General features: G+C 37.6%; 1 protein-coding gene across 8 annotated transcripts; it reads left to right on the top strand.

The window, feature by feature from the left end:
* Positions 1-21,370: 21,370 nt before the first annotated feature.
* Positions 21,371-67,886, top strand: LOC115212073. Of its 8 annotated transcripts, none has more exons than XM_036502958.1 (6): positions 21,371-21,512; positions 46,755-46,906; positions 47,592-47,758; positions 55,937-56,038; positions 64,431-64,556; positions 67,297-67,886. In XM_036502958.1, exons 2-6 carry the CDS (start codon positions 46,834-46,836, stop codon positions 67,435-67,437), a joined length of 609 nt encoding a protein of 202 aa, XP_036358851.1. In that variant the 5' UTR covers positions 21,371-21,512; positions 46,755-46,833; the 3' UTR covers positions 67,438-67,886. The 8 variants fall into 8 exon arrangements, with proteins under 8 accessions (XP_036358851.1, XP_036358852.1, XP_036358850.1 ...); XM_036502957.1 differs by lacking the exon at positions 21,371-21,512 and adding an exon at positions 21,788-22,112; XM_036502956.1 differs by lacking the exons at positions 21,371-21,512; positions 46,755-46,906 and adding exons at positions 22,163-22,383; positions 27,893-27,927.
* The last annotated feature ends 4,203 nt before the right edge of the window (positions 67,887-72,089 follow it).

Below are 72,089 nucleotides of genomic sequence, written 5' to 3'. Positions count from 1 at the left end.
GAAGCATTGAAAATATTCTGATGTTTAGTGAGACAGCTGATGAGAGCTTAATTTTTATTATTTTTGTAATGTTTCCCATTAAATTTTATCATTTTCACTTGTGTATGTGTGTGTGTGTGTATATATATATATATATATATGTGTTTAAGTAGTTGAATGAATTATCCTAGTATGGATAATTCGGTTAACTGATACCTGGGTAGCAAATTTACGTCAGAAATCACGGTTGAAGCTACATGCCAAGGGCAGAAATAATGTGCTTTCGTGTGGAAATTTGTGTGTTTTTTTACTATAAATAAATGAAAGAATGGAGTCGAACAACAATTTAACAAAATTCCTTTATTCTCGACATATGTTTTTCCTGATGAGAAGGCGGCATAATGCACCCTTTATTCCTTCGGAATTGAGAATATGCAGTCTTCGAAACATATGTCGAGAATAAAGGAATTTTGTTAAATCGTCGTTCGACTCCATTCTTTCATTTATTTATATATATATATATATATATATATATATCATCATCATTGTTTAATGTCTGCTTTCCATGCTAGCATGGGTTGGACGAATGACGGAGGGCTGGCGAACCAGATGTCTGCACCAAGCTTCAGCCTTGATCTGGCAGAGTTTCTACAGCTGGATGCCCTTCCTAACGCCAACCACTCCGAGAGTGTAGTGGGTGCTTTTACGTGCCACCAGCACGGAGCCAGTAAATTCAATTTAGAAATACTAAATCAAATTTCACTAAATATAATATATATATATAAATTAGAAACAATAACCACCTTTTATCAATTCAATAATGAAAAATTAAATTATACTGTTTAGAAAAATTACATCTTATAGAAAGATTAAATATAAAATAAAACATATAACAATGATTAAGTAAAGTGCAAAATAATAAATAAAGCGTATATATTTTGCACTTTACTTAATCATTGTTATATGTTTTATCTTATATTTGATCTTTCTATAAGATGTAATTTTTCTAAATGGTATAATTTAATTTTTCATTATTGAATTTATAAAAGGTGTTTTTTTTTTCTAATTCATATATATATATATATATCAAACCAATTGCAGTGTGGAAGGTGTTTATAAGCCATTTAAGAAACACACAAAAGCCGTTCGATTCACTCCAACATTTAAGTTTAATTTGTCAAAATATTTTCGTCGCTAAAATCCGCGACCTGTTCACTGACAAAGTCCGTGCAGCACGGACTTTGTCAGTGAACAGGTCGCGGATTTTAGCGACGAAAATATTTTGACAAATTAAACTTAAATGTTGGAGTGAATCGAACGGCTTTTGTGTGTTTCTTAAATGGCTTATAAACACCTTCCACGCTGCAATTGTTTTCGTTTCAGCACACGATCTCAGATCAAATTACTTGCTATGCGAGTACATCTCCGTATATATATATATCAATATATATAAAAGTGAAGTTGTGTGAGTGTCTGTCTCCTACGATTTAGATTCCTAACTACTCCTACATTTTGCGGTGCAGTTTAACCAAATTCGGGTATCTTATAGTCGTGATTCATATCGAGCCCGTCTGGGTATTAGCGCGCGTCTACAATGAGTCTACGATTTTAAAAATAATTTAACATCATTTTTTTCCATTTCTTCCAATTTTTTCGTGTGTCAATGGCGGCGGAGTTGGCGTCCATGCTCACACCTGCACCTGTGCTGCTTCTCCCCTTCTTCCCTCCCTCATAAAGTGTGACTGCGCATGCAGTCACACGTTCGGGCATGCGCAGTCACACGTGCGTGCATGCGCATTCAAACTTTCGCGCATGCGCAGTAACACGTTCGCGCATGCGCATTCACACTTTCGTGCATGCGCAGTCACACGTTCGCGCATGCGCAGTCGCACGTTCGCGCTTGCGCAGTCACACGTTCGCGCATGCGCAGTCACACGTTCGTGCATGCGCAGTCACACTTTCGCGCACGCGCAGTCACACTTTCGCGCATGCGCAGTCACACGTTCGCGCATGCGCATTCACACTTTCGCGCACAAATCTTTATATATAAAAGTAAGGTTGTGTGTCTGTCTCCTACGATTTAGATTCCTAACTACTCCCACATTTTGCAGTGCAGTTTAACCAAAACCCGGTATCTTATAGTCGTGATTCATATCGAGCCCTTCTGGGTATTAGTGCGCGTCTACGATGAGTCTACGATTTAAAAAAAAATTTACCATCATTTTTTATTCCATTTTAATGCATTTTTCGCTATTATATAAGGGAAGTAACTCTCTAAAAATGTCTACGATGAGTCAACGATTTAAAAAAAAAATTACCATCATTTTTTATTCCATTTTTTTGCATTTTTCGCTATTATATAAGGGAAGTAACTCTCTAAAAATATCTACGATGAGTCAACGATTTAAAAAAAAAATTACCATCATTTTTTATTTCATTTTTAATGCATTTTTTTGCTATAACTCACTAAAAATGCTTATATAGTTATTTCCCTTACAAACCCGAGCAACGCCGGGCGATACTGCTAGTATATATATATATCAGGTTCAGTCAAAAGGTGTTTTTAACTTGTTATCCAATCATTGCTGGATTCTTTAGTCTTTATTTTCACATAACATATAAACATTTATTATTTATTCTTTATTTTACAGCTTTGATAATGAGTGGTGAAAATATTGCAATTTGAGCCATTTTATGCTACTTGTGGAAAAAACAGGACTGAGTGCAAAGGTAGTGGCAAAAGAAATTAAGGATGTGAAAGGCCCAGGAACTGTTAATTAATGTGAGGCATGAAACTTACTCAGACATTTCAAGGAAGGTGACACCAGTTTTGAAGACAAATCAAGGTTAGAGAGACTTTCTGTTGTGTAAGATGAGACGTTGCTTGAAATGGTTGCACTCATACACTGTTGGCAGAACTTGGTCCTTCAAAAGCACCGTCAACTGACTATCCCATAAGCTCAGCCTTGTGAATAGATATGTTGAGAAGTCCCTTATGAACAGACCAATGGTCAAGCTCAACATCTGAACATTTGCAAAGGACTGCTGACAAATACTTGAGATGCTCGTTTTGGGTGTTGAATTGTAACTAGGGATGAAGAATGGATCTATTAAAATTCGGTGACTTCATTCTGGTCAGGCTTCAGCACTTGTTGTCAAACAAGGGTGATTTAAATAGATGGTCATGTTGTATATTTGGTAGAATTTTGAGGGGGTGTTGTACTGTGAGCTTGTCCCAGATGGTCATGCTGTGAATGCTAACCTTTATGCTCAGCAAATGCAGTTGAGTACATGATACTTTGAAAGCTCACTGCCTGGCATTGGTCAGTCAAAGACATGCACTTCTACAGCATGACAGTACTCCAACACACACACACACACTGCCGATGTGACCAAGTGCAAACTTTAGGAACTTGAGGGGCTTGAAGTGCTGCCTCACCCTGCCTACAGTCCAAACCTTGCACCACCAGGTTATCACCTTTTCTGAACTATGGCCCATTTCTTGAAGGTTCAACAACGTGGATAAAGTTGAAAAAAAGTGTAAGGATTTTTTTTTTTTGCTAAATGGTTTCAGTGGAGATCGAACTTCTGTCACAATGATGGCAACAGATAATAGAATATAATGGGATATATTTTGATGAATAAATGTTCTTCGTATGTAATTTGTTTGCACTAATAATTAAACCTTGAAATATGGAAAAACTTTTAACACAGTGTACTGTGTGTGTGTGTGTGTGCGTGCGTGTGTGTGTGTGTGTGCATGTGTGTAGGTGGCTTATTAGCTTATTAGCAACTAAAACCTAAAGGCAAATTTATAAATGTCATTGAAGTGACAAAGGTACAAAGTAGTACCAACATTGCTAGAAATAAGAGTCAAAACAACTCAGTTAGCCACAAAAAGAACTATCTTAATAAGTTGATGAAAGAGGGGAAGTGAGAAAGCTCTGTACTGCAGTGGGACAAGCTCCCTACTGAGGTAGGAGATATATCCATATCATGTGATTTCAGATTCCGATGCATTGCATCTCAATTCTCGTCAGTCTTTTCTTCAACTTATCAATGAAAGTGTTTTTTTGTGGCTAATTGAGTCGTTTTGACTCTTATGTTAAGCAATGCAAGTACTACTTTGTACCCTTCTCCCTTTAGATACACACACACACACACACGTACACACATATTATTTATTACGCAACTTACATAAATCTGGGGTATCATGCTAATACCTCAGGTTTCTTGTTTGTAGAGTGGCATTGTTAACATTCACAAGCATATACTGGTAAGTCAAATGAATAATAATTTCTACTCTACCTTCTAGTGAAGTTATATAGCATAATGATATGGGTGTTGAGTTCCCAATCATAAAGCTGTGGGTTTGATTCCTAGACTGGACAATGCATTGAGACCTCTAACAAAGTATATCATTTCATGCTTCTCCATGCTGCTCAGCTGTAAATGAGTACCAGCTAAGTTTAAAATATAAAGACATTAACAGCAATAATGATTTGATTATATTTGTTCCATCACTCTGTACTTTAATTTCAGGTCATGCTGTGGTCAACTTAGCTTTCATATTTTTGGGGATTTATAAAAAAAAAACCGTACAAATGCAGGGTCTGTGAAATGGTGAAACTGTAAAAACATTAGACTGGATGCCTTGCAGCATTTGTTCTGGATCTTTGTGTGCTGAGTTCAACTACCTTACTCTATCCAGCAGCTACATCCTTGATATTTTACTAGGTCAAGGATGGGAAGCACTAATAGAGTGTCTGTGTTGACTCACAACAACATAGGCACCTAAAACAATAAGTGAAAATATGGTACAAGCTAATTGTCATACTCACTTGTGGGTGGGGGCTATGCTTATTTGGACTCTCCTATACTGAGTACTCATTCTTCCATTCATCACACTAGTGTGTGCGTGTATGTGTGTGTGCATGTGCATGTGTGTGTGTGAGTATAAATATATGTGTGTGTGTGTATGTATATACATTTTATATATATATATGTGTGTGTGTGTGTATGTATATACATTTATGAATTTGTGTTGCAAGATTCCTGATGTGAAACTGTGTGTTGAAACAGATATTGTGAATGGACTAAACAGAGTAGGAGCACACATGAGGACAGAAAGTGTTGCTGAAGCGGTCACAGATGTGTAATGAAAGATTGAAAAACAATGGACACAAGTTAAAATAAGAACCGCTAAATAGTAGTAATTCAGAAATTAAAGGAAAATTAAAAACATTTACCCTATTTATCTTTAGACAATGCATTGTTTCGACGTTCTTTATGGCAAACCAGCCTAATTAAATTAAATTAAATTTAACCAAGTCAATCTACCAAAGGCCCATCTCATCGGTAAAGAAGCCAGGAGGAATAGATATACACGAGGCAGCAGCATTTGTGCCTCGGGAATATATACCCTAAATTTTCAAAACCACCGTAATCGCGCCAACTTATCAGCAGCAAATATAAACTGCTGATTCAATTTCAGAATTATATATCCCCGAGGCACAAATGCTGCTGCCTCGTGTATATCTATTCCTCCTGGCTTCTCTACCGATGAGATTCTTTGGTAGATTGACTTGATTAAATTTAATTTAATTTAATTAGGCTGGTTTGCCATAAAGAACGTCAAAACAATGCATTGTCTAAAGATAACTAGGGTAAATGTTTTTTAATTTTCCTTTAATTTCTGAATTACTACTATTTAGTGGTTTGAGTCTTGGCTGCTCTTTCTAGTGGGTCGAATGGCCTATCGGGGCCTTTCCTCAATGTTGTTGAAATATATATATATATATATATATATATATTTATATGTGTGTGTGTGTGTGTTTGTATATATTTATGTATATATATATATATATATATATATATATATATATATATATATATATACATACACATATATACACACACACACACATATATACATACATACATACACACACATATATATATATAAACAACTTTCATGGACAATAGGGGTTTATTGCGATGGAAGGTTGTGGATGTGTTTGATATCAAAGAACGTTTAGCTGAAAAAAGTTCTTTTTACATTCCACTGTAGGCAACCAGGGTTGCCAGGTGTGTGAATAAGAGTACAAGAGTTATGGAATGAAATAATAAGATCTGGGCTATATATGTTTCATGGTGAGCAGAACCTCAGAAGTGGTAACAATCCAAGTGAGATGTATACCACTGGCTACTCTTCAGGCCAAGAATATCTTGATAAAATTGAAGGTTACATTGTTGCAAGGAGGTACATGTTGATGTGTGGAAGATTTAATCAGATTCCTATATATATACTCTCTCTCTTTTTACTCTTTTACTTGTTTCAGTCATTTGACTGCGGCCATGCTGGAGCACCGCCTTTAGTTGAGCAAATCGACCCCGGGACTTATTCTTTGTAAGCCCAGTACTTATTCTATCGGTCTCTTTTGCCGAACTGCTAAGTGACGGGGATGTAAACACACCAGCATCGGTTGTCAAGCAATGCTAGAGAGACAAACACAGACAAACATACACACACATACATATATATATATATACATATATACGACAGGCTTCTTTCAGTTTCCGTCTACCAAATCCACTCACAAGGCTTTGGTCGGCCCGAGGCTATAGCAGTAGACACTTGCCCAAGATGCCACGCAGTGGGACTGAACCCGGAACCATGTGGTTGGTTAGCAAGCTACTTACCACACAGCCACTCCTGCACCTATATATATATATATATATATATATATATATATATATATATATATATATATATATATACATATACATATACATATATATATATATATATATATATATTGGGTTGTCCAGAATGTTCATGCCGATTTATAGTAGCTTACTTTTCGACTTATTTCAGAACATGGCTGAGTCCATAAAATAGGACTTGACTACACCTCCATTTTGAGCACAGTTTAACCTATCTTTTCATGGAAGAAGGTTTATGTTCCTATAACCTGTGTTAATTCTATAACCCTTTAAAATGGAAGATAAGAAAGTTCATTTTCGGCACTTGATGCTTTTCTTTTTCCGTAAAGGGAAAAATGCCTCACAAGCAACCAAAGAAATATGTGCAGTTTACAGTAATGTTTCTTTATCCAAAAGTGCGGTATGGAAGTGGTTTGCAAGGTTCCAAGCTGGAGATTGCAGCCTTATTGATAAAGAGCAATCAGGCAGACCATCCACTACAGATGATGACCAAATCAATAACCCACATTGCACAACCAGAGAATTGGCAGAAAGCCTCAACCTATCAAAATCCATCATTCATGAGCACCTGGTAAAGCTTGGATGCACAAATCGCTACGACGTTTGGGTACCACATGAGTTGAGTGAGAAGAACCTTTTGGATCGCATTTCCATCTGTGATTCGCTTTATAAACGGAATGAAACCATGCCTTTTTTAAAGCAAATTGTGACAGGTGACGAGAAATGGATTATCTTCCGAAATGTTCAGAGAAAGTGATCCTAGAGTAAGCGACAAGCCACCCTTAGCCACCCCAAAAGCAGGTCCTCACCCTAAAAAAGTCTTGCTTTGTGTCTGGTGGGATTGGAAAGGAATTCTGTACTATGAGCTTCTCCTAAGTGACCAGACAATTAATTCTGAGAAATACTGCACACAACTGGACGAATTAAAAGCAGAAATTCAAGAGAAACATCTAGAATTGGCCAACAGGAAGGGTGTTGTTTTCCAACATGGTAATGCAAGACCGAACATTTCTTTGGGAACCAGACAAAAATTGCTGCAGCTTGGCTGGGATGTGTTACCTCACCCTCCATATTCACCAGATATTGCTCCTTCGGATTTCCACTTATTCAGGTCTCTGCAGAATAGTCTTAATGATAAAAATTTCAATTCTTTGGATGACGTAAAAAGATACCTTTATGAATTCTTTGCCATGAAACTACCTCAATTCTGGGAAGAGGGTATTTTCAAGTTAAAGGAAAGACGGAGATGCATTGTGCAACAAAATAGTTCGTATTTGGTTGGTTACAAATGTAATGGCAAGTATTTATTGACCTTTTTCTTTCCTTTAAAAATCGGCACGAACTTTCCGGACAACCCAATATATATATATATATTAATGTGTGTGTGTGTATACACACACACATATATATGTGTGTGTGTGTGTGTGTAAATATAAATATATGAATGAATGGAACAAGTAAAAATGAATATATATATATATATATATATATATACACACACACGCACACACATATAAATGTGTATATATATACATGATGATAAACAGGCCAAGTATTCATAGCTTTATAGGACATGTAAAAACTTTGAATACCACACTTTTTATTTGGCTTGTATTCTGCATTCTGGTCTATCTTGAGTTTGGTGCTCTACATCATACTACACCGGTTGCTAGAGTGGGGCTGGAACCAACATCTGAGCCCAGTTGTGGCTGCATGTTGCATTTTACTGTGCCCCCTTTTTTGATTTGTGTTTTTCTTTGGTGACCACTCTTAGTGGAGCAGCCATGCTTGCTCTATAACACATGAAAGAAAACTGAAGTGATTAAGGTCAAACCTTGGTTACGTAGCTACAAGAGTAACTCCTTTTAGTTCATGAGTGCTTAAGGCAGTGTGGCAAACGTAAAGAAAATTTTTTGCGAAAGTGTGGATGATTTTGACTTCCTCTTGAATTTATGAGAGGTGTTTGAAAATATTTTGAGCCCAACATACTTAGAGACATGTCAGTAGGAAAAGAATAATTTGGGATTGCTGTCAAAGGGACCATAGTGAGGCCAAAGCTTTTGGAACCCTTCTTGTGTGTGTGTGTGCATGCATGCATGTGTGAGTATGTTTTTGTCTATACTGGTGTACAACTATGTTAAATTATTGAGAAAACTTATTTTTTAATTTTCAGCTAAATATCACTTGTTGCCCTTCCCCCTCCTCAGTACTACAACAACACACATTTAGAACACTTACATATGCATTCACTTACACATATTAATTGTAAGGGAAGTAACTCACTTGAAATAAGTTAACTCAGCCATTTGATAATCAGAGATCAAAAGTGAATACTGAACTTCAGTTCCAGGGTCAATATAATTGACAGCGGTGTTCCAATATAGCAATAGTCCAAATAAATAAATAAAAGATTTCTCTTTGTGATATGCTGAAATGGATTCATGATAACTGATCTGTATTTACATACTCTATCCTTTTTGCTGTAACAACTGTAAAATAAAGTCAGCCTTTCTGTAAACCGTTGATATTTTCCTTAACAAATTTTTTTAAAGATTTAAAAAAAAAAATTTGTTTTTAATCTATATAACATACCCTCTTTTTTTTATAGCTGAGCACATGTTCATGCATATGTATGTGTGTGTGTGTGTGTGTGTGGTGTTAGTGCTGAAAAGAAATAAATAAATAAATAAATAAATATACAAGTAAATAAAAAAAAAACTATTTTTTTTTTATCGATAATTACTTATTGATTGCAAATAGTGAAACTCTTAGTTAGTCACCTTGTTCAAAGTTAAAACCTAATTGCAAATGTTAAAGTACCGGTAACAGCTATGAAGTAACAAGAAAAAGGGTGAAAAAAAACATTAGTAGCAGCAATAGCAGAAACACCACCAAAGCCACCGTTATCATCGCTATCTCCAAAACCATTGATAAGAGCGGGCTGTCATGTAGGTGCTTGAACTACTAGAAATAGCAGCCACATCTCTCTCTCTTTCTCTCTCAAATCACATCTTGCTGTTTTAAAATATAAAGACATTAACAGCAATAACCATTTGATTGTATTTGTTCCATCACTCTGTGCTTTAATTTCAGGTCATGCTGTGGTCAAATTAGCTTTCATATTTTGGGGGATTGATAAAAAAAATGGTACCAATGCAGGGTCTGTGAAATGGTGAAACTGTAAAAACATTGGACTGGATGCCTTGCAGCATTTGTTCTGGATCTTTGTGTGCTGAGTTCAAATTCCACCATAGTTTGCTTGAATGGTAGACTTAATCCATCACCCAGTTTAACAACATCATCTTTAGCAGAATCATTTCTGTTGCAAGCATTTTAGGCTAGCTCTCCAATTTTAAGAGAACATCTCTTGTTACTTTCCCACTAATCTGAGGGGTCCTGTAAAGTATCAGTGACACTGCCTTCTCTCTTAGTTAAAAGATAAAGGAAAAAAAAAGAAAAAGAAAATTAACAATTTTTTATTTGTAACAAAGAAACTTCTACATGTTTGTTTTGTAGTACCAAAATTGACTTCAACAAACTTCCATACAACCTATTTTAAGACTTGAATGTTAGGGTAGCATGTACCATAATAAACATGGAATGGATATGGCTAGAAGCATTGATTGAATATATCATTCTGCTAGCTTCCTTTTTGACATAGTTTTGTTGTGAAATAAGATTGTGCAGAACCTATCCAACAACAGCATGCATGATTCTACCTCTGGTTAAAATTTCTTCCATTCATATGTAGATGGCTACATCTCTGAGTCAAATGGACACCAGACAAACACCTGAGATGTTGATAGTTTACATTCTCTAACCAATTCTGCATTGTGACTTAAGATGGTGTTCAAGCTTACAATGACTTAACCCACATAACTCTGACAAAATAGGCCAGTATTTTCTAATTTACTGTCACAGACAGTGGGAGTATGTGGAGCTTGTATCTATTTCAAAGGTTTTCAATGCTGACTTTAATTTCTTTACCAAAGAAAGCTATTTGTGATGGGTAGTATTCTACCCTATTCATTTGAGTAAAGCTATGTGCTGTGGAAACTACAGCTGAAAATAATTTTATGAGATCTTTCTGGTTCAGAAAGGATTAGTTTATATGCAGAATGTTCTTGGAATCTACAAAAGTTATGTTTCTGAAAACCTTTATTTGCTAACGAAAGAATGGAAACTAGAGCTTTGCTGCTCTGTTTGACTGAAATGTTGGCCTACCTACCAAATAGTTCAAACCTGTATTCCTTCACTGGTGTTATGATGTACTAGGTTACATAATTGCCTCAATTCATTTTGCCATAGATAGACATTATGAAGTGGTATAATAAACCACTGAAAGCTTTGTAGAGTCATTGAAGCATTGGCTAAAATGCCTTACAGTATACATTTCAGCTCTCTATGTTCCAATCCTGTTGCTGTCACTTTGTTTTTCGTTCTTTCAGGGTCAAGAAACTACCAGTTCTGTATTGGAATTGATTCTTCTTGTCTGTCTATTTCTTTGTCTTTCTCTCCATTTGTCTGCTTTTTTTGTCTCTTTTGGAAGAAATGAGCTATGTTCAGACCTGAAGGGTTGTGTATAAGTGACAAATTGTCTAGCCCATACAAAGAGGAAAAAAATTAATGAAAAATGATGATGATGATGATGGTGATGATGGTGGTGGTGGTGGCAGTTGTGGTGATGATGATGATGGTGGTGGTGGTGGTGGTGGTAGTGGTAATGATGATGATGACAATGATGAAGAGGAGGAGTAGGAGAAGAAGGAGGAGGATGGCAGCAGTAATGATGATGATGATGATGATAATAATGAAGATCATAATGATAGCGACAACAATGATGATGATAATACTGTTGCTGTTAATGATGATGATGATGACGATGTTGATGTTTAGTACTCATAAACAAGGTAAATTGCTCTGCTTACTCCAGTCTACCCGATTAAGAAAAACACATTTTTACTACTCCTCCTTCATTAATTGAGTAGTTAGTGGTATGAAGGACATCCAGCTGAAAAAACAATTGCTACCAAAAAGGGAAAAAAAAAATTAAATCGTATGCTTGCTGATATGAATAAAATTATCAAGACAGAAAAAGAAAATAAACAAAGGCGTAGCTGTGTGGTAAGAAGCTTGCTTCTGAATCACTTGGTTCTAGGTTCAGTCCCACTGCATGGCAGCTGGGTAAGTGTCTTCTACTTTTGCCTCAGACTGACCAAAGCCCTGTGAGCAGATTTGGTAGACAGAAACTGAAAGAAGCCCATCCTCTATATATGTGTGTGTGTGTGCGTGAGTGTGTGCATGTGTGTATGTATGTATATGTATATGTGTGTGTATATATATATATTTATATATATATATGTATGTATGTATGTATTTATGTGTGTACATCTGTGTGTGTATGTTTGTCTCCCCACCATTGCTTGACAACCAATGTTGGTGTGTTTACATCACCATAACTTAGCGATTCGGCAAAAGAAACCAATGGAATAAGTACTAGGCTTACAAAGAATAAGTCCTGGGGTTGATTTCTTTGATTAAAAAAACCCTTTAAGGCGGTGCTCCAGCATTGCTGCAGTCAAATGACCGAAAGAAGTAAAAGAATAAAAGAAACAAGGCAGAGCTCCAGCATGGTCGCAGTCCTATGACTGAAACCATTAAAATAATAAACAAACACAAAAACAAAATCAAAAAGCAAAAAAAAAAAATACCAACAACAAACTAGTGGTTAAGGTAGTAGACTAATTTGATACACTTTGCAAGCTGTAGTTCCTCCATTGGCATTGTACTTAAATCTATATATATAAAACTGTAGTTGTGTGAGTGTCTGTCCCCTTTGATTTAGATTCCTAACTACTCCCACATTTTGCGGTGCAGTTTAACCAAATTCGGGTATCTTATAGTCGTGATTTATATCGAGCCTGTCTGGGTATTAGCGCGCGTCTACGATGAGTCTACGATTTAAAAAATAATTTAACATCATTTTTTATTCCATTTTAATGCATATTTTTTCGTGTGTCGATGGCGGCGGAGTTGGCGTCCATGGTCACAGCTGCACCTATGTTGCTTCTCCCCCTTCTTCCCTCTCTCGTGAAGCTGTGGGGAAGGGAGTGTACGGAAATCAACGTCGTAAAGCGTTGTCAAGGAGACCAGCGTTCTTTTAGAACGACTTCATGGCTTGAAGACACCAAAACAGAAATGGCTAAGAAAGCCCGAATTGGCATCTATAAGGGAAGTAACTCTCTAAAAATGCTTATATAGTTATTTCCCTTATAAACCCGAGCAACGCCGGGCGATACTGCTAGTTTTATATACAAGATGAAGGCACAGTCATGACTATGTGGTTAAGGAGCTTACTTCAATCCCACTGCATAATGCATTGTGCAAGTGTCTTTTACTGGTCCTAGGCCAACCAAATCCAAAGCTATGTCAGTGGATTTGGTTGATGGAACCCAGAAGAAGTATGTTGTGTGTGCATGTGCATGTGTGTGTGTGTGTGTATATATTTGGACATGCACTTTTCTTATATACATCTGCATTGACTTTTCTCATTGAGATGTTGTTCCCCAATATATTACATTTCATATTTGGGGCTCCAATGAAGCACACAACTATGAGTTCACTGCATCTTATGGCAGAAACAGTTGAAAGCTGATGAAGTTCATAAGATACTCATTTGCTCCTTTGTCATCGCTTTTCTTATTACTGCTCTATACTCAGCTAACACTTTGTTCTGAAACATATGTATATTGAGTTCTAACGCATTACTAGTCCCACAATGCCTAAGCGAAATATATCTATATAAAATTTCATAAACAAACCCGAAGGCTTTGGGTCTGTCAGGTATGCACTCAGCCATGTAAGCATTGATAGGTGAGTTCAATCCCAATGTGTTCAGCTCATCATTTTTCAATCAGTTGTTTAGATTATGTTGCTTAATCAGAGGATATATATTATCATAATGTACTATTATAGTTATTATTATATACATATATATGTAGTGAATCTTGCATGCATGAAGTGGATTCGATCCACCACAGCCAAATTTAAATTAACACTGCAACAGAACTTTTCCCACGATGGAACAATGGTTTTTCTCTGACAGCAGTTTAACATTTTCCAGATGCCTTTAGCTAGGCTGAAATAATGTCTTCACCACTTGACCCTTTCTAACCTCTTCTACTCTACCAAAAGCTAGAATAGAGATAACAAGACCACCAACTAAATTGGAGGGGTGGACTGGTATCAGTTACGTTTGGATGGTGTTTTTTACATGCTACCAGCATGGGGAGCCAGTCAGGTGGCATTGGCATCAACTCACGCTTGAATGGTTCTTATTACATGTTACTAGCATGGGTGCCAGTCAAGTGGAACTGGTATTTCCATTTTGATTTTGATTTTATTTTTTGACTGATTTTACTTGACTCAATAGGTCTTCTCAAGTGTAGTGTATTGCCCAATGATTCAAGGGTACTTTTAAATGGGTTGGTTATGCGACACTGGTATAGGCCATGGCTGTGATCTCACTTTACTTGCCGGGTCTTCTCAATCACAGCATATCACCAAAGGACTTGGTCTCTTGTCATTGCCTCTGTTCAAAGGTCATGCTTCCCACCTCATCTTCCTAGGTCTCCTTCTTCCACGGATTCTTTCTACTGTTAGGGTGTGACACTTCTTCACACAGCTCTCCTCATCCATACCATACCAGTGCAGTTGTCTGTCTTAGACACAACATCTGATGCTTTTTAAGTCCAACTTTTCTCTCAGGGCGCTTACACTCTGTCATGTATTAACACTGACATTATACATCCAGCAGAGCATACTGGTTTCATTCCTTGCAAGTTTACACATATCCTCAGCAGTCACAGCCCATGTTTCACTGCCATGTAGCATGGCTGTTCATACACATGCATTATACGGTCTACCTTTTACTCTGAGCAAGATGCTCTTTGTCACCAGCAGAGGTAGGAGTTCTCTGAACTTTGCCCAGGCTATTCTTATTCTAGCAGCTACACTTTCAAGCATCCACCCCCGTTACTGATTTGGTCACCTAGGTAATGGAAGCTATCAACTACTTGTAGTTTTTCTCCCTGAAATGTGACAGAAGCAGTTCTCTGCACATTTTCAGTGTTTATAGCACCTGAACATTTGCCACATACAAAAACTATCTTCACAGTTAGCCTTCCTTTGATATTGCTGCACCTCTTATGTGACCATAGCTTACACTGGAGTTTCTACCTACACCTTTTCTACAGATTAAGCAGGGCCATCTACCTAAAGGGATTTGTGGTTTGTCTGCCTTTCTACTTACTAAGACTTTGGTTTCAGCTAAGTTGACTCTAAGGCCCTTCGGTTCTAATCCTTGCTTCCACACCTGAAACTTTTCCTCTAGTTCTGATAGTGACTCAGCAATTAGAGCAAGGTCACCAGCATAGAGGAGCTCCCAGGGGCATCCTGTCTTGAATTCCTCTGTTATTGCCTGGAGGACTATGATAAATAGGAGGGGGCTGAGGACTGATTCTTGGTGATCCCCTATCCCTACTCGGAATTCTTCACTGTACTTGCTGCCAACCTTCACCTTACTGACAGCATCCCTGTACATGATTTGCACAGCTCTCACTAGCCATTTATCTATCCCTAGTTTCCTCATTTACCACCAGGTGAGGGATCAGGGGACCCTGTCAAAGGCTTTCTCCATGTTAGCGAAAGCCAGGTACAGAGGTTTATCTTTTGTCTTACCAGAAATATAGCATCAAAGTGAGCTTTTCTCTGGCACAAACCCAAACAGCATCTCATCTAAACTGACTCTCTCCCTAATTAGTTGGGCTATGACTCTCTCCATGACCTTCATTACCTTGTAATGTACCTCTGTAATTATTTGTATCTAAAGCGTCACCTTTTCCTTTGTAGTAGTTGACTATAGTGCTGCTACACTAGTCATTGGGTATGACTCCTTCATGTATCACCTTGTTAACTATACTGGTGACTAGGCTATAGCCAATACTGCCAAATATTTTGAGCATCTCTGCAGTAATTCCTGATGGGCCAGGGGCTTTCCCTGTCTTCATACTCTTAATTGCTTTATCTACCAAGGTATTCGGATAACTGGTCCCTCTGTTGGGTCGACATTCGGCAGACTCTTTTTCTCCCATTCATTTTCTTTATTCAGCAACCTTTCATAGTGGCATCTCCAAACCTCTCTCTTTGCAGCCTCATCTAGTGCAAGTGAACCATCATCCATGCGAACACATTTCTCTCCTCCAACATCACGATTCTCTCTAAACACACTGTCTTGCAACATGAAATACCTCAAGTTTTGTCCTCACAGCACAGACCATTGGCAAATTTTTTCTTATCTGCTTCCTCTCTGGCTAAATAAGACTGCTCCTAACTTCTGTTCTGGCAGTCTGATACAATTCCCTGCTACCACCGTTCTTCCAAGCTTGTTTCTTTACTCTAATAGCCCTGTCAACATACAAATATGTGTGTGTGTGTGTATGACAGGCTTCTTTCAGTCTCTGTCTACCAAATCCATTCAGATGGCTTTGGTCAGCCTGACTTCCCCCAAAGTGCTGTGCAGTAGGACTGAACTCAAGTCCCTCAGGTTGGGAAACAAGCTTGTCAACCACACAGCCACAACTGTGCTTTCAACCATACCTGCACCTTAACCATGCCATGGCTACTCCTTAGCCATACCATAGTCCCATGTTAACCATACCTTAGCCACACCTTAACCATGCCATAGCTATGCTTTAGCCACACCTTAGCCATGCCATAGTCATGCCTTAGCCATGCTTTACTCATGCCTGACTTAACCATACCTGTGAAAATATGAAAATATATTATCACACATTAAACATAAACATACATAGCTAGAACCCTTAAAATTGCTTCCAATGATAAGACTTCCTTATTAGTGGGGGTCTTCCCTGGTCAATAAACACCTTCAATATAGCAAAGACTGGATTTTTCTCCTTAGAGCCAGGAAATATTTCAGCTCTTAGCAACTACTAACTTTCCAGAAAGCTCAGATGAGGCCTACATTGAGGCTCAGTCCCCACATTTGGGTCAGTACTGCCACTAAACACAAACATCCAGTATAACACCCAAACATCAGTACTTGATTAATGACTACTACTATTAGAGTGGCCTCTTCTCCTAGTCTTGTGCCACATCCATTTGGGTTCTCCCAATTCATGCATCTCTCCTCATATTGTCATCCATGCTGTGTCCACTCCATATTAGACCATTTGCTAATCAACATGCCCAGTTCTTCCTCCTCAGAACATTGACTCTCTAAAATTCCATTCATACTGTCAGGCACTTGGACTGTACCACCCCGGAGAGTTGAACTATATATGCCATGACAATCAGACAGGATTATCATTATATTATGTCATTTTTAGCACAGTGAATATTCTATCCACTTTTGACAATGACATTTTTCTTAAACATATATATAAAAAACATTTATCAGAAAGCATTTATAATAAAATAACACAGATAGTAATAAAAATAATTCTATATGTCTAACACTCATGGACATGCTTCCAAAATAATTTTAAAAAAAAACACAGCCCCCATGACTTTTGGAAATATCTTTTCATGTAGAATTGCTGAAGCATGGAATAAACTACCCACATTAGTTGTCAATCACCAGGACACTACATCCTTCAAAACTTCCATGCTTCCTGAAATTTGCCAACAGTACACCTGATGCCCAACACCCATATTTTATTTTAAAGATTTATTCACTATTCACTTCCTGTGCATATTCTATGTACTGTTTGTGCAGTTCTAGGTACTTTTCGTTGATGAGTTGTAGTGCACCCCAACACTGTATACAATAGGTTCATTATATATTTATATACCAAACAAAATTATTAAGAAATACATAATTTAAATCTAAAGGGACTTCTGAATCTTCCTGTATATAACTATATATAATTCATACATAGTTAGCTGAATAAATGACCTGTCAGTGTTCCAACTAAATTCAGATACCATGTGAAAGTATGTTAGCAGCTAATTACTTTTGATGTGTAAGTTAGTGGAATGGACAAACAGAAAGACAGAATGAGAGGAGACGCATAGCCAATTATATAAGTAGATTATATGTACACAAAAAAAATGTTTTATTCTTGTTTTGTTATATAGTCCATACATTTGTGCTGCATCCACAATACCTTACTGTAAACAGTATGTTGATATCTTGTAATTTAAGACTTACTATGTGAAATCTGCTGCATGTGTTCAAGGTCTGCTGCTTTTATAATATGTGGTGGTAGTGATGGTGATGGTGGTGGTGGCAGTGGCAATCAATCTACTGATCAAACGAAGGAAACTTATGTTCTCATTGTTTTTTTTTTAAATTGCTGATGCTGTCTGTCTGTTGCAACTCCCGACAGAAATGTCACTCATTTTTGGTGACAGAGCAAGGTTTGAACTCAGAATGCAAGGAAGCTAGAAAAAATACCACAAGGCATCTAGTCCAGCTCTCTAACAACTCTGCCATTCCACCACACTGGGCTGGTACTTTCTTTTATAGTCCCCCAAAAGGGTGAAAGGCAAAGTTGATCTCAATAAGATTGAGACTTAGAGTGCAGTGAGTCAGAACAAAGGCATTCTATCCAACATTGTAATGACTCTGCCAACTTGATATCGATGGATGAAAGACAAAGTTGACCACGGCAGGATTTGAACTCAGAGCACACAGAGTTGGAACAAAAATCACAAGGCATTCTATCCAACAATCTAATGGCCCTATAATTATCTCCTTACAATGTGTAGGAGTTACAAGGGAACACAAGCCTTGAAAATGAAGGCTGTGTTGCAGAGATAGTGGGGAATGGGAAAGTGATGAGGAGACTGATCTGTGGGAGCTGAGTTCACTCAACATCATCATTTAATGTCTGTTTTTCATGCAGGTATGAGTTGGATGGTTTGACAAGCTGATGAGCCAGAGAGCTGCACCAGGATCCAGTTGACTGTTTTGGGATGGTTTTGATGGCTGGATGCCCTTCCTGATGCCATCCACTTTACTGAATGTACTGGCTGCTTTTTATGTGGCACCAGCACCAGTGCTTTTTACATGGTTTCAGCATGGATGCTTTTTATGGAACAGAATGAAAAATTAGTCAGTCTCACACAAATTTCAATCATCAATACTATGCAATGAATAAATTCTACTGTACTGTATCATTTATTTATTTATTTCACCTTACCTGTATTTCTGGTAATTTCTTTCTCTCTGTCTTTCTACTATAGGCACAAGGTCCTAAATTTTAGAGGAAAAGGCTAATTGATTACATCAACCCCATTGCTTAACTGGTATTTATCTTATTGATCCCAAAAGGATGAAAGCCAGAGTTGACCTCAGCAGAATTTAATCTCAGAACTTAAAGCCAAAATAAAATTTAATTACTTGGCACTATAACATTACACTGCTAGATTTATTCTATCAACCTGAATGCATCACTCAACCTGCTGTCTGGACTTACCTGGGATTATACATAAGGAGGTACACCTTCATGGAAATATGGCCAAACCCCCATACCTTCCAGAACAAGATGAACTATGAACTTTATACTTCTATCAACATTAAATTTTCTGTCTAGAACTTTCCTGCATATACACTTTGTCTCTGATGATGGAATACTCAGTATATGGAGAATGTTGATCAATATATTGATCCATCACCTGGGAAATCCCAGAACCAGCTGTAAGACAAAATTTACTTTTACTTTTCCTTACTACGATTCACCTTTACATTAATTAAAATATTTTAAATGATCAGATAAGCTTGTCCTACTTTGGTTTTGTTTTCCTCTTCTTTTAATTTATTCCTGCTGACTTAGAAGTTTGCTACAGATCCCCGGAGTATAAAGGTGTCATCAACATATTGCAGCTTTTAGGACCAACACCACTAAAACCAACCCTATAGCTGTGATATGTTGATGACACCTTTTCACTCTGGCCCCACCAGGAAGATGTCCAAATACTGTAAGATCATGTGAACTCAATAAAGCTATCCATACAGTTCACAATGGTAAAGGAAAAAGACAATCAGCTAGCATTCCTGGACATATTAATAACACACACCAAGCATAGATCCGGAACATCCATATACCGCAAGCCAACCTTCACTAGACAATACCTATTTCTTTATTACCCACAAGGGGCTGAACATAGAGGGGACAAACATGGACAGACATAGGTATTAAGTCGATTATATCGACCCCAGTGCTTAACTGGTACTTAATTTATCGACCCCGAAAGGATGAAAGGCAAAGTCGACAATACCGCAACTTTAATTCCCACCATCCATACAGTGTAAAGAGAGGGATTGCTCAGTGCCTAAAACACCGAGCAAAGAATATAAGTAGCGATCCTGATACATGCCACAAAGAAATGATCAAGCTAAGTAACAATCTATTAAGCATCAATTACCCCCAAAATATACTATCCACTCCAATTATGAAGTGGGGATGAAACCCATGAACTCTCTCTCTTTTACTTGTTTCAGTCATTTGACTGCAGCCATGCTGGAGCACTGCCTTTAATCGAGCGTCTTGACCCCGGGACTTATTCTTTGTAAGCCCAGTACTTATTCTATTGGTCTCTTTTTGCCGAACCGCTAAGTGACGGGGACATAAACACACCAGCATCGGTTGTCAAGCAATGCTAGGGGGACAAACACAGACACACAAACTCACACACATACATATATATATACATATATACGACAGGCTTCTTTCAGTTTCCGCCTACCAAATCCACTCACAAGGCTTTGGTCGGCCCGAGGCTATAGTAGAAGACACTTGCCCAAGATGCCATGCAGTGGGACTGAACCCAGAACCATGTGGTTGGTAAACAAGCTACTTACCACACAGCCACTCCTGTGCCAAACTGACCACAGTTTGTCTACCTTATGTGAAAGGCCTCTCTGAAAAGATACAAAAGATATGTGGCCCATATGACATCAGGACAGTATTCAAAAGTAATACAACACTTTGCAAATATCTCCTTCAAGTAAAACTACCAAAAGAAGAGAATATGACCAAAGACAGCGAGTACTCCATCCCATACAGCTGTGGTATGTATACAAAGGCGAAACATGCTGCCCCTCAAAGTAAGGGTAGAGGAACATCGCAAGTCTGTGACACAAGGAGATATTGATAAATTGGGTATAGCTGATCATGTATGGAAAAACGGAGACCACCTCCCCCTGTGGGATGAAGTTAAAATAATAGACAGTGAACACCACTGGAAAATACGAAAACTAAAAGAAGCAGCACACATACTAGAACATAACCTCCCAAGCAGACCTAATGCAGATGTAAATAACATATAGGAACCAGTATTAGGGAAGGATAGGAAAATATTAGATTTATAAGCCCTAAAATTCACTCCACAATTGCACTCCTCGGGCATATGGTGTAGTGGTTAAGAGTTCGATTCCAGGCAGTGACCTGAATATATTAACATCGAAATTTCCCCAGGGCACCTGAAGAAGGCTGGAGAGTATATTAGCCGAAACGTTGTGTCAACAACAAACAAGATGAGGACAAATATCCGTCAAATGCAAATAATGTACATAATTCCTCATCTCTCAAAATATAGAACTGTATTACATAGCCACAGTCAAATGACCGAAATGAATAGAAAAGTACACATATGTATGTATGTATCATCAATAAGGCCTGCTGAGGAAATTTTCTTACGTTTCAAAGTTAAGGTCTGTGTTTTCGAAATAACTGCCGGAAGTGACCTCCAGGGAAGGAAATTTGAATATATCCCATTCGATTGTAAGCATTCAATTATTTTCTTGTCAAAAGGGGAATGCAAATTGGCTTTTTGTTTCATCCGTATCCGAAAGCAAGTTGTTTAAATGGTGTGAAGTGCTAACATTCCTCAACAATTATTTCCGGATCTTTTCATTTTGAAGGAAAGATCCTTTCCTCCTGTTTGTAAAGTCAGTGATAACTATGTATCTCTGCAACCGGAGTCGCTAATCTTATATTTAACACAAACAAGTAACTGTTGTAGGATTGGGGTGGGAACAATGTTGCTTTAATTATTGTTAGTCAACTACTGGGGTTGATTTATTCGACTAACCACCTCCCCACAAACTTTGATGCCTTGTCCCTATAGTCAAAATAATGAAAATGAAGAGTTATATTTTTTCAGTATTTCCAACGAAGATGCTTGTTGCAGTTCTATATAACTTTTATTGATACAGGAAACACCTATACTATTTATCGAAAACATTTATTCAGTGACTGATAAAATAAACAAAAGGACACTCGCTTGTATGGGATAACATGATGTAAATAGTTCAGATTATTTTTAACTTCAGAAAATATTTAGCTGCAAATAAATGTCAGGTTTTCCTTTATAAATAATACGTAAGTTTTTTTTTTTTCCTTAAGAGCATAGGGTTATTTTTATAAGCAATGCATGTGGTCGAATACATTATACATCTTTCTAATTTACACTCTTTACTTCATCTACTAACATAAATCTTGATTGAATAGAATTATAGAAGACCTTGTGCAGCTTCAACAAAAACATGCTAACCCCGATGTAAATTTAATGCAAAATTAAGAGGTATGGAGCTATAAAAACCGAAATGTGTTTGCGTAAACAACATAACAGTTTTGTACAGCTACAAGAGAGGTAGGTTGAAAGAAATTTTTGGTGAAAACTTAGTTCCGTAGAAAGTTAGATTTTAGCCGTAAGATAATGTAGGAATGTGTCGGACGGATGTTTCTAGTCATTCAGCTGGTTTTCTTTTATTTTTTTATTCATGTATTTTTTCTGTTATTGTTGACAGTTATTTCGAGGAGGTGGGAAATACCCATTGCTTTTGCAGGTTCATGTGAATTTATATTTTTGCACACGAATACCCTGTATATGTGTGTGTCATTTATATATTTATCTAACGCACACGATTACAAGCACGCGCACATGCATACACGTATGTTTATATACATACATTGTATATATATATATATATATACACACTGGTTAATAAGCGCACAAACATTGGTGGCAGGGTGTGTAATCGATTTAATTGAACCGATCTATTATCGCTACCGAGTTTATCGATCTCCGGTTAGATGTAAGCAAACGGACCAGAAGATTCTATAAGCTACAGTATGTATGTATGTATGTGTGTGTGTGTGTGTATGTATGTATGTATGTATGTGTGTGTCGATTAACGCTATTATTTATTTATGAATCTGGTAAAATTTTCTTGTTTACAGTCGACATGACAAAGCATGAATATAACTTCCTCTTTTTAGAAAAATACCAGAGACGTGGTATTGTTTCAAATATTACAGCTTGTGTAACAACGAGCACAACTGATGTTCATTGGTTACTAGCGAGAACAGAGTTTGAAACCCGTTTTTGATTTCGAGTTGGAACCACTTCTCTCATCTTAGAGGACCAACAAGAGAGTCTCTGCTGCGTTCGTTCGTTTTGCTAAAAACAGAAGCCAAGCCTCACTCATCTTATACATTTCCCATCCTTGATAAAATATCGTATGTCATACTTTATATTATGAAGCCTTAAAATATTCCTTTCTACTCTAAGCACAAAGCCCGAAATTTTAGGGGAGCGGGTAGTCAATTAGATCGACATCAGTACGCAACTGGTACTTAATATATCGATCCCGAGAGGATGAAAGGCAAAGTCAACCTCGGCGGAATTTGAACTCAGAACGTAAAGGCAGACGAACTACTGCTAAGCATTTCGCCAGGCATGCTTAATGTTTCTGCCAGCTCGCCGCTTTATAAAGTCTTAAAATGTTAAGAATGAAGAAAATCACTTGCCAAATAATCGTTTAACTATTTAAAATAAGTAATATATTAAAAGGTCCTCATAAAAATGAGTTTAGCTCTGTCGAGCAAATGAAATAATGTTGCACACTCACTTATGACGTGACTCCTACTGAAAGATTGCCATGGATGTAATATGCTTATATATAATATATATAAATATATATATATATATATATATATAAGTTAATCCAAACAAGAAAACAAAAAGACAACAACGCGAGGATGTGGAACAAATAAAGTATTATTGGGCGCTCAGGAAAAAAGGGAAGAAGGAGGATGGTGGGCTCAGCTAACCAAAAAGTTAGCTTCACAAACTCTCAACCTAAGCAGGTAAAAAATTAATGGGAGCTAATGCTAAATGGTGACCGCTAACTTTTATCATATGAATTTAGTATCGGTTTGGTTTGTTTTGCTCTAAACCCCCTAAAAACAGACCTAGAGAGCTGAAATTTTCATGTTGTAGCTTAGATATAGAGCTTTCTAAAAAGGTATAGCATGCTAAGATCAGATGATGATCAAGGTGTATGCAAATAATTAAATGAACAAATGAAATTAAACTTTAGTTTTTCAGTCAACATACACTTTATTTACTGTACAAAGAGTATTAAATGAATCAAAAAGGCATAGTATAGCATTATCAAGGTGTGCTACTCTGGCTGGGCCTTCTCCATCACCTTAATGTGATGCTGGTTGCCCTTCATAAATATCAGCTTCTCAAAGTTTCCATCTGACAGAGTGGCTCTCTTGACCTTCAAAATATCTTTGCTTATAGAGAATAGGTGCTCAACTGCAGCACTAGATGGGATGTCAGTGAACAGGTTGATCAAGACCTGCTCCTCCAAAAAAGGCAACTTCAGTCAGTACCTCCTTCAAGACAGACTCCATTCAGGTCTTCACCAAGTTCTACGCCTTAGATTTCAGTGACTTGTAGCTCCTGCTCTCCCAGAACTGAGTGATGTTGCTGAAGAAATCATCTTCCTTATCCTCATTGCTGGTGGTGGTGGTACTGCTTTCCTTATTGGTCTCCATTTGGGCTGTTTCTATGATGGTCTCCATGGCATTTGTTACTCTGCTAACCTGGCTGTTATTATACTGCTCCAGTCAGAACAGGTGAAACTTGGGGTGGAAGGCAGTGGCCAGTTGGCACTCCAGATCTAGGAGAAGCCCAAACCATTTCATGATGCTTGCCAGTATCATGTCTCCCAGAAGACTGCAGTACAGGAGATATTTGAACTTGGCCCCCTTCAGCTTTATAATGGTGTCCACTACAGTTGGCAGAAGGTTCCTGAAATAATCCTAGTCCTTCCCCTGGATTTTTATCCAAGGCCTTGGGCAGGAAGCCGACATCAAAATTAGTGAAGGTCTACTGCTTCAGCTGTGTCATTACCCTGTTCCCTATTCTTCTCCTGGTTGTTGAGGACAACAACAGAGTCATACATACAGTTCTATCTGGTACTGTTGGGGACCACAAACCTCTTCTTTAACGTATCCAGAATGCTGTCTGTGGCCACTGTGCTGGGGCTCTGCAGTTTCCATAGCCACTGTGCTTTGGACATAGCCTTCCTGTAGGTTGACTTGAGCAAAGTGCTGTCAAGAGCCTTGTTGGTATCCACACTGGCTACCAAGTTGAAGGTATAGGTTGTACACTTCATGTGCACTGGCAGGCTTAGGCCCAGGTTTTTGGACTTGTCAGGGATGGCATCAACCGAAATGTACTCAACTTTGTTCACATCCCCAGTCTTGGGATCCACATCCAGGTTCACATCCTTGATGCCTTCTATGTCCAGATCAGCAGCAGCCTCAGGAATGTCTAGCAAGAGTTCAACTTCTGTACCAAATTGCATAAATGTCTTAACAAAGTTTTTATGTCTGTCATGGTCCTGGCCATTTTGTCTTGCAGATGGAACTTGTAGTGAATGTCCACCATAGCCTGGGTGAGAACATCAAAGTGTGATGTCCTCTGAGGTGAGATCAGGCTAGGATGATGTGTTGTGAGCTGACCAACAGTCTGTGGAGGTCGCCACCCAGGGGACATCCTTGAGCAAACTGTAATTAAAAGAAGTTAAATTGTAAAGAGACATAAGTTGTAAAGTTAAAAACTTAAAATTATATATATATTATATATATATATAATAATCAAGGTGGCTAACAACAATTTAAAACCAACAAGGAACTAATTCACTGTCACTAAGAGTGACAAGGATACAGTGAGAACCAGCATTGCTAGAAATAGGAGTCATAAACTTCTTAGCCACAAAAAGACATGGTCTCTTTGTATTGACAGAGGAGAAAGCCCTCTCCACTCTGTGCAAGATGCATTAAATTAGTATGCTAATTTCATATAGGAAATTAATACTCATCAGTAATGCTCAGTCCATCATGGCTGGTAGAGGCCAACTTGCCCTGTCAATATTATGGAGAATGCCATTGGAATCAGTGACTGATTTCACAAAATGGCAATGTGAAAAATTATAGAATAATCAAGGTGGCTAGTAACAATTTAAAACCAACAAGGAAAATAATTCACTGTCACTATATATAAACTGATGCAGAGTATGATAAAGGCCTACTAAAAAAGAAAATAGCCTCTCATCTGCATCTTCATGCAACCGGCAATGGTTTTTGTGAGCACGTGGTTTGTATAATTTTTTGCGGATAGGAAGAAGGCAGGACATTTGATTGCAGTATCTTATAACCATATTTTGTTTATAAAAATCTCAAATTGTAGTTTAACATTTGTTACTAGGCTGTTCTAAATTCATGGAAATATTACTTATAATTCAAAGCCTTGTTATTAAACTTTTGAAAATAGTGACACTACCTTGATAGGTGATGTGTTGGGGGTGATGAATAACTGAGATGAGGGATGGAATGACAGTCAGAATTTGATAAGTTCTGAACTTAGGGTTTGTTTATTCGTTCTTTCATTAAAGACTGCTGTTTTGACTGTGCAGACTTAATCATGAGTGGAATATATATATATATATATATATATATATATTACGGAGATGTACTTGCATAGCATGTGACCTGATCTGAGGTCATGTGCTGGAATGAAAACAATTGCAGCATGGAAGATGTTTATAAGCCATTTAAGAAACACACAAAATCCGTTATTTTCACTTCAACATTTAAATTTAATTTGTCAAAATATTTTCGGCGCTTTGAGACTATGACCTGTTCACTGACAAAATTCCGTGCTACATCTCTTTGCACATGGCTGCGACAACTGGCTACTGGCACTGTTACCAGAAGATTGTCTGTGTTTCTGTTGGGAAGAGCCAGCCTTGATTATCTCCTCAAACTAGATAGCATGCAACATGGAATTTTGTCAGTGAACTGGTCGCGGTCTCAAAGCAACGAAAATATTTTGACAAATTAAATTTAAATGTTGAAGTGAATCTAACAGATTTTGTGTGTTTCTTAAATGGCTTATAAACACCTTCCACTAGTGGAGTCTTCAAATTGAAGTTCAATTTGAAGACTCCACTAGAGTGGACGAAAATGCTAATTATATGATATATGATTTATAAAAACATGTAACATACTAATAAATATCTAAATATAAAGCCATCCAGATTTCTGAGTACCTCATTTCTTCTAATATATAATACCTGTACATCATCCCCAAACCTACCTACCTACCTACCTACCTACCTACATACATACATACATACATACATACATACATACATACAAACATACATACATACATACATACATACATACATACATACATACAAACATACATACATACATACATACATACATACATACATACATACATGTGGAGTCACAATGGCCCAGTGGTTAGGGCAGTGGACTTGCGGTTGTAGGATCACGGTTTCAATTCCCAGACTGATCGTTGTGAGTGTTTATGTGTTTATTGAGCGAAAACACCTAAGGCTCCACGCGGCTCCGGCAGGGGCTGGTGGCGATCCCTGCTGTACTCTTTTGCCACAACTTTCTCTCACTCTTTCTTCTGTTGGCCTGCTCGCTTAGCCAGCGGGGTGATGTCATTTGAAGGCTAAATCAATGCAAAGTGCATTGTGACCAGCGATGTGTAGCAACATCTGATAGCCTGGTCAGTCACGGTGATATATATATATATACCATATATTATAACATTTATTACAGTTAGCTATTATACATTTTATTACATTAATTAAGAAAATAATTATTTAATAAATAATTAAATTAAATTAAGAAAATATGAAATACATTAATCCCTCACCATATCGCAGTTCACCTATCGCGCACTCAGTACATCATAGTTTACCTATTGTGCTCTCAGTACATTGCGGATTTTTCTTGCTAATATATGTAAATTTATATTGCAGACTCCTCATTATATCCAGGTTTCTGCAGTTGATAGGTATTTATATTTTTGGGATTTTAATTATTTCTGTGGGAGATTTTGGAACATAACACTCCTAATAGTTGAGGGATTACTGTACACCATAATAATAATTTAATAATCTTGTATAATTTTAATTCATAAATACTTTGAAAGATACTCCTCCAACTGTTTATGGCTGGCCATAATCACTCTGCCCAGAGTGCTGTGGAGCATCAATGTCTTCCTGGGGTTCAGTGTCTTGATCAGGCTGACCAAGGTGGAGAACTTCACCACATGCAGTGGTAGCATGTTGTCAACAAACAGGTCTACAATCCTTCTGTCTATCATAGACTGGCAGACGCCAGCAGTTTGGGCAAATGCTTCAACAATGCTGGGCTGGTGTGCTTTCTTTGCACATGGCTGCAACAACTGGCTACTGGCACTGCTACCAGAAGATTGCCTGTGTTTCCCTTGGGAAGAGCCAGCCTTGATTATCTCCTCAAACTAGATGGCATGCACTGGGTGTTTCCTCTTGACATGTGACTTCAAGTTGTAGAGGCTTACTGCTTGTCCTTTGTTGGTGGTCTCCTCGGGCTGGTACATGACATACTGGGAGTACAGGATTTTGGCTTTCCTCTTATCCCTTGATGTAAATACAAAGTAATCCTCCATATGTAGCCACAGGTTCTGAGACTCCTGCCTCTCAACCTGAGTGACCTCTGCCTCACCCACAGCTGTTGCAGACAAAAAATAGAACAAGACTGTAACAGACAACAACAAAACATCCAGACAGTTCGATGATACAAAGAAGGACAGGAAAAAAGCAAGGACGGATCATTCGGGGCCCTCTGTCATCATTTGAGTCATAGATCATCCCTGCAGTTTTGGCCAGTTGCACTCAAGACTGCTCCAGTCTGGCTGGCCCCAAGAAAATCTAAGCTAAGAGCATTATTTTCTTTGGAATAATCTTTTACCTCTCTTGTACCTTTCTTCATATCCCTTTCCTTACCTTTCCTTTCTTTCCTGTCCCTCCCTAATTCTTCAATCCCTCTGCCTCCTACCTCACTCCTCTCTTTTCATGTGACTGGTGTTCTGCCAAGCCTGACCTTTCATTCTTGGTTCAACTTCCATCCATGTAGCATCTCTTATATTCCTTCTCGTGTCTTTCATCTCTTGTGTTCCTGCTGTAAGGCTTCACTCCACTCATGCCAACTTAATTTAATTCGTCTTTAGTCAAAAGACACCTGTCGTTATTTTCTTGTTGTTTGTATTTGTAATTGAGTAAAATTTCTCCGTTTTTTCGTATACATTTGCTTGTTTTGTTCCAAAGAACTTAGTGCTCTTAGCTTAGATTTCCTTGGGGCTGGCTGATTGGAGCAGTCTCAAGTGTAACTGGCTGAAACTGCAGGGATGATCTGGAATTCGACTGTTGATAGAAGGCTCTGAATGACCCATCCTTGTTTTTTCATGTCCTTCTTTGTATCATCTAACTGTCTGGATGTTTTGTTGTTGTGTGTTACATTCTTGTTCCATTTTTTTTTGCTTTGTTTACATATATATATATAATTATAAATAATGAAATATACTATGATAAAATTTATTTAATCATTGGAAATTCTTATTTAACGACAATTGTTTTGCAGCTTAATAAATATGTATGGATAATTTATTATATTATATTTTATAATAAGTAATAAATTACTTACATGCCTGCATTGATATATATATATATACATATATACAGTGAGGGCGCGTGGCTTAGTGGTTAGGGCATTCGGCTCATGATCGTAAGGTTGTGAGTTCGATTCCCGGCGACGCGTTGTGTCCTTGAGCAAGACACTTTATTTCACGTTGCTCCAGTCCACTCAGCTGGCAAAAATGAGTTGTACTTGTATTTCAAAGGGTCAGCCTTGTCACTCTCTGTGTCACGCTGATTATCCCCGAGAACTATGTTAAGGGTACACGTGTCTGTGGAATGCTCAGCCATTTGCACGTTAATTTCACGAGCAAGCTGTTCCGTTGATCGTATCAGCTGGGACCCTCGTCGTCGTAACCGGCGGAGTCTTTAATATATATACAATCTTTAAATTAATGTAGATGTTAAGCTAACTCTTCAGGTTAAACATGGATTTCTTTTAATCTGAAGAGCTAGCTTAATATCTACATTAATCTAAAGAATGTATATATATTAATACAGATATATAAGTAATTCATTACTTATTATAAAATATAGAATAAATTAATCTATAAATGTTTATTAAGCCGTAAAACAATTGTCATTAAATAAGAATTTCCAATGGTTAAATAAATTTTATCATAGTATATTTCTTTCATTATTTATAATTTCTTGCACTCTTCATGATTTTCACTTGTGTCATACTATATATTTTATATGTTTTGTAGAATGATACATTGAGGAGCTTTTTTATGAGTACTGCTGGATTAGTTGAATCCATATATTGTGACAAATTTTTGTATGTGTATGTGTGTGTGTGTGTGCACACATGTGTATGTGTGTGTATATGTATGTTTATGGGTATATATATATTTATATATATATGTATATACATGATGGGCTTCTTTCAGTTTCCATCTGCCAAAATCCACTTACACAGGTTAGGTTGACCCAAGGCTATAGTAGGAGACACTTGTGCAATGTGACCCACAGAGGGACTGAACCCAGATGCAATCTTCTTACCATATGACTATGCCTGTACCAGTGCCACACCCACACCTATATATATATATATATACATAAACCGGATTCAAATTTGTTGAATCTATTTGTTAGCTGTAAATCCAGCTGATGACAAATAGTTTCAACCAGTTTTGGTTCCGGCTGACCAAATAAAGTTATCTAGAATTTACTTCCTCTCTCTCTTTCTATTTCTCTCTCTCTCTCTCTCTCTCTCTCTCTATATATATATATATATATATATATATATATTATATATATATATATCTATCTATCTATCAAACTATCTGTGTCTGTTTATATATATACCTTAGGTAAGTGTCTTCTACTGTAAGCTTGGGTTGACCAAAGCTTTGTGAGTGCATTTGGACACAGAAACTGAAAGAAACCTGTCACATATATATGTGTGTGTATATCTATATATGCGTGTCTTTGTGTTATGTTTGTTGTCCCCCACCACCACCTGGGAACTATTGTTGCTGTGTTTGCTTCCCTGTAACTTAGTGGTTCAGCAAAAAAGATCAACAGAATAAGTACTAGGCTTAAAAGTAAGTACTGGGGTTGATTCATTTGACTAAAAATTCAAGGCTGTGCCCTGATGGCCATAGTTTAATGATTGAAACAAGTAAAAGAATAAAATAATACATGCATACATACATGCATGCATACATACATACATGCATACATACATACATATATACATACATGGTGGCTGCCCCCCCCCCCCCCCCCGTTATCGTGTATTGCCATTGCATGAAGCTTAATCAATGTTGTTATCGTGCAATACCTGTGCAAGAAGATTTTTTATTAAAGCGAGGAAAGGCTGTGCACTGAGTCAATCCTACTCACTAAGCAACAGCTGCCATAATCCGAAAAGAAGAACAAGTCAACATCATCGGTAACCACTGAGCCGCAGGTTTTATGTCAGAGTTATCCCAGTTACCTGAGTTACCTTCTCCTAGAAGGATGCCCTAACAAAGGCTAGGAGTCCTTCACTCCCAATGGTTTAACCGCGCAATCAGGTATTCAGTCCGATTATTTCTATGTCCCCGTGCATGATACAGCCTTAAGACATTTATTGGATATCCGTTGACTCTCAAGAGTTCCTCTGCCCTTTGATGGGTTTTGTTTTTCATCCCACAGGGTGTCCAATAAACACCCTCCTCACCAAGGTGGGGTTGTCGGGTTAGTCGCTGACGACCTGACCATGCAACAGGTTGTACTGGGTTACATGTTACCAGTAGCACTCGAAAGTGACCTGACATACATACATACATACATACATAGTGCCCTCCTCCCCTCCCTGCTCACTTCAGTCATTACTCTATCATTATTAATTCTATGAATGACATAACATGTTACCAGCAGCTGCTAGAAATTGTCATTGAGATGCTACCATTGTGGCATGGTGTTGTTGCTAAAACAGTATACAATGCCATCTGAAAAGACTGCTTTTGGATAAATATAAACAACACCTCTACCATTGAATCTATACATAGCAACAAAAGAAATATTAATGGAACATTCCCATCAAACCATTAATTAAATGCAAGCATAACAAGCCTGATATAGTTATTTGGAACTGAAAAAAAAAATCATGTTTTATCATAGAGATTAGCTACTTTGCAGATGTGAACAACTTTCCCAGAATCATAAAGATAGGATATTTTGTGGTTGCATCTTGAAAGTTTAAGGGCCTTATTGTTCCATTTGTATTTTAGGTATTTTTGAGTTATTTACTATTCTTGGATTGAGATGTGACATGATTTAATGGTCACAAATTCAAAAAGGGCAACACTTCATGTTAATATTATCCTCTACAAGTTTACTGAAAATATATCTATGCATAACCTTTTTGTGTTATGCAAAGTGTTCTTCCAGTTTTTTGCTGAGATACATTTGTCCCACACATCTGGATTCATATGGGAAGTCATCATGAAGTGAGTGTCTCTTGAAGATTTTTCCACCAATCTGCAGGATGTTATCAACTTCATGTTTTCATTTAGCTGATGTGTTTATTTTTCTTGCCATTACTTAACTGGTGCAATTTGTGTGATATCATACAGCACTTGAAAGCTGTCTGTACTGATTTTAATTCTCTTCCTCTTTTTATTGAGAAAGTCTGTCAATATCACTGTTGTATGTGTGTGTGTGTTTGTGTGGGTGTATGGATATGTGTGTATGCGCATGTGTGCTTATATGTAAATGTGTATGTGGATGTGTTAGTACTACTAGAGTATTCATTTTGTTTTTTTATTCATATATGGTAAAAATTTTTGGAAAGTATTAATATAATAATGAGCAAAATTCTTTTGTGTTGAGGCTTATATCAGGTTCCCTTAAATTTTTTGTAGCCATAAGGAATTATGTTTAGAAGAAGAAATGTTGAGTCATTTTATTGTTACAGTGTGTAGTTTCATCGAAAAACAATGAATACACATACAGAGAAACAGAATTTGAATTTCAGTATTTTATACACTCACACACCCAACATAAATATATAATAAAGGAGATGATTGAGCAATAGTAGTTCAATCCATGCTACATATGTTTTAGTGGCATGGTATTTTATTCATAATTTGTGCATTGTAGTATACAAAAACAGACAAGCAGCTGTTTGCTAACATAGACAAAATTCCTTGTCAGGCATCCAACTGCCTGACAAAATAGGGTACTACAATATTTTTGGATGTAGACAACATGCAGAAATCTACATTTTTTCCCAATATGCAAATATTCTTGAAACAGCTGTCAGTGAAAATATGCCCAGCTTTTTTCTTCTCTTTCACTTACAAGATTTTTACCAGCGATATATTTCTTCTCCCTACCAAACTAAGAACTTCCCATAGTGGAACTTTTACTAATCTCTTGATATTTATACTCCTTTATGCATTTGCTTTCTATATATGTCGTATAGATTATATCATAATCTGAATAATCTGAGTTGATACCTGTTGTGTACCTTTCTATCCTTTTGTTCTATGTATGTGTGTGCACACACACACACACACGCATATATATATACTCATACCTTGATACTATGGACCTCCTTTTAACGGATTTTGGAAGCAGCAGATAAAATCATGGCATATCAACACCTCTTCACCATCCATGGTTTTAAATTAAAAATGTTGAATTTACTGTATTATAGTGTATATTTACAGTATACATTTATTTTTCACTGTCAGGTTGGATAGTGTGCTTGATTAAAAGCACTACTGTATTTTACTTCAGTCTTTTGTAATGTAATTGTTGATATTAACCACACCTAATGTAAACTAACCTTACTGCTGGTACCTACGGACAATTGGCTTCATCAGACTGATGTTCCCTCCTTTCAGTCCATAGTGCCAAGATATGAGTGTGTGTGTGTATATATATATATATATATATATATATATATATATATTGGATTGAATTGATATATCGGTTCCATTCTAACAAAAACTGTCTGATGAACGGCAACGAGAAACTCAGAGTAACAGATTTTGTTGAATTTTCTGCTACTTTAAATAAAGTATATATATATATATATATATACCCATGCCAGCATGGAAAATAGATTTTAAATCATATTAATGATATATGTAAATATTTACTTATATACATACAAATATGCAGAGAACAACTTCCGCCACATTTCAGGGAGAAAAACTAGAAGTAGTTGATAAGTTCCATTGCCTAGGTGACCAAGTCAGTAGCGGGGGAGGGTGTGCTGAAAGTGTAGCTGCTAGAATAAGAATAGCCTGGGCAAAGTTCAGAGAGCTCTTACCTCTGCTGGTGACAAAGGGCCTCTTGCTCAGAGTAAAAGGTAAACTGTATGACGCATGTGTACGAACAGCCAAGCTACATGGCAGTGAAACATGGGTTGTGACTGCTGAGGACATGCGTAAGCTCACAAGGAATGAAGCCAGTATGATCCGATGGATGTGTAATGTCAGTGTGCATACTTGACAGAGTGAAAGTACCTTGAGAGAAAAGTTGGACCCAAGAAGCATCAGATGTGGTGTGCAAGACAGACGACTGCGCTGGTATGGTCATGTGGCGAGAATGGATGAGGATAGCTGTGTGAAAAAGTGCCACACCCTAGCGGCTGAGGGAACCTGTGGCAATGACTAGTGACCGAGTCTTTTGGAAATATGCTGTGCTTGAGAAGACCCGGCAAGCCAAATGAGACCATAACCTTGTGGCCTATGCCAGGGGTGTAACCAGCCCACTTATGCATACCTTTCCTTCATTGGACACTAAACTCTGCTTGTGAAGACCTGTTGAGGCAAGTGAAATCGAAATAAAATTTAATGACTGGCATCTGTGCTAGTGGAGTGCTAAGAGCACCATCCGAGCATGATCGTTGCCAGAGCGGCTAACTGGCTTCCATGCTGGTGGCATGTAAAAAGCACCATTCGAGCGTTACCAGTGTCGCCTTATTGGCACTTGTACCGGTGGCACGTGAAAAAATCATTCAAGTGAGGTCATTGCCAGTGCTGCTGGACTGGCTCCTGTGCAGGTGGCAATAAAAAACACCATTTGAGCATGGCCATTGCCAGTACCACCTGACTGGCCCACATGCTGATGGCACGTAAATGCAACCACTACACTCTCGGAGTGGTTGGCATTAGGAAGGGCATCCAGCTGTAGAAACTCTGCCAGATCAAGATTGGAGCCTGGTGCAGCCATCTGGTTCGCCAGTCCTCAGTCAAATCGTCCAACCCATGCTAGCATGGAAAGCAGATATTAAACGATGATGAGGATATATACATATAATGTGGCTGTCCTGGAGGAGAGATTTAGAAATAATACTTCTATTTTATTACTAACAGTACATATATATATATATATATACATATATGAATGCATATATAGTATGTTTTATGAATATATATATATAAATACTTATGTATATTTTAATATATATATATATGTGACCACGTGTGTTTCATTGGTGATTTTCTTTCTCCGTCTTCCCTTCCTTGGACCTTTCCTTTTTCTATGTTTCTGACGAAGAGTTCCGCTCAAAACATTAAATCCTCCTTCTTTCTTTCCTTTCCTGAGTGTCCAATAACACTATACTTGTTCCACGTCCACGCGTTGTTGTGTTTTCTCTTCACGTTTGGATTAACTATATATATAAATACATATGTATATTTTAATATATATATATATAAATACCTGCGTTTCCTACCAGCACTTGTGCTGGTGGCATGTAAAGAAACATTCAAGCAAGGTCGTTGCCAGTGCCGCTGGACTAGCTACTGTGCATGTGGCACGTAAAAGCACCCACTACACTCTTGGAGTGGTTGGTGTTAGGAAGGGCATCCAGCTGTAGAAACTCTGCCAGATCAGATTGAAGTCTGGTGCAGACATCTGGTTCGCCAGACCTCAGTCAAATTGTCCAACCCGTGCTAGTATGGAAAGCAGATGTTAAACGATGATGATGATGATGATGATAAATACATATGTATATTTTAATGTACACATATATATAATATATGATATATAGGTGAGGCTATGTGGGTAAGAAGCTTGCTTCCTGTCTATGTGGTCTTGGATTCAGTCCCATTGTGCAGCATCACGGACAAGTGTCTTCTACTATAGCCCTTGGCTGACCAAGCCTTGTAAGTGGATTTGGTAGATGGAAGATGAAAGAAGCCCATCATATGTATGTATGTATGTATGTGTGTATAGGTATTTGTGTGTACATCACACGATGGCTGTAAATGAGCATCATTGTCGTACAAGCAAGATTGTTCATTTCCAGTTTTCTTTGAAAAAAGCCCTGTCTAGTTATGGGAAAATATCACCATACAAGTGAGGGTTGGCAACAGGAAAGACATCCAGCTGCAGTAAATCTGCATCAACAAATTCTATCTGACTCATGCAAGCATGAAAAAGTGGACATTAAATGCTGCTGCTGCCATTGATGTGTGCGTGTGTGTGTGTATACACATACCTATTTGTTATATAACAACAAACAATAAGCTTTGTTAATCAGTTAGAATGGAGTTTTCTTGTATGTGTGTTTGTGTATATAGTTTTTTTTTATGTATGTTTAGAATTGTGGATATGTATCTGCATATAGATTTGTATATGTGTTTGTGTGTGTGTATGTGTATGTGTGTGTGTATGCATGTATTGTTACGTGTCTGATAAATTACCTAACATTTGAAAAACCTTAATGGAAAAATATACTGCTGCTACTACTACTTCTACTACTACTACTACTACTACTACTACTACTACCACTACCACTACTACTACTACTACTACCACTACCACCACTACTACAGCTATTGCTGCTGCTGCTGTGGATACTACTGCTGCTTCTATATTTATTAAAAGAAAGTAGGTTTATTGATGAGCAGTCTCTTCCTATAAAAGCATTGCAAAATCAATCGATAAATCAATGTGATTCAAAAACAAGTGCAAAAAGTAAATTAGGAAAATACAAAAAAAAAAAGAAAAATCATACTAACGACCTAAACGAATAAATAGATGGAAGAGACGACAAATCAATTTTCATGTGCCAACAACAACAACAACAATAATAATAAGGATAATAATAACTTGCCATAAGATCAACAAAATTGTACAATCGCATTGCAATGAAGTGCAGTGTAATACAAACAAGCATTACGTTGGAGTGTCTCTGTCTCTTTCACAAATCTATCTGACTGACTGTCTCTTTATATATATATATATATATATATAGCCCCAACATGCACACGCATACATAAGTCTTACAAGCTTGTTATCTACTATTATGATTAAGTGAGCCTTTAATGAGAGACTTGATAACTGATTCAAGCAAACATATACATACATCATTTATTCATACATACATACATACATACAAACATACAAACACATACATACATACAAACATACAAACACATACATAATTACATGCTTGCATACATGTACTTGCATGTACACATACATAATTAATAATATAAGTGTTTTTAATTATATAAAAATAAATTTTTGGACATTAATTAAACAAAGAACTCAATAGAAATTGAATTGTGACTTTGAAGTTTTGCCAATGCTGGCTCATCAAAGTCAGTTTGGTGAGCCACTTTTGGTGAAAATTTGAAGTTATGTCATCTTTTTTTAATATATTATATATTTGTCTCATTTCCTGTTACTTGACCTCCAAATGTCTGATGAGCTATGTTTGTTGTATGAGTTCATGAAACTTTGAGTTGCAGGGACTCAAGTCAAGCAGTTATTAAATAATAATGTGACTCCTACCAAATGTGTTGAGTGTCACCTTTCATTTATCATATACAAAGGGGTGCTGAAAAGTTCCTGGCCTTGGGTAAAAGAAAATACAGGAGGATCAGTTCATTATGATTTTATTCAACATATTCCCTTCTCAGATTCACACACTTATTGCAGCGGTCCTTCAGTTTTTCTAAGCATTGTAAAAGAACTCAGAAAGTTGGGCCTTTTGTGATACCCTTAAAACTAGGAACTTTTCAGCATCGCCTGCTGGAATGGATTGGATGGTTTGACTGAAACTGGTAAGCTGCACCAGGTTCCAATCTGATTTGACAAGGTTTCTATGGCTAGATGCCCTTCCTAATGCCAACCACTCTGAGAGTGTAGTGGGTATTTTTTACGTGTCACCAGCATGGGTGCCATTGACCTGACACCAATATTGGCCACAACTATGGTCTCACTTAGCTTGACAGGTCTATACAGCATAGTATATTGCCAAAGGTCTCAGTCACCTGTCATTGCCTCTATGAGGCCCAATACTCGAATGGTGCTTTTTATGTGCCAGTCAGACGGTACTGGCATCAGCCATGATTATGATCAGCACAGCATATTGCCCAATGTTTGAAGGATGCTTTTAATGGACCAGTGGCATGACACTGGTATCAGCTACATCTATGATCTCACTTGGCTTGACAGGCCTTCTTAAGCACAGCATATTGCCAAAGATCTCGCTTGCTTGTCATTACCTCCATGAGGCCCAACATTCGGAGGTCGTGCTTCACCAGCTTGTTCCAAGTCTTCCTGGGTCTACCTCTTCCACAGTTTCCCTCCACTGTTAGAGTGTGACACTTCTTCACACAGCTGTCCTTGTCCACATGCATCACATGACCATACCAGCGCAGTCATCTCCCTTTCACACACATGATTCCAGGTTCAGTCCCACTGCATGACACTTTGGGCAAGTGTTTTCTACTCTACTATAGCCTCGGGTCGACCAAAGCCTTGTGAGTGGATTTGGCAGACGGAAACTGAAAGAAACCCATTGTGTGTGTGTGTATATATATATGTATGTATGTATTTGTGTGTCTTTGTTTGTCCCCCACCATCGCTTGACAACTGATGTTGGTGTGTTTACATCCCCCGTAACTTAGCAGTTTACCAAAAGAATCCGATAGAATATGTACTAGGCTTACAAAGAATAAGTTCTGGGGTCGATTTGTTCGACTAAAGGTGGTGCTCCAGCACGGCTGCAGTCAAATGACTGAAACAAATAAAAGAATATATATATATATATATCTATATATATATATATATATAATTTTTAGTAAACAAATCCGAAAGAAGCACACCTTTAGATGTAAAGCAGTATATATTAAAAATAGGGAAGGTCAGTTGATAGAATTACCTTAGGTTTCCTATCCATAAAGGGTTTAGCTTTATGGTGTATCATCAGATCCCAAAACCTGTTGGCCCATTTTTAAGAGGTCATGGGCCAACAGATTTTTGAGATTTGAGGATAAGTCATAAAATTAAACCCTTTATGGACAGGAAACCTAAGGTAATCCCATAAACTGGCATTCCCCATTTTTAATATATATATGTATGTGTGTATATATGTATGTATACAGAATTTAAAAAAGACCTACTAATAGTTTCATGCTGTAGAGATACAATAATTTGGCAGATTTATATGATATGCTATATGTCACCAAGGAAATCTTTCAGGTTCAGTGTATGCCATTAGGTGTATTTGAGAACCAGGATATTGGTCTATGTGATAACATGAGAAAAAATGAGAAGAAAACTGTGAAGAAGATAGATGCAAAAACTGGAATGAGAAGAAAGAGAAGTAAGAAAACTAAGGTATGCATCCTCAATGGATGTAGAAATCATAATTAATCTACAGGTGGATACTCTTCCTGTCATCAACTCTCACCTGCTTCCAAGTAAGGTAATATTTCCCCACAAATGGACATGCTTTCACAGAAGATTGAGAATGGAGAACACCAGTGACATTTATATTGGTGTACCAAAACTTTTAATTGTGTGTCATACAAATGACTTATGGCAAAGCTTTTTGTAATGGGTATTGTTGCGGAAGAATTCTGACCCCCTTCAAGTGGCTAAAAGTGGACTGACACATTGCTACAAAATAAAGAATTGTCAGCAATTGATTGTAAGTAGTTCACTGTGAGCCATTGGCAGAGAGCGTTTAACCTCATGTAGCAGTAATAGTAATGCATTGAGTAAACACTTTCTTACACCCTGCTTCATTAAATTATTTTTCCAACATCAGGATATGAAAGTTGCAACAAGTAGTTCGAAGCTTGTGTTGGATGTTTAGAATTTGGGGGGTGGGGTATGAAATCACAGAAAAAAATCATTTTAACATGGAACAACAACAGCTGCTGCAACAGCAACAACAACAACACCAACAGTTACTGGAATTAATATTGAAGAAGTCTGAAAATATTTCAGGTTCATACTTGCCAGACAGTGTAACAAATTCAATTGAAGATTTCAGCTATAAGCCAGAAAAAGAGATTACCTTCTCTGTATATTTTCAAAGGTATGAAGAAATCTCTAAAGAATGTAAAAATTGGTCTGATGAGTAAAAAGTACAACTACTTTTAAGAAAGTTATCCCCTGCTGAACACAAAAAAAATAGTAATTATATTCTGCCAAACATGAGATTTGTTCTGATAAAACAATTTTTTATTGAAAATTTTCAGTGAAAGAAGTTCCCTGTTCAATACTCACTGGCAGTGTTTAAATTTGTTAAAAAAAGATGAAGATATTGTTACCTATGCTGGAGTTGTTAACATAAAGTGTAAAAAATTCAAATTAAATGAACATGTTCATTATGGGACATGTTCAAATGTCTAATTTTTGTTCAAGGGCTAACTGCAAGCAAAGATGCAGATATACATTCCTGGATATTAACAACATTAGAACAGGATCAAGAATTAACTCTGTAGGCAGTAGCAGAAGAATGCCATAGGATTATAAATCTAAGACATGATGCAGATAAAATTGAAGAAAATGATTGCGTGCGAGTTGACCAGTAACGAATATGAAAAATGTGAAAAGAATGTTGAGACTGAATCCATGTTATGGGTGTGGTGGTCTACATTTTAAAAGTAACTGTTCATTTAAAAATATAAAATGCTTCAAGTGTAGTAAGATAGGTCATTAAAAAACCACACTGTAACCCCCCCCCCCCCAAAAAAAAAAACAGTTCAACAGAAAAAAAATCACGTAAACAGGTTATCGGTGACAAGAAATACAAACAAGCCTCAAAGCAAATTTGTGTATGTAACAATTAATAACACGAACGTAAAGTTACAATTGGATACAGGCAGTGATATCTTGATAATTAACACTAATACATAGGAAAAACCAGGAGACCTAGATTAAAAGAAGCTTCGAAAATTGCATGTGGTATTTCAGGAAAAGAGTTACATTTTAAGGGTTAAATGATAAGTGATATTACATTTTTTGGAAAAACCTAACAAGCCAAAATTTTTGTGTTGAATAATATGACAAATCTATTTGGAGCAGACTGGATGGAATTATTTAACTTATGGGACTTCCTCATAAATCTTTTCTGTAAAAGTGTGACTGTTTTTTCTACTAGTAGAAATAAGTTGTCAGATGAATTAAAATAAAAATTTTAAAAGACTTTTTCTGAGGTTCTGTCTGCTTTTCTGTAAAAATGTGAATGTTTTTTCTACTAGTAGAAATAAGTTGTCAGATGAATTAAAATAAAAATTTTTAAAGACTTTTTCTGAGGTTCTGTCTGATGAATTAGGTCTGTGCTCCAAAACAAAGGTGAAGTTTCAAGTAAAAGAAAATGCCATACTGGTATTTAAACTAAAATGAACTGCATCATTTGCAGCATTAAAACAGATAAACTGAGTTAGAGATTAGAAAAAATTGGAGTTACCCAAAGAGTGGAATATAGTCAATGGGCATCACCAACTGTATATGTTAAGAAAAAGAATAATAAAATCACAGTGTGTGCTGATTTTTGCACTGGTTTAGATGACTGTCTTAAAATGTTTCACTATCTGCTACCTACTCCAGAGGACATATTTGCAAACTTAAACAGTGGCAAGATATTTTCTAAATTGGATCTCTCTGATGCATACCAGCATATTAGAGTAGATGGTGAGTGCTCTAAATACATAGCAATTAATACACATAAGGGACAGTATAAATACAACAGGTTACCATTTGGTTAAAAAGTCACACCAGTGATTGTTAGTGGACTGAATTCACAATTCAATAGCTGGATGATATACTCATTAACATCCAGGGATCAACATGTAGAGCATGTAAAATATGTGTTCGAAAAAAAAATTAGGGATTATGGCTTTACTTTGAGTGAAGAAAGGTGTGAATTTTTCTTATCAAGAATAAAATATTTAGGACAAATCCTTGATAGAAATGAATGTTGACCAGATCTGTCGAGAGCAGACACAATTAAAAGTGTAGTCCATCTGACAAATATAACAACTTTGCAAGAGGCTCTAGCAATTATTTTTGCCATAACAAAAATTGCATAGATTTTTACGCAGTAGAAGTTTTTGACCACAGACTGATCATTGTCTGTTATTATCTATATATGGGTTGAAGAAAGTAATCCCTGCCCATACTGCTAATAAGTTTCAATGTTGGGGTACTTTATTATTAAACTATGATTTTAAGATAAAGTATATACCATCTAAGAAATTAGGACCTGCTGATTGTTTCTCTAGACTGATTTCAAAAAATGCTGAACCATTTGAAAATGTGTTTGTTGCGTTGCGAGCAGAAAATTAAATTAAAAATGTTTTGTGTAATGTCATATGTGAACTGCCAGTCACATTACAAGACAAAATTAAAATAAGAAGACAATCAATTCATTAAAAAAATGAGAGAAATGCTGAAGGCTAAAAGAGATAGAAATATGTGCAACGCAAATTCAAACCTATTCTCAATGTGTGACAGTGCATTGATGTACGCACAAAAGAGTCGTAGTGCCAGCCATACTACAGAGGAGATTACTAAAGGAATTTCACATTGGTCTCCCAAGGCTTTCGAGAATAAAATCGTTAATGAGAAGCTATGTATATTAGGCAGCAATGGACTGTGACATTTAAGAAATAGTGAAAGCATGCAGAGGGTGTGCCTTAGCTGCAAAAGCACCTACCACTAAATGGCAACCATAGCCAAAAACAGATATTCCATGGTCCAGAATCAGAGATTTATTATTGCTTGTTTACACATTTTCGATATCAGTGACTTTTCGTCACTGGAAAAAGATATATATTTGCAAAGGGAACCCACTTTTCATCAGTAATTGGTGATTGTCACACGCTAATGACGGGTCAGTACCCAGAAACTCGAGTCCGTATGTATCATATCAGATTGAAGATGGGAAGGATGGCTTTCCCTTTCAAATACTGATAGGGCACAGAAAGTGTGTTAATAGCCAGCTGGAGGAGGTGTCCTTCTGGGGCTACAAGCTACAGTAGCATCCACCCTTAAGGGTTAGCCACATTTAAGTGGCAAATATACTTCGCGATGTCGTGCAGCTACTGTTTATACCTCACTCAGAGATTTATTATTGCTTATATATATATATATATATATATATATATATGTATGTGTATATATATATATATGTGTATGTAAATATATATATATATATATATTTGCATGTATGTACATATGTATATATATGTATTCATGCCGGTGGCACGTAAAAAGCACCATCCGTTCATGGCCATTGCCAGCGCCGCCCCGACTGGCCTCGTGCCGGTGGCACGTAAAAAGCACCATCCGTTCGTGGCCGTTGCCAGCCTCGCCTGGCCCCTGTGCCAGTGTCACATAAAAAGCACCATTCGATCGTGGCCGTTTGCCAGACTCGTCTGGCACCTGTGCCGGTGGCACGTAAAAAGCACCCACTACACTCATGGAGTGGTTGGCGTTAGGAAGGGCATCCAGCTGTAGAAACATTGCCAGATCAAACTGGGCCTGGTCCAGCCTTCTGGCTTCCCAGACCCCAGTTGAACCGTCCAATCCATGCTAGCATGGAAAGCGGACGCTAAACGCTGATGATATATATATATGTATATATATATGTGTGTATATATATGTATATGTATATATATATATATATGTGTGTGTGTGTGTGTGTGTATATATATATGTATGTATATATGTATATATAAATATATGCATATATATGTATATATGTACATACATACATATATACATATATATATATACACACAAAAAAATATATATATATTTTAATTTAGAGATAGTAGGCTCCTTCATCTCACCATATAAAAAAGAATTTTTATTTTAAATACCTACTGTTTTATAACATGGCTACACATGTTTCATGAGGTACATTCCCCAGTTCCTAAACCACTCCATGTTTTACTGGGACCCTTCTTAAAATGTAACCCCAGTCATCAGGCCCTTATATCACTTTATCATCGTTCAATACTATAAACTATATTTTAATTTTTAAAAAAATTTTTCGTATATTTTTTTAGCATTTTTATTTTTTATTTCTTACTTTATTTTTGTAACTTTTTATTTGAATTTTTATCTGAATTATGGCTTGTACTCTAGGGTCTAGCGAACCTAATTTAAACATACCTATTTTACACATACTTAAGGGTTTAAAAAAAATTAAAATATAGTTTATAGTATTGAACGATGATAAAGTGATATAAGGGATGATGATTGGGGTTACATTTTAAGAAGGGTTCCAGCAAAACACGGAGTGGTTAGGGAACCGGGGAATGTACCTCATGAAACACGTGTAACCAAGTTATAAAACAGTAGGTATTTAAAATAAAAATTCTTTTTTATATGGTGAGATGAAGGGGCCTCCTATCTCTAAATCAAAATGTATATTTCTTCATTGAGAATAATTTGAACCTCTGTTATGCCGGAATTTTTATTCCCTAACAAATAAAATTTATATATATATATATAAATATATAGGTATAATGTATGTATATATATATGTGTGTGTATGTATACTATAATGGAGAAGGCTACTCATTAATTAGGTATGTAACAATTACTAAAAGTACTAAAAGAAAGCAATATTAAAAGCTTGACCATCTGGAAATATTTTTTATAAATTCATGTTATGACAAATTGCTTATAATTTTGATTTCTGAAGTTTATTGAAAATTTTTAACCCCAAATTCTCTCAGATTTAAATGTTCTTTGCATTCTCTGTGTACAATTCTTCATGAATTTAAATATTCATTGCATTCATTGTGGAGTAGATTTTAATGTTTAATAATAAGCACTAATAATTTGTTGCAGGCATCGTTTTCCATTTTTATTTGCAACAGTCTCTCATTCTTGCTTGCCTCTATTTTCATTAATCATAATTTAATAATAGCTATATAACTTTGTAGCAGTTGACTATGGTGCTACTACACCAGTCATTGGGTATGACTCCTTCATGTATCACCTGGTTAACTATGCGGGTGACTAGGCTTATAGCCAACACTGCCAGATATTTTGAACATTACTGCAGTGATTCCTGATGGGCCGGGGGCTTTCCTTGTCTTCATACTCTTAATTGCTTTATCTACCAAATAGCACTGACCTGGATGATTGCCACTTAGTGGACTCCACTATAAGTACCTCAGGTGCTAGGTGGTAACATCAAACTGAGTAATGGATTAAAGCTATCACCCATGTAGGCTATGATAGGATTTGAACTCAGAATCCAAAGAGCCAGAACAAATACCGTGAAGCTTCTGGTCTGGAATTCTTACATTTCTACCAATCCACCACCATAAATGGCTACTATTTTTTTTATCAACCTCAAAAGGATGAAAGGCAAATTTGACCTTGAAGAGATTTGAACTCAGAGCATAGAGATTTGGAACAAATACCATGATGCATTCTATCTGACACACTAATGACTCTGCCAATTTAGTGGCTGCTATGCTTTTGATTGCACTGTGTATCACTTTTTTGTCCATGGGTAGCAACTGTTATTTCCTATTTGCCTAACCCTAGTAAGTATGAAAAATGACTAATATTTCCTTCAAACTTTGCTTTTGTTACATTTATTCAAACCCCAAAGAATCCCTCTCAACACATGGCTATGATGCTCCTCCACTACTCCTGCTCATAATCAGAGATGCACATATTATCAGCCACTAAAGGACATGCTCAAGTGGTTAAGGTCAATTAACTGACAAACAAATCTGTGGTATTGAGCAGAATATTTGATACAGTGACATTTCTACTTCAGCAACTTAGTGCAGAATCTGTCTGAAATGTGATGGAAAATAGGTCAGTTTCAAAACATTGATGTCCAGGTCTCAAAAGCAAGGTTTGAAGTGAATAGTTGTCAGTTTCTTTGATTTTTAGAAGTAAATAGGAAATAATACTTACTAAAGACAAAAAAAAAAAATTGTTACAGTTTGCACAGACAGACCTAACCTGTGGCTTAACATCCCAACCCCACCACCACTGAACAACATCATCATCATCAACATCAACAACAACTGTAACAAGGGGATTTTCATTCCAATCAGTGGCATAACCTTTAAGTGGTTACTTGACTTGTTAGAAATAGCAATTAAGACTCTCTTAAGTCGTACACTACTATCTTAAAAAAGGGCACATTAGATAATGTAGTTCTAGATACATCATGTCTGGAAGAGAAAAAAGTGATGGGATGGACATGTTTGGGATACTTTATTATTGACATGATTAGCATTTAATCTAGCCATATCCAGCTCAAATATTCTACCTGTTTTACATTCAAACTGGTCATATCTGGCCTCTTATGCCTATGGTTCAATGTCATTCTAAAAAGAAACCATCACATCATTGAAATTTTGAAGTTGTGAATAAATAAGCATTTGATAAATAAGCAATGTAAATAAATAAGCATTTCATTTGATAGAATAATCTGAATGCTAAAGGACTGACGCTGACTTCGGGCTGGACAAAAAAACTGATATTTCATTTCATCTGCAAAAAACATGGTTGTATGGTTAAGACGTTTGCTTTGTAACCATATCAAACTGGGTTTGATCCCACAGTACTGCACTATGGGTGAGTATATTCTTCTATAGCCTTGGGTTGACCAATACTTTAGTAGTGAAATTTGCTTGATGGAAACTGTGTGGAAGTCTGTTAAGCATGACTGTGTGATTAAGAAGTTTGCTTCCCAACAATGTGGTCTTAGGTTTAGTCATACTCTGCGGCACCTTTGTTAAGTGTCTTCTGCTACAGACTGAAGCCGATCAAAAACAGCTTTGTTATTAGATTTGGCAGACGGAAACTGAAAGAAGAAGCCTATCATGTGTGTGTGTGTGTATGTACATACATACATTCATGTGCATGTGTGTGTGTGTATGTATGTATGTATGTATGTGTGAGTGTGTCTCTGTCTGTCTGTCTTTATGTGATTAAAATAAAACAAGGTAAGCATTAGTGATTTATATTTTTAAGTATTTTTTTTATTTTGAAAACATTGTTATTTGTTTCTTTCTTTTAACTTTCTATAAGAAGTGTTCCTGTTTATTTTTTTAAAATTCAATCTCCAGTGTATCAGAAAGTAAAAAAATTGAGAATCATTTTATAGAACCATAGTTTTTATAGTTCGTAAGCACACTGTTTATTTTGCAGAAAATATAACCTGATCCAAATAATTTGAAATACAATATAAATAGTAGTAAAATTAATGAAATAAATATGTGTTTTGATTAATTGGCTTGTTAATTTCTCGTTCAATTAGGATTCTTGAAGATGCATACTAACATAGAAATAAAATCTAGAGTAAAAGATGTAGAACAGCTGAAAGAAAAAGTCCATCTGGAGAGTGGAGCAAGAACTGATTTATTAATTCAAGAGGATATTTTCTTCAATGTTCCTCAAGGAAGACTCAAGTTAAGAAAAACTCAGGTATTCATAAAATGATAACATTTTTGATGACTTCTTTCCCCCAATTTTTTGCCTACATTTTACATGTGTCTGATTGCCTTTAGCATTCTGTAGCTTGATTGCATGTTGGAACACCGTATTCCATTATGCAAACACAATATACTACTAAGTATGTTAAAGACTTATAAGTCAATACTGTGTTTCACCTGTATAGGTAGTGTTATTAATTAACTTTTTGTAAAGTTATCTCTCAGATATTCTATAGAAATTAGTGCTGGTTCTAATTTCTGTAGAATTAAACACTGGAGATGCTCTGAGACCAACTTCTGCCACATTCCAGGGAGAAAAACTAGAAATAGTTGATAGCTTCCGTTACCTAGGTGACCAAGTCAGTAGCGGGGGCGGGTGTGCTGAAAGTGTAACTGCTAGAGTAAGAATAGCTTGGGCAAAGTTCAGAGAGCTCTTACCTCTGCTGGTGACAAAAGGCCTCTCATTCAGAGTAAAAGGCAGACTGTATGACGCGTGTGTACGAACAGCCATGCTACATGGCAGTGAAACATGGGCCGTGACTGCTGAGGATATGCGTAAGCTCACAAGAAATGAAGCCAGTATGCTCCGATGGATGTGTAATGTCAGTGTTCATACTCGACAGAGTGTAAGTACCTTGAGAGAAAAGCTGGACCTAAGAAGCATCAGTTGTGGTGTGCAAGAGAAACGTTTGCGCTGGTATGGTCATGTGGTGAGAATGGATGAAGATAGTTGTGTGAAAAAGTGCCACACCCTAGCGGTTGAGGGAACCTGTGGAAGAGGCAGACCCAGGAAAACCTGGGATGAGGTGGTGAAGCATGACCTTCGGACTTTAGGTCTCACTGAGGAAATGACTAGAGACCGAGACCTTTGGAAGTATGCTGTGCGTGAGAAGACCCGACAGGACAAGTGAGACCATAACCTGTGGCTTCTACATGGGATGTAGCCAGTCCACTTATGCATACCTTTCCTTCTTGGGACACAAAACTCTACTTGTGAAGACCTGTTGAGGCAAGTGAGAATCGAAATCAATCAACATCAATGGATATTGCAGCTGTGATACCAGTGCCGTTGGCACGAAGAGAACCATCTGAACGTGGCCGTTGCCAGCGCCGCCCCGACTGGCCTCGTGCTGGTGGCACGTAAAAAGCACCATCCTTTCGTGGCTGTTGCCAACCTCACCTGGCCCCCATGCCGGTGGCACGTAAAAAGCACCATCTGATTGTGGCTGTTTGCCAGCCTCGTCTGGCACCTGTGCTGGTGGCACGTAAAAAGCACCCACTACACTCACGGAGTGGTTGGCGTTAGGAAGGACATCCAGCCGTAGAAACATTGCCAGATCAGACTGGGCCTGGTGCAGCGTTCTGGCTTCCCAGACCCCAGCTGAACCGTCCAACCCATGCTAGCATGGAAAGCGGATGCTAAACGATGATGATGATGATGATGATGATGATCTGTAGGGATAACTTTAAAACTCTATAGCTTGAGTGAGAAGGTTTTAAAAAATTGTAAATATTTTAAAATTTGTTATTAAGCTAGAATTATTTAAATAATATATCATCATCATTATAATAATCATTATTGTTGTTTTTACAACCACCATGCTGGTATGGGTTGTACAAGACTTATTGAGGCACAATTCTACAGTCAGCTGTCCTTCCTGTTAATGTCCTTAGTTGTTTTCCAAGTGAGGTATTTTTAATTCCCCTTGTCTTCAAATGTCAAAACCACTCAGCTACAGAGCATTGTCTGCAAGAAATAGAACCATGAGATCATTATCACTCTAACAATGGAATAGGTATAAAAGTTTTAAGTTTTAAGCTTAGAGTAGTCATGGGCAACATCATAGAAACAGTTATCTCTGCATATATACCATAATCCGGACTGAGAAATGAACAAGAGTATCATTTCTATGAGGCTCTTGAACAAGTGTCTTCTACTAAAGCCTTGGGCCAATCAAAATCTTGAGAGTAGATTTGGTAGGCAGAAACTAAAAGTAGTCTGATGTATATATATATATATATATATATATATATAAGTATAAGATCGTTATTTACATATTGATCTTATCAAGTGGCTAGCATGGGAATAAAAACCTTCAAAGGTAATAATTATTGTTAAAATCATAATTTAGGGTATCTAAGAGATACTACCATGCTGGAACATATGAATACTTATATAATATATAACATATGAATACTTATATAATATATAACATATGAATACTTACATATATGAACGTATACATACATATTCTGTTCTGTCTGGGGAGAGTCATTTTCTTTTTGTGCCTTATAATTTAACACACTCACTGGTAAAATTTCCACTTATTTCTTATTTTTATTTTCCTAAAATTTTTGTTGCGTCTTGCAACCTTTTCAATAGTCTTGACTCTGTCCGTTATGTACACTTTGTTCCTTTTTGTTTGTTTGTGTGCATGTGTGTGGGTCAGTGTGTGTGTGTGTGCCTATGCATGCATGTACATATGTATGTATGCATGTGTGTGTATGTATATATATATGTGTGTGTGTATGCATATGTATATATGTATGTATACTGCATATTCATGTGCTTGCATGTCCATGTTTGTGTTTTTTTTATGTATGTGTGTGTGTGAGCATGTGTTTGTATATGTATGCACCTCTGTCTCTTTGTGTACATGTCTGTGTGTGTGTGTGTTTTGCAACTATGTACCATGTTTGTATGTATGGATGTGCATCTCTATATGTGTGGACCCGTGTCTCCATATGTGTCCTTGTGTGGAGTAAAGTGTGTGTGTATATATGGTCATGTGTTTCAGTCTCCATTTGTGTATGTGTGCTTGTTTGCTTGTCTGTTCTTACAACCTACAAACCTATTCATCTGTATGTTGATCTGTTTATTTTCATATCAATCTGCTTACATACAAAAAAAAAATACATGTGCATACACACACACCCACACCCACACATACATACATCTATCTACATAACGGTCTATTAACTATTCTACTCTACCTGTGTAAACTGTGGGTATGATGTTATGATATCTACTATGTATATTTCCTATTCAGTATTGGGGAAGTTTCATTTATAAGGACATACTCCCATATTTGTCTAAGTGTTGGGTCTTTGGGTGCTTGGATAAGATATGGCTGTCAAGTTGACCTAAGTTGCCTCCATGGTGGTCTTTAGCATGTTGGACAAAAAACAGTCCTCCATACTCTACCAAGTGCTCTGGGAAGTAAAACAATAATAACGATAATAATAATGGTTTCAAATTTTGCCACAAGGGCAGCAATTTTGGGAGAGAGGATGAGTCAATTACATCTACCCAAGTGTTCAAGTACGACTTATTTTATTGACCCTCAATGGATGAAAGGTAAAGTCGACCCCAACAGAATTTGAACTCAGAACGTAGCAACAGACAAAATATGCTAAGCATTTTGTTCAGCATGCTAACAATTCTGCCAGCTTGCTGCCTTAATAATAATAATAATAATAATAATAATGATAATGATGATGATGATGATGATGATAATGGTTTCAAATTTTAGCACAAGTCCAGCAAGTTGATTACATTGCCCCCAGTGGAACTTGTTTCATCAATCCTGATGAAAGGCAAAGTCTGCCTTGGCAGAACTTGAATTCAGAATGTAAAGATGGACAAAGTACTGCTAAACCTTTTCCCTGGTTTGCTAACAATTCAGTCAGCTTGTTGCCTTAATAATAATATTGGGTCATCCCATAAATAATGTGGTTTGCTCAATTGCATGAACTAAAAGTTGGAGGGGGAGGATAAACTACCTGCATCAACTTGCTATAAAAGCAGGTCATAAGTTTACCTTGTACTTATTCTTAGTGCAAGTTTTGAAGAGTGCAGTTTGATTTTAACAGTTATTTTTTCAAAGCTGTAATGGAAGTGACAAAGGGGCATATTTTGCTTATGAGTTCAATAAAGGCAACAATGCAATGCAAAGTGTGAGGAATATTAATGTAGTATATGGGAACTGGACAATAAGTGTAAGCCTGTGTCAATGGTGGTTCCAGAAATTCTGAGCCAGAAACTACAGCATAGAAGATGAGCCTTTCTTGGAAGATCTGTAGAGCTTGACAAGGACATCCTGCAAACCCTGCATAACTGTTGAGGAACTAGCAGAGAAGCTTAGATTTGGTCATTCAACCATTCATTGACACTTGCATACCATTGGAAAAGTCAGCAAATTGGGTGAATGGGCTCCTCACAAACTTCCAAGTCTAATTGTGCACAGAGAGTGAATGTGCACTCTTCTTTGCTGTCACGTCTCACAAATGAAACCTTTTTGGACTGAAGAGTGATTGATGGTGAGAAATGGGTTCTCTGTAAAAATGTCAACCGCCGAAGACAGTGGATAAAGAAAGGAGAAACACTGGCACCCCAGACTAAAGACGGTCTTCACCCACATAAGGTGTTGTTATCTGTTTGGCGAGATTTGAAAGGTTTAGTCCACTTTGAACTTTTAAACCCAAACCAAACGATAACAAAGGAGATCTATTGAGTGGCTAAAGTCATCTTTGGTTTCAAGAGAAAAGGGTGTTCTTCCATTAAGATAATGCTTGGCCACATACAGTGAGGATGACATTCCAAAGGCTGGAGCAGTCTGAACGGGAAATGATGCCCCACCAACCATATTCACTGGACATTGCTCCATCTGATTATCCACAATCTTCAAAATCATTTGTATGGAAGAAAAATTTCTGTAGACAAGGTCAGAACAGTACTGGAAGAGTATTTTTCATCACAGACAAGTGAATTTTGGAAGAGGAGCCTTGCAAGTCTACCAGAAAGATGGAAGAGCATTGAAGAAAATGAAGAAGAGTATATTTTAGATTAAAAAAGAACTTTGTTTATTTTAATCTTGAAAAATAAAAGAAGCATAAAGAAAACTGCATTATTTAGGGGATGACCTAATAATAATGATAATAATATTAACAACGAGAATAATGATAATAGTGATGATGATGATGATAAAAATGATAATGATGATGATGATAAAGCTAACAAAAACATACAAAAAAATTCTAGACAATGGTTAGTCAGTTGTTACTATATCCATACCCAGACAGTGTTGTAAATACTTGTTCTTTACCTGGCATAATAGAAAACTATTGCCTTTTATGATTTACATTCAATGAGGTTGGGACACACGTTAAGTGCATGTGACTAAAGTAGATTCTTCTTGATCTGAGAACTCCTTTTATCCAAGAGATCATTCTCTACAGTGAATGGATAGACTTAGTCATATATGTCATCAGATCAGAATATGATAATAATTAGGGATCTTTGTTAAATAACTATACATACGTATGTACACACACACACCATCATCCAGCTCATTTCTTCTTTCCTTCTTTTCTTCAACTGCTTCACTCTTTATTGTCCACATACCCCATACCTCCATTATCTGTTTCTTCATGAAGATCACAAATCTCTGAAAATTTTGGCTGGACCATCGTCCCTTGTCTTAACTAATCCACTAAACTCATTTCTCACTACCTTGATATCCTCCTTGAACCCCTGGTGCTGCCCTCCTCTGCCATATCCACAACACCAATCATACCCTCCATCTCTTCAACTCCGTCTTCATATCCCCCTGACCTTCTTGTCTTATTTGCACCATGGATATCATTTCTTTATACTTCATCCTTCACATTGAAGGCCATTAAGCTCTCAAACATTTCTTTCTCTTACACACCACACTCCTCCATCTAGCCAAACTGGTTCTCACCCTCAACTGCTTTTTTTTACGTGGATTAGATGTATGAGCAGATCACTGGAGTGGTCATAGGAACATGGAGAGGACCCAACTATGCCAGCTTATTTGTTGGTTATTTTAGGTCTTCAAATTTTCTCTCAGTTCACCAGTCCCCATTTCTCCAGAGCTGTGTGGCCAGTTTCTTAATGACTATTTCAGGACCACTCCCTTTTTTGCAAAGAACACTTTTATCTCCTTTGTTAGTTCACTGGAACTCCTCTTTCCAGTTCACATCCGAAACCTTCCTTTATTTCCTTTACGTCATCATCTCCATTGACTACCCTAGCTCCACCCTCTCTACCCTCTCCACCTCTGACTTTTAGAAACCCACTGACACATACACCAATCTTGACTTCCCCCACCTCATCCCAGCCACACCAAATCTTTCATCCTCAATTCCTCTGTTTTTGGTCCCTCTGCAGCAGTAAATATGAATTCAAAATGTAGGTCCAACATATAGCCCACATCTTCATTCTACATGCCTATCCTCTCTCCCTTATCTACTCTGCCCTCTCCTGTGCTCATACCATTGATTGCACCTTAGTCCTTACACTCTGTGTCCAGAGTCCCAACCATTGCAACTTCTTCCCTCTTACCTATCACTCTACCCCTGCAATGCGCCATTCTCCACCTCTTCCACTGCCTTCAATCTGACCTTGCACCTCCAGTTTCTTTCCTCTCCTTTAACTGTGACTGTAGTCTCAATAACCTCATAGCTCCTTCTCTGCTCCTGCTCCCATACTCGCTCTTTCTTTTCTAATACTACCTCCCTTACTGGCCCTAACCATTACACTTTCCACAGAGACTCCTTCTGTTGGACTTCCACCAACCTTGTTTTTGCAATCTTTTCTATACTACCTGCTAACTGACTGAGAGGTACATGGAACACCTCAGAGCCATCTGATGAAGCAACAGGTCCCCGGTCTCTTGACATGTTCGTTCCATTCAGTTTTCCAGCCAACACCTCTCAATCTTCAACATGATCACTCCTTCTGGATCCAGAAGGAATGGGAGCTCATTTTTCTCGCTCAAAACCTCTCCTCCACAGTTCTTCTACCCACCTTTCTCCCCACACCCTCCTTGTTTTACCTGTCCTCTCCACCTACTACTCCCATATCACCGCTCCCCCATCACTTATCTTTCATACACCAATACCTCTTCCACTCTCTATCACCATCCTACATATGCACCAACATGATCACAAATAAAAAACTAAGTTTTAATTGCTACTAGACTTACTACCCAGCATTTCCTGGTAAAGTTTGCCAGTTTGTAGAATGGGAATTCATAGTACTTATGCATGTATATATATATCTAACTTAACTTCTGGAATTATTTAATTGGAACTGCTGACATTTTTTGTTTTTTTGTAGAGAGTTACAAAATGTAAACATTGGTACTGGAATGTCAGAATAGGATTTACAGAAAAAATAAGGGCTTAAATCTAATAAAAATTTAATAAAATTTAATCATAAGTGAGTGAAATTATGCTAAATACAACCAAATTGAAAACCTTTTTCCCCTGGCCATGTTGGCAATTCTGAAAACTTTTGTGTGCAAATTTTATATGAGTAGAAGCTTTTTTTAACAAATTTTATCCTGAAAATCACCTGTTACTTTTGTTTTAAAGTGAAAGAGAAGAGAAAGTGGAAGATGTATGAAAGGGTATATGAATTGGATGTGTGTGTGTGTGTGTGTGTGAGGGAGAGAGAGTGCTACTTACACATACATGAGAACACACAAGTTCACTCACTCACTCTCTCTCATGCACACATACATACATAAAAGATGTATGCATATGTATTGATGTATGCATGCATATATAACAACACACTGCTTCACTCACCCTCTCTCTCCCTTTCTCTCTTTCTTCCCTTCTCTCTCTTCCACCACGTACATACATCTCTCTTTCACTTTAAAACAAAAGTAAATAAATAAAAAATTTTTACAGAAATTAATGAACTATGGATGATGAAATCACATTCAATTAAAAATATTTCTAAATGATTAAAATATTGTGTATGTCAAAAAGTTGACATTTTTCTTAGTTAGAAATTGCGAACACTATGTGTGTGTATATGTCACAGATAGCAGATGTGTGTTTGTGTTGATTGACAAACCATGACATTCATTATGTGTGTATGTGTGCTGACGTCATGGAAGCCATGTTTTTTTTTTGTCAAGAAATAAAAAACAAAAATCGTTTAATTTTTTTAAATGGAGGTCCAAATATCTCAAAAGTTTGTACTGTACTGCTAAAGGTAAGTTTTAAATATAAATATGCAAGAAAAAAAAAATTAAGATAAAATATGCTATTTCTGAGATATTTCAGGTACACACAAACATCTCTAGAGTTTTTAGTATTATTGAGATTTATAACATTTTTCTTTTTATTGTAGGGTAACAAATCAAAATTGATATTTTATGAAAGAAAAGATACAGAAAATGCCAAAGAAAGTAAATTTGATATTAGTGTCATTGAGGATCCCATGTCTCTAGAGGTAAATTTATTATTGTTGTTGTTATTATCATTGTTGTTGTTGTTATTGTTATAGTTATTGTCGTCGTCATTATTGTTATTATTATTATTATTATTATTATTATTAAGGCAGGTACCTGACAGGATTGTTTGCATGTTGAACAAAATGCATAGAGGCATTTCATTCTTCTTTACATTCTGAATTCAAATTCTGCTGATGTTGACTTTGCCTTTCATCCCTTCAATGTTGATAAAATAAGTACCTGTGAAGTACCGGGGATCCATTTAATCGACTTTTCCCCGCCCCAAATTTCAGGTCTTGTGCTTATAGTAGAAAGGATTATTATTATTGTTTCAATTCTCAGAGCTCTTGGACTTACTTGCTCAGGTTGATTCTGTGAGAGCAGATATCAGCCTTGTTAGAGGTCTCACAAGGTCTCTTTCTGCAAATTATAAGCTTTGGTACTTGAATGCTAGCTTATTGTGGAAGACACTCAACACCCACTGGATTGACAGAATAGTTTGAAAGTTTGGCAAAATGCATCAGGATATATATTCTGGCTCTTTACATTCTGGGTTCAAATCCTGCTGAAGTCAACTTTGCTTTTCGTCTGTCCAGGGTCGATAAAATAATGTACCAGTGAAGTACTAGCTTCATCTGCCATTCTACTTGAAATCAATAAAACTGAGTAGTAGTCAAATAATGGGGGTGATGATATCAGCTTACCTCTCTCCTCAAAATTATTGGTTAGCGCCTGAATTAGGAACATTGGTTATCGGCCAAGTCCATCATGAAGATTGCCTCTCAAATTTCGTACATTAATGCAGGGCTGGCGTTGTTCCTCTTTCTGTTGGCTATGGCAAAAGAGGTTGTATGGTGGATGAGTCTGAACAGATTGATAGCAAATTTCTGTTCAGTGAAGCCTATATCAAATTTTCAAGTTCTATTTGGGAAAGAAAGGGTTGATAGGGAAAGCTCTCCTCCAATGACTGTGACAAATATGGTGAGGGTGAATGGAACAACTCTAAGAATATGTCTGTAAATTGCAGGACAACAGTATATTAAACATTTTTATAAATCAATACCGTGTGCTACTGTGTTAGCAGTACACTTAAATCACATGTTAAGGTCATCTCTACAGATTTTCTATAGAGATTATAGCCAGCACAGGGTTCCTTGATTGGTCCTAGTAGTAGGCTCCCCTCTATGATTTCTTCATTCAATAATAATGATTTCTATGTGTTTTTGCTTTAAGCAGAAAATAGGTAATTTTGAAGTGAGTGGCTTTAGTTGACACTATTAACTCCTGTATTTGATTAGTACTTTATTTTATTGACTTCAAAAGGACAAAAGGCAAACCTAACCTTGGCACATTTTGAACTTGGAATTTAAGGAGCTAAAACAAACACAGCTCTAATGATTCTGCCTGCTCATCATCTTTTTCTTGACAGAGAATAAAACTTTTGAAAACTTAATTTGTTCAATGTGCTATAGATAAAAAAAAAAAGTTGCAAATCTCTACTATAGAGTTTTGGAAAAATACCTTGTAGTATTTTATTTTGTTTCTCCACTTCCCAAGTTCAAATCCTACTAGGCTTAGTTTTGTCTTTCATTCTCCTGAGGGGTGGATTGATAAAGTATCAGTCATGTAATCAACTATACACTTTATTCCAAATTTGTTGCCATGTGCCTATATTAGAAATCATATTAGTATTGATGGTGAGACAGTACATAACAGAATTTTGTTTTTGGTTTTTAGTCAAGAGGGAAGACAGTGTCTTTGAACTCTTTGATAGCAGTTCTGAGGCTGGAAGTCGGGAGGTAAGAAGTTATCCTGAAACAGTAGACCAGATACAAATGCCTACTATAGAATAAACTCCACAAAAAACATCAAAGGTGTCAGGTGGTGGTGCTAAAGTGGGTGACAGCTGAAGTCTACTGCCAAAGTAGACCATGGTGGGATTGAAACTTAGATCACAAAAAAGTGGAAGAAATACCACAAGATATCTGGTTCACCTGTTTGATACTTCTTCCAATCCAACATCATGCACCAGTACTTTTTATTGAACCTGAAAAGATTAAAGGTAAAGTTGTCCTTGGCTGGATTTGAACTCAGAACATACAGAGTCAGAACAAATACACCAAGGCATTTTATCTCATACTCTAATGACTTTTCTAATTCAGGACCTAGAGAACAAACAAAATGCTTTGTGGTATAAACATTTATCTGTATATGTTCTGAGTTCAAATATCAGTCAGGTCAACTTTAACGTTCATTTCCATTAGCATCAGTCAAATATTGGGGTTGTTTTAAACAACTGCTGCTTCTAGTAAAATGTATGATCTTGTACTAAAATTTAGAAATTCTTACCATAATGTATGGTAAAATTTGTAAAGCACTTTATGTTTGTACATTCAAATTACACTGACTCCTTTTGAATAATTTAAATAAGTACCATTCAAGTACTGGGCTCGATTAAAACTATTATTTCCTGTACCAAAATGTATGGCCTAGTACCAAATTTGGAAATCATTATAGACAGTGAATAGTACAATTAGTAGAAGAATCAAATAAAATGCTTTACATTATTTAGTAATGTTTAAGGTGGTGAGCTGGCAGAATCATTAGCATTGGACAGTGTTTCTAAGAATTTTGGCCATGTTTATGTTTTGAGTTCAAATTCTGTCCATGTTTATGTTCTGAGTTCAAATTCTACCTTTCGTGGTAGATAAAATAATTACCAGTTGAGCTCTGGGGTTGATATAATTGATTAGGCCCTCACCCAAAATTTCAGACCCCATGCCTATATTAGAAAGGACTAGTTAGTAATGTTACTTTATGTGAGTTTAAATCTCATGAGAGTTTGTTTTGCAATAAATACCAATAATAATATTGGGATTTGACTGTTTTAAAGGTACGTGAGAATTTGTTTATCCCCAGATCAGTCTTTATTAAACAGTGATCTATGGTCAAAAACATTCCAGCTTTGACCAGCTCGTTTTGTTTTGTATATCCACGACTATATTATCCAAAGGGTCCTTCCTCTTTTTATGATCGTAGGATATATTGAAGTGAGATGTTTAGGAGACAGTCATGTGTAGAGGCTTCTCTCGTTGGTATGTATTTAGGAAGTAAATATTAATGGTTATATGTCTTTCTGTATTTAGTTCTATCGCTCTATATTTTGAGTTCAAAACTTGTCAATGTATTTGCCTTTTATTCTTCTGGGGCTGGTTAATATGCAACGGTCATGTACTAGAATCATTTCACTATCTTCTGTCTGCAAATATTGCGACCAGTTATGTATTTCGATAAGTTAACACGGAGTTATGTCCCGTCTATCATTACGCTTTCTATAAATGAATGAATGGAAACATTATTTTCAACAGAAAGGTAATAAAATCACGTTTTTAAAACCCCAGATAATTAACGACAAAATTTAAATGCATTCATGATCTGAAAGTATGTTTCTTTGGTGGAAGCCAACTATAATAAAGCTTTTGTGGTAGGCGGATAATAATAGTAAAAAAATTCCTAAAATTCTATCTCATTTCCAGATTTTTATTGTTTTTCTCGAAATAGGAACGTAGTTTTTGTAATTAGCATGCAAAACTACATCTTATAGAAAAGTTTCAAAAAATTTGGTCCAGTAACTCAGTCGGAAAAGTTTTTCTCTTTTTTTTTGTTTTGCTTTTGTATCATTACTTATATCTATTAGTAATGACAAGCTAGCATTCGGAATGCTCATTTGCTCCACAAATAATTGTTTTTATGTAAAACAACCCCAGCACTGAATCTGAAATACCTCAAATAACCAAATTAGGAATTTGTCCATAGTCTCTTTTATTATCCATAGTTCTTTTTATTTCTTTTCTCTTTTAATTAATATCTTTCTTGTTTATTTCTTCCGTGTAAAATGCCTTTAGTGTTTGGTATCAACACTTTATTGTTTCATACCTCAGTTATTAGATTAAAATGAAGCAATTTTTACCTTTTAAAATCTAATACTTTTAGCTGTAACTAAATATATTGTAATCAGATCTTAAAGCTAACTTGTTTACATTCCGTCTTTATACATAGAGGTCAGTGAGTTAGTTGCCTCATATTCAAGGGACGTAAGTTGATTTTAAAGTTAATTTTGCGTCCCTTGGAAACCTTAAGCAGATAGAGAACTAGTGCTAGAACTTGATTATATATATCACCCTCTCTGGAAGGAAATAGTAATCCATAAAATTTAGGTTTAGTACTGTGTTTTTATTTTCAAAGTGTAGATTCATTTTCTTTATTTATTAAGTTGAATAAGACAGTTTAGTCACCTCAGTCTATGAAAGAGTGGAAGTATCCATGGCATTAAGCATCTTCATACTGTTATCGTCTATGATAGCTAAACTGAAATTAGATTATAGGATAAATTGCTTAATCAAACAAGAGAACGACCATAAAATATTTTCAAGTCAGCCTGAAATGCACTTGCCATGTGTGAACTTAAGGTGATGAATTGGCTTTCATCATCATCATCATCATCATCATCATCGTTTAGCGTCCGCTTTCCATGCTGGCATGGGTTGGACGGTGCAACTGGGGTCTGGGAAGCCAGAAGGCTGCACCAGGCCCAGTCTGATCTGGCAATGTTTCTACGGCTGGATGCCCTTCCTAACGCCAACCACTCCATGAGTGTAGTGGGTGCTTTTTACGTGCCACTGGCACAGGTGCCAGACGAGGATGGCAAACGGCCACGATCGGATGGTGCTTTTACGTGCCACTGGCACAGAGGCCAGGCGAGGCTGGCAATGGCCACGATCGGATGGTGCTTTTTACGTGCCACCGGCATGGAAGCCAGTCGGGGCGACGCTGGCAACGTCCACGTTCAGATGGTTCTCTTATGTGCCACCGGCACTGGTATCACAGCTACAATTTCCATTGATGTTGATCGATTTTGATTTTTTGATTTTCACTTGCCTCAACAGGTCTTCACAAGTAGAGTTTTGTGTCCCAAGAAGGAAAGGTAATGCATAAGTGGACTGAGGCCATGGGTTATGGTCTCACTTATCCTGTCGGGTCTTCTCACGCACAGCATACTTCGAAAGGTCTCGGTCTCTAGTCATTTCCTCGGTAAGACCTAAAGTTCGAAGGTTGTGCTTCACCATCTCATCCCAAGTTTTCCTGGGTCTACCTGGCTTTAGTTAAGCTATACACAAAAACATTAATAGAGACCTAGATTGTGTTAACGAAAGATTTATTCTGTTAACTACATGAGAGCAACAGCCATTAGTCAACTCCTGCTAGAATAGAAAGCCTGCTTAACCAGAAGTCAACTTCGCTGCAGAACAGCTTCATAGCTAGCCTGCAGCAAAGTTCCTGTCTGCAGTTCGTCTGTCGTAAATTCTTGGGCAGTGTCCTACATATAACTCCTCACCAGACTGTTGATTGCTATTTGAATCTGGAAGGTGTTTTAACTGCCTGTATGTGTGATTACTTGGCTCTTTGGTGACTGGTCCTTGCCAAATATTGGTGTAATTTGCATGGGGCAACCTTTGTTTGGTGGTTGAGCTACTTGGATGAGGCTGTTGATATTGAGATGGGCCGGTTTCAACCTATCGATGGAAACTGTGTCTTGTCTGCTAATTAGGAGTTACAATAATTTGTCTCCCAGACATATGACTTCATATGGGCCATCGTAGGGTGACTGAAGGGGTTTTCGTTGTGTGTCCCATCAAACAAACACAAAATTAACCATGTGGAGGTCGTTTGGTATGGATGATCTGGATGTACCATGTGTTGACATGGGAATAGGGCGTAACTGGCCCACACTGTCTCTCTGTTGTGCGAGGTATCTTTTAATATCCAGGTCTGACTTCGTGTTTGGAAGGAACTCTCCTGGCACTGTAAGAGTTTTATTATACATCATTTCTGTGGAAGAAGTGTTGAGATTTTCCTTTGGGGTGGTGTGGATTCCCAGCATCACCCATGGAAGTTGATCAATCCAACTGGGCCCGTCAAGTCTGGTTGTTAGAGATTCCTTAAGGCGGTGGTGAAATCTCTCCACTAACCCAATGGCTTGTTGATGGTAGGCTGTTGTGTGCTTCATTGTGATTCCAAAAAGGTCACACATTTCATTCCACAGCTTTGAGATGAATTGTGGACCCCAATTGGATGAGATGCTGTCTGAGACACCGAAATGGGCAACCCAGTTTGTGATGGAGGCTTAGCTGACTTCTTGTGTTTCTGTGTTACAGAGAGGGATAGCATCAGGCCAATGAGTGTAGTAGTTTATTAAGGTCGGTAGGAGGCTGACAAGGTAGATTTCGATGTGGCTGAAATGAGCCTTTGGTGGTTCATAGTTGCTGCGATGTGCTTTGGTGTATTGATGGACTTTGGCTTGTTGACAGGAGATGCAAATTTTGGTCCACTCCCCAATTTGCTTGGCCATACCGTGTCTGATAAATTTGCTTGACATTAGGTGCTGTGTGACTCTAGTACCTGGGTGAGACAATCTGTGAATGATGTTGAAAACTTTCCTGTGCCAAGCTAAGGGTACGATCAGTTGTAGCTTCCCAGTGGATATATCAAACAGCAGGGTTGTGCTCCTTGAGTAGCCCCACATTTTGGCTTGCGATAAGGATATCATCTAAGTATGCAAAGACAAAATCAAGATCCTTGCACAGGAGTCATCAAGCATTGGAAAGATTGTGCTACGTTTTTCAGGCCAACGGGTGTACATAGGAATTCATACAACCCGGAAAGAGTGATCACAGCGATTTTTGGCATATCATCATCTTGTACTGATACTTGGTGATAATCTCAGATGAAGTTAACCTTTCAGAAAACCGAGCACTTGGCTGGGAAGTCCTTTATGTGTGGAATGGGGTAGCGGTTGGATGTTGTATCTGCACTGAGATGACAGTAATCTCTGCAAGGACAAAAACCTCTGTTGGGTTTTGGTGCCACATGCAGGGTTGACGACCAGGGTTTATTCAGTTAAATACATGAGGGTGACAGCTGCTAGTCAACTCCTGCTAGAATAGAAAGCCTGCTTAACTGGAAGTCAATTTCACTGCAGACCAGCTCCCTAGCTAGTGCACAATGAAGTTCCTGTCTACAGTTTGTCTGTCATAAATCCTTGGGCAATGCGCTACAATAGAATATTTCAAGTATTTTATAGCTCTCAGTGCTTTGAGTTCAAATCCTACTAAGGTCAACTTTGCTTTTGTCCTTTTTGTCCAGGTTGATAAGAAAAGTCCAATCCAGGAGAGTGGATTGGCAGAACTATTAGAGTTTTAGGTGAAATGGTTTGCTGAATCTGTTCTAGCTCTTTGCATTCTGAAAGGTAACTCCTGTATCAGCATGAAGGCAAAGGTAGCTTTCCCCTTGGCTAAATATTGATTTCAAACCTTGGCACAAGGCCAGTAATTTTGGGTGATGGGGTAAGTCTATATCATCTTCAGTGTTTAACTGGTACTTACATGAATGTGACATTGGTCACAACAAGGCCAAACCCAGGAGGGGCTGGTACAGGACTGCTAGCAAAAGAGAGAACTGGTAGACTTGATCAGCTCTATGCATAATGATGTCTCTGGGACCACTAACCTGGGATGATCCCAGCTCCATCAAGCAAGAGCACGAAGCAGAAGAAGCAGCTCACTATGTAGCATCCTGGGTGTCATCTACTAAAGCCCCAAACTGTACAAAGCCACATGAATGGATTTTACAGGCAGAAACTGAAGAAGCTTATCATGTATATGCATGTGTGTGTTTGGCTATTGTGCTGTTTATTTTAAAAGGACTAGAGAAAATCTTAGTGTTTCTATTCTATAAGCTACCATTTTCATGGTATCATCTAATATTTAAATATTTTATGCTTGGGGCCTGATGAAGCCTTCCAGCTTCACAGACCTCAGTTGAACCGTCCAACCCATGCTAGCATGGAGAAGGACGCTAAATGATGATGATGATGATTAGTTGCTAATTATTTTACTGGCATTTACCTTTTACCATCTACCTTTTACTTGTTTCAATCATTAGAATGTTGCCATACTGGGGCACCACCTTGAAGAATTTTTAGTCAAATGTAGCAACACTAGTACTTAATTTTAAAGCATGGTACTTATTCTATCAGTCTCTTTTGCTGAACTGGTAAGTTACAGGGACATAAATACACCAGCACTGGTTGTCAAGCAGAAGTGAGGAACCCCCTCTACATACAAATATACAATGGGATTCTTTTAATTTCTGTCTACCAAATATACTCACAAGGCTTTAGTTGGCCCAAGGCTATAGTAGAAGACACTTGCCCACAGTGCCATGCAGTGAGACTGAACCTCAAACCATGTGGTTGGGAAGCAGTCATGCTTGCATCTTTTCTTAAAATCTGTACATCATCCATTTTGCTTCATCCAATTTTTGTCATTGTAGATTGTTCTGAGTCGTGCACTGGGTATCAAAGGAATTGTGAAGAAACGGCGTGAATTATATATTGCTGGTCAAACTCGGATCCACATTGATGATGTCGAAGGATTAGGAAATTTTATGGAACTAGAGGTTAGTATTTTTATTGCTGTAAACATTTCATGATGTTACTATTTTGATACATAGGATGTAACTTTAAGCTGCATCTGGTAGTGGGGCCATGAATCAGGATTTCCAGGGTTTTGAAGTGTGTGGAACCACCTGTTAGCCATTATTGTTTCCAGATCTGTTCTGACCTGGAGTAGTAACACCTGTCAGGTTCACAGCTAAGTTTTAAATAGCATGTAACCAGCCAAGTTATTGAAATCATGAGATGCACCTGTTTCAGTAAATGAATGTTATTAAATTAATGGCTAGTATCACTAAATGCTGAGTGGATGAACAGACAATAAACTGTCAATGTCCAGGATCAACCAGTTCTATTAACAAACTACTGCTATCATCTGTAGTCATGCTGTATGTAGATGAGATATTTCAGCTTGTGAAAGAGCAATGCGATTAAAACCCAAGCCAGATGTTCAAGCCTCATCACTCAATCAGGGCGTCTGGCATGAAACAAATGCATTGGTCTGAGTAAGTCAACTTATCAGATGATGATGACTGTTTTGATTGGTAAGAAAGAATTTGGAAACCTGATAATTTTTACAAGGTAGCTTGGTGAAACAGAAGTTTTGTTTCTCTCGGTGAAGCACAGAATGGAGTACTGCTCCAACATCTGGAATGGTACTGTTGCTAGGCAGAAACATTCTGAGCACATCTGGAGAAGATCCACTTGACTAATTGGTATTCAAACACTCTCAGACACACTCCAGACTCTGGTCCACAGATGTGCTATATTCTCTCAATCACTACTATAAAGGCCTCCCTTCTTGGGAGCTGGCTAGTCTCATACCCTCACCAACCAGCCACCATCAACTTATTCATCTTTCCATCTCTTGTCACTTTTGATACATTCAACTCTCACAGATTTGCATTAACCATGAACTGCAGTCTTTCTTCCCAGGACATCATCCCTCTGGAATCTCTTTGCTCATGCCTTCTTAGCAGGTGTCAATCTGCAACAGTATAAACAGGACATTAATAATATCAAGTCCAATTGTCTCAGAGCATGAAGCAGAAGAAGCAATATAAAAGTGCTGGCACTGATATGTCCAATAATTAGCAGTATACTCCTCATCAGTAGTTGTAGTTGCACCAACAGCACTATGCATCATGTCATCCACATGTTCTTCATACCCAATTGCTGTGGTTGTAGCAATTGTGACATCTCACATTGGCATAGAGTTTCAAATTTGTAGGAGAAGAGTACAGTCAATTGAATCTACCCCTAATAAACCATCATCATCGTTTAACGTCTGCTTTCCATGCTGGCATGGGTTTGACGATTTGACTGAGGACTGGCAAGTCAGAAGGCTGCACCAGGTTCCAATCTGATCTGGCAAGGTTTCTACAGATGGATGCCCTTCCTAACACCAATCACTCCAAGAGTGTAGTGGGTGCTTATTACATGCCACCGGCAGGAGGCCAGTTAGGTGGTATTGGCGTCAACCGCACTCAAGTGGTGCTTTTTATGTGCACCTGGCATGAGAGCCAGTCAGGTGGCACTGGTAACAACCACACTCAAATGGTGCTTTTTGTGTGCCACTGGCATGGGTGCCAGTCAGGTGGTACTGAGATTGGTCATGACAATGATTTCACTTGACTCAGTAGGTCTTTTCAAGCACAGTTTATTGCCCAATGATTGAAAGGTACTCTTAAATGTGCCAGTAATGCAACACTGGCATAGGCTATGGTTATGGTGTCACTTGGTTTGCTGGGACTTCTCAAGCACAGCATATCTTCAAAGGTCTTGGTTACTTGTCATTGCCTCTGTGAAGCTCAATGTTCGAAGGTCACGTTTCACCACCTCATCCCAGGTCTTCCTTGGTCTACCTCTTCCATAGCTTCCATCTTCTGTTAGTGTGTGACGCTTTTTCACACAGCTGTCCTCATCCATATGCATGTCCATACTAGCGCAGTCATCACTCTTGCACACCACATCTGATGCTTCTTATATCCAACTTTTCTCTCAGGGCACTTACACTCTATCGTGTATGCACACTGACATTACACATTCAGTGGATCATACTAGCTTCATTTCTTTTGAGCTTATGCATATCCTCAGCAGTCATGGCCCAGTCATGGCCCATGTTTCTGAGCGAGAGGCCCTTTGTTACCAGAGTTATTTATTTTATTAATGCTGGAAGGATCAAAGTTAAAGTCACTTCTTTAGAGGCATAGAATACAGAAAGGTTGAAAGATGAAACTGAATACATTAAAAAATTTGTCCTGTCCTTTACCATTCCAGTCACTTCATTTTCATTGCAGTAATATTAACATCATTTTCTGAATATACACCAGCTCTACTATTGTCTTGTACATGCATTGCCTCCATTAGAAAGGCAAAATGAAAATATTGCCCTAACTCAAAATATGCATGGAACTAATGGGGAATATGTTTTACATCCTTTTCTACTCTAGGTACAAGGTCTGGAATTTTGGGGGAGGGAGGGCAGTTGATTAGATCGACCCCAATACGCAACTGGTACTTAATTTATCGGCCCCGAAAGGATGAAAGGCAAAGTTGACCTCGGCGGAATTTGAACTCAGAACATAAAGACAGATGAAATATTGCTAAGCATTTCGCCCAGCATGCTAACGTTTCTGTTACAGCAAGAATTTCGAGAGTGCAACACTTCCATAACTGCATAAACCTCTATTTTGAATCCCTTTGCAATTTAAAAATTTTTCTAATTTCTTTTTCCTTCTCAAGGTTATGATGAAAGAAGATCAGGAGAAATTGGAAGGTGTTAAAATTGCAGAAGACTTTATGAAAAAATTCAATATTCAGAAATCTGATTTGATTGCTGGTGCTTACATAGATCTACTCCATGAGAAAAATAGCAGCAATTAAATGAACAATCAGGAGAATTTGAGTTGATTAATTTGTGGTCTGTGTCAGCAAGGATTATTTTTATTCTTCTTCTCAAGGTCTCCAATAAAGGACACTATTGTAAATACTTGATTTTTCTTCCTTATCTTGTCACATCTGAACATATTCCTTTTGGGTAACTTTTGTCTACTGTATTTTCTGGTATACAAGTGGAATTTTTCTGACCAAAATTTGCACCCAAAGAAGGTAGGTTGAGTTATGTATCAAGACAATTTTGAAGGGTCAAAAATTCCATGTGAAATGCAGCAAGCTTTGGGAAGTTATTTAAATGTTTACACTGTTTGAATGCTTACACTACACGTTTACACAATATACTACGTTGGTTTGTATGCTGGAAAATACAGTTATGCATGTTACCAAACAATGGTAAAATCATTTTGTCAATTACAGTTGAGTAACTACTACAAAAATTATCCAATTATTTAAAATACTGATGATGATGATGACTAGATATAAACCAAACTGAAAATGCTACCAGAAAAGTAGTAGCAAAGGGTAATAAAAGTAATATTAGATCTAAATTGCAAGATATTAAATCTGATGACAAAACACTTTACTTTTATAATAAATAGCAATATTATTGCTGAATAGAAAATAAATTCTGATTATGAAACTGAATATTGTCATTATCATTGCTGCTAGTTCTGTGTAGCTCTGATTGAGGAAACCTGTTGGTAAAGGTACTCCGTCCATGACTATTTATGGGCAACAGTACCTTTGACAACACTGTCCAATGTGTCTTGGCAGAGTTTTAGTTACTGGAGATTTGATTCCTATTAAGTGACCACATATAGGCTTCTGTGCAGACCTGTATTATGATATATTGTGTCCCTTCATCTAAAACTGACCTCACCACTTCTCTCTCTGCTATGACTATGTGTACCATCTACCATGTATCATCTGGTGGTATATGTGCCTGACTGTGCATTCATTTTTTTAAAAATGCATTTGCTGATGTCTTTCAATAAAGCTCATTTATGTTTTACTTTTTATGCTAATTAAATCTTCAAATATAGGAGTTATGAATAAGCAATTTGCTGAAAATTTGTCAAGGGAATAGAATTTGTCATAAAGCATATTTATTTTTTAACATGATTTTAAAATTTTGCAGTTAGTGACATGTTCAAACATTGATTAATCAATGAGTTCAGTATGAGCCTTGTGAAATACAAAGATGACATTTTTTGTTACATTTAATGTCCATGTAGCATCACATTAAACATATACCACATCGTTTGCCATCATCATTTTACATCCACTGTCTTATGCTGGTATGAGTTAGATAAGCCCTCACAGTTTTGAGTCTGATCTTATTTGGTGTTACTGCTCTTAAAACTGGATTTGCAGACCAAACTTGCTTGTATTTTTCATTTTTGGTTCAATTTCTATTGCTGGATGCCCTTACTAGTGCCGAACACTTCACAAAAGTGAATAGGGTGCATTTTGTTGTGGTATGAACACCAGAAAGACTCATTTTCTCAGCAAAGCTAAAGATGTCCTCCTGATCCTAGGTAATATCTGCTCATTTGCCAATCATATTACAGCATACTGAGTGCATTTTAACATGGCACCAGCATTAGTGAGGTCACTTTGTACCTCATAAGACTAAATAATCCTCACTGCTCAAATGTTACAAAAAAGAAATACTTTGTTGCCAATGTAGTCAATCTTTTCAAACATTTTCCATGCTTCTATGACTTTAGCTCTTTCATTTCATTACGACTACTTACACTACTAATTATTTCACCTGGTAGTAGAAACTATCTGCCATATTCTTTTCTACTCTAGGTGCAAGACCCAAAATTTTTGGGGAGGGGGATAGTCGATTAGATCGACCCCAGTACACAACTGGTACTTAATTTATCGACCCCAAAAGGATGAAAGGCAAAGTTGACCTCGGTGGAATTTGAACTCAGAACATAAAGACAGCTAAACATTTCACCGGGCGTGCTAACATTTCTGCCAGCTTGTCACCTTCTACTATCAGCCATATTTAGCAAGTGATCAGAGTTCATTCCAAAAGTACTCCGACTATTGTACATAGAGGCTTTGTCTTCATGTCATGCATTAAAAGAGAGTCAGTTTAGTGAGCACAAGCATCTTATACTATAGTAGGAATTCCAAATATAAAGAGTGCTTCAACTGGGAATTGAACTTGCATAGTAGATTGAGCTTGTTGGGAGTTTACCACCAGTGACAGTAATTTGCTCAAGTTTAATTTACTTCAAAAATGATTCACCCCAACGAATTATGAATTGGACAGTTTGGTCTTTGAAAGAGTATCCAATGCAGAAATTACTGTAAGTGGCTCATTTTGTAAACGTGTGATGAGGTGTTCAATCCCACTGTGTAGCATCTTGAGCAAGTGTCGCCGACCATAACCTTAGATTGACTCAAGTTCATCATCATCATCATTTAACGTCTGCTTTCCATGCTGGCATGGGTTGGACAATTTGACAGGGGACTGGCAAGCCAGGAGGCCACACCAGGCTCCAATCTGATCTGGCAAAGTTTCTACAGCTGGATGCCCTTCCTAATGTCACCCACTCCAGGACGGGAGCCAGTCAGGTAGCACTGGCATCAGCTACGTTCAGATGGTGTTTTTTACGTGTTACTGGCACAAGAACCAGTTGGGGAAGGGGGGGGGGGCTGGCATCGACCATGTTTGGATGGTGCTTTTTTACGTGCTACCAGCACGAGGAGACAGATAGGCAGCATTGGCAATGGCCCATGCATGAATGGTACTTATTGCATGCCACCAGTATGGGAGCCAGTCAGGTGGCACTGACAATGGTCACAACTACAATTTCCATTTGATTTTGATTTACTTGACTCAATAGGCCTCCTCAAGCATGGCATGTCGCCCAATGATCCAAAGGTACTCTTTAAGTGGGCTGGTTATACAACACTGGTATAGGCTACGGCTGTGATCTCACTTTACTTGCCAGGTCTTCTCAATCACAGCATATCTGTGAGGCCCAATGTTCAAAGGTTTCACTGCCATGTAACATGGCAGTTTACACATGTGCATCATAAATCTATCCTTCACTCTGAGCGAGAGGCCCTTTGTCACCAGTAGGGGCAGGAGCTTTCTGAACTTTGTCCAGGCCATTTTCATTCTAGTGGCAACACTCTCCAAGCATCCACCCCCACTGCAGACTTGGTCGCCTAGGTAGTGGAAGCTATCAACTACTTCTAGTTTCTTCCCTTGGCATGTGATGGAATCAGTTTTCTGATTATCTGCAGTGTTAACTACCCCTGTGCATCTGCCACACATGAAAGCTATATTCCCAGTTAACCTTCCTTTGATGTTGCTGCACCTATTATGTGTCCATAGCTTACACAGGGTACATCTTATAGAATTTCTACTGGTTGAGCAGGGCCATCTACCTAAAGGGAGTTTATGATGTGTTTGCATTCCTACTTACTAGGACAGTGATACTTCTACCTGGCACAAAACCAAACTGCATCTCATCTAAGTAGTCTCTCTCCCTAATTAGTTGAGCTATGACCTTCTCCACCTGATCCAGCAGTATGATGCCCCTTTAGTTATTTCTTTCTGAAGCATCACCTTTACCTTTGTAGCAGTTGACTATGGTGCTGCTACACCAGTCATTGGGTATGACTCCTTCGTGAACTACCAGGTTTACAATATGGATGACTTGGCCATAACCCACACGCCAGATATTTTAAGCATCTCAGCAGTGATTCCTGTTGGGCCAGGGGCTTTTCCTGACTTCATATCCTTAATTGCTTTATCATACCAGAGTGCTGTCTATTTGGATAGCTGGTCCCTCTACAGGGTCAACATTGGCAGGCTCTCCTCCTCCTCCCATTCATTCTCCATATTGAGCAGCCTTTTATAATGGCTTCTTCAAGCCTCTTTCTTTGCAGAATCATTAAAAGCAAGTGCACCATCATCCACGTGGATACATTTCTCTCCTGTGACATCACAATTTTCTCTCACACACTGTCTTGCAATCTAAAATACTTTAGTTCTTTGGTCCTCAGGTTGCTGAACATTGGCAAATTTCTTCTTTTCTGCTTCTCCCTTGGCTATGTTCACCTGTTGCCCAACCTCCCTTCAGTCTATCTAGTACAGTTCCCTGCTGCCCCTGCTCTTACGGGCTTGTTTCTTTGCTCTAATGGCCTTGTCTACCATATTATTCCACCACCACATTACTCTAGGTCTGGAAGAGACTTTGCACCAGCCACAGATTTGGTCTGTGGCGCTCAGTAAGCTGTCCCATAGGAATTTCCAGCTACCTCTATGTCTAAGGTCTGTAGCTCCTCCTCCCTCTCATCAAATTTCTCAGTGAGGATGTCCCTAAATCTCTAACCATGTGAAGGGTTCTTTAGCTTCCTAATCCTTTTCTGGATTGGTCTGCTTCCTGGCATCCTTCTGGCCTTGAGTCTAAAGTCACTGATAACTAGTCTATGCTGGAGGGTACATTCTTCACCAGGGAGGGTCTTTGCATTGAAGAGCAGCCTTGCGTCCCACTGTCTGGTGAGGATGAAATCAATCTGGCTAGCAGAGATACCTGATTGATAAGTTATCAGGTGGCTGTCTGGCTTCCTGACATTAGTGTTGCAGATTAATAGGTTGCATGCAT

Source organism: Octopus sinensis, linkage group LG5 (assembly GCF_006345805.1).
Source record: "Octopus sinensis linkage group LG5, ASM634580v1, whole genome shotgun sequence".
Taxonomy (NCBI): Eukaryota; Metazoa; Mollusca; class Cephalopoda; order Octopoda; family Octopodidae; genus Octopus; species Octopus sinensis.
This window is presented reverse-complemented; position numbering and strand designations above follow the sequence as displayed.

Coding starts and splice junctions, on each gene's coding strand:
- LOC115212073 (XM_036502956.1), top strand. CDS start 22,337: ATGTGTTTGCGTAAACAACATAACAGTTTTGTACAGCTACAAGAGAG. Junction 22,384..27,892: donor TTTGTACAGCTACAAGAGAG/GTAGGTTGAAAG, acceptor TTTATATTGCAG/ACTCCTCATTATATCCAGGT. Junction 47,759..55,936: donor TCAAGTTAAGAAAAACTCAG/GTATTCATAAAA, acceptor TTTTTATTGTAG/GGTAACAAATCAAAATTGAT.